Genomic DNA, 72,089 nt, shown 5'->3' with positions numbered 1-72,089 from the left:
ACTCACCCATTTGCTATCAGAGATTGGGTATATGATGCCTGCATCAAGGAGCTTGACTATCTCTTTTTTCACTACCTCCATCATGGGTGGATTTAGTCTTCTTTAAGCATCTCTGACTGCCTTGCACTCATTCTCCATGTGAATTCTATGCATGCAGGTGGAGGGAGAAATACCCTTTATGTCATCAATAGTCCATCCTATGGCTCCTTTGTGTTTCTATAGTACTTTCAAAAGGCTTGCTTCTTCTTGTTGGCTCAATTCATTGGACACTATTACTGGTAGTGTCTTGTTTGCTCCCAAATACATGTATTTCAGATGGTCTGGAAGAAGCTTTAGATCTGAAGGTTGTTGCAAAGATGGATTAGAAGAGCTTGCTTGCGATGGGGGCTGCTGGGAGAGGTTCGGTGGTCGAAAAGTGTCTGAGTTCGGCGGCCGAATTTCTTCAGTTGTGGAATGAGCTGTGGCGATGGATTCGGCTTCCGCAAGTCAGTGGGGTTCGGCGGCCGAAGTACATCTTCTTTTTGCGCAATGTTTTGCACAAGCGGCGCAACAGATTCGGGTTTCTGAAGGGCAGTGGGATTCGGCGGCCGAAGGTGGGCTATGTTCCGTGGCCGAAGGTCTTCTGTCTGCTCGATCTCAACTTGCTGAATGCTGCAGATTGTCTCTTTCAGTTTCAGGTTTTCAATCCTGCAAAGATCATCATCTAAAACAGAATCTTGATTTTCATTAAACACATCTTGGCTTAAACAATCAATAATATCAAGACCATAAACAGGGGATGTATCATGAGGATATTTCATGGCATCATAGACATTGTACTTAATTACTTCCCCTTCAAATTCCATGGTGAGAGTACCATCATGCACATCAATTTTAGTTCTAGCAGTACTCAAGAAGGGACGTTCAAGAAGAATGTCAGAACTAGTATTGCAACTATCTTCCTTAGTATCAATCACATAAAAATCAACAGGAAAGACAAGTTCATCTACTTGGACTAACACATCTTCTAGAACACCTATGGGGTATACCACAGATCTATCAGCCAATTGTATCACAACTCTTGTTTCTTTTAGTGCACATGCATTGAGAGATTTATAGATGGAGAGAGGCATGACATTGATAGATGCACCAAGATCACACATGGCTTTCTTGATACCAACATTCCCAATTTTGCAAGAGATAGCAAACATACCTTTGTCCTTGCATTTAGTAGGGAGTTCTCTTTTAATAACAGCAGTGACTACCTCACCTACACTTACTTTCTCTCTTTCAGCTAGCTTTCTTCTGTTGGTGCACAACTCTTTCAGAGATTTTGCGTACCTTGGAATCTGCTTGACAGCATCTAGCAGTGATATGTTGATCTCCACTTTTCTGAAGGTCTCAAGGATCTCCTTTTCTTAAGGTCTCAAGGATCTCCTTTTCTTCTTTTTCTTTTTGAGTTCTTTCAAATCTTTTTGGAAAAGGAGGTGGGATGTGAAAACTTACCTTCGGGTCAGCTCTTTGCGCAGGAGGTGGTGCAGAATGCGATGAAGAGGCTTCAGATTGCCTTGGATGTTGTGCAAAGGGTGTCTCAGATGATGCATGCTGTAATACCCGTCTAGAGTCCGGCATCGGAATTCTACTTTCCGGTGGAGTCCGGGATGTTGGACGTCTCTAGAAGGGTTCGATTTATGTTTTTCTATAATGTTTTGCTATGTTTATCACGTTTAATGCATAAGGAAATGAGTTTTTGAGTGAAATGAACCAAGGCAGAAAAGCCAGGTTCGGCCGCCGAAGTTGAGGTTCGGCCGCCGAACATGCATGGCTTTCGGTTTCACGTGTGGCCGCCGAAGGTGGTCTGGCCAGCCACCTATAAATGGCCCTCAGTCGGTTGAAGCGGTCAAAGCGCCGTTTCTTTCACTTGCTGAGGTGAAACTCTATCCTTTGTGAGTGTTCTTTCATGTTTTCATTAAATCATGCAACGATTTGATTAGTTTTCATGATTATTTGAAGGTTTTAAGCTAAAAACTCAAAGTTGTGAAGTTTGGAGAGTTTGAAGGAAAGTTGCTCCAAAACTCCACGTTAGGATCGTTCATCTACTTGTTTTCAAGAGGTAAGTGAAGATCCTGAGCTTGTTTTTATGTTTTCTGAAGGTTTTATGGGGTTTATGGAGAGAGTTGCATGAATAGGGTTATTTGTGAGGTTTTGATGATTTTGTGCATAGAGCTTGTTTCTGTGTTGTTTGTGTTGTGTGTTTGGGGTTTTTAGGTAGGTTTTGACCCCTTTAAGCATATACATGAGTATATGCAAGTGGAGGAAGTATGGTGTGCAGTTGGAGAGGAGTTTGGTGCATTTGGCGAGAGGCAGGGCAAGTTTCTGCCCTGCTGATGAACTCAGGTTCGGCAGCCGAAGGGGTCGAAGGGACATTCGGCCACCGAACCCTTGAGGAGAAGAGAGGAGGTGGCTTCGGCTGCCCAAGCTTGCCCCCGAGCTTTTGGACTTTCGGCTCTGGAGGGAAGTTCGGCCGCCGAAGATGCCGCCGAAGGTTAGAGACTTTCGTCTCTAGAGTGCCTTTTGGCCTCCGAAACTTGCCCCCGAAAGGGTTCGGCTGCCGAAAGTGGAAGTTCGGCCGCCGAAGGTGCTTGAGTTTCGTCTCTGGAGAGGACTTTCGGCCGCCGAACCTGCTGCCGAAAGTGTTCTGTCCAGCTTTCCTTTGCATGCTTTGCATGGATATTAGAGGGAGTTTAAGGGGATTCTTGGGGAGTTTAAATAGAGTTGTTCATAAGTTCGTTTGGTCCCTCATGTGAGTCTATCTGTATAGGTACAAACCAGAGGAACCAGAGAGAGCAGCAGTGAGTACTGCTCCAGAGGTAACAGAGCCTGCAGAGTCAGTCAGTCCAGATAGCCAGAGGTGAGTGGAACTAAACGTAACTCACAATGGAATATTTTAGCATATCTCATGCATCATGATGATACAATAGGTTGATTGCATTAGTCTCCACGAATATGTTGCATTGCATAATACATTGTTGATGTGGGTAAATGCTGAATGATCCAATAGTCGCAGACAGGAAGACCAGGAGCCTTTGACTACGCCCTGGCAGGTATAGTAAAGACCAGGAGCCTTTGACTATGCCCTGGCAAGTATATAGTAAAGACCAGGAGCCTTTGACTACGCCCTGGCAATGGTAAGTACAGAGGTGTTATAGACACATATACATATATAACAGGAAGACCAGGTGCTCGATTCTACGCCCTGGCACAGAGTTACTGGGACTATGTGGTGACAGGTTTACTCTTGATGTGAATTGTCTGTGTTATGGTGCATTCCATGAGATCATATGTTAATGAATTGTTTTACTGTTCTACTCACTGGGCTATAGAGCTCATCCCACTCCCTTAACCCCAGTTTTGCAGGTTCAGTGTACTGTGTACAGGGAAGGTTCAGCAAAGTGCAGAAAGAGAAAAGAGAATTGTAATAGTGTAGAGTGGACATGTAATATTAACGAGATGTACTAGTTGTGTTTTCAGTTACAAATGTGCTTGACTTAGGAGGTTGTATTGTAAATCTATTGTTATGTACATGATCTGTATATGTATATGATTTACTGAGTATGTGAAAAACCAGGCTTAACAGGTATGAGTTAACCCATCTAGAGCAAGCTCTAGTCGGGGGTACAGAGTACAGAGTACAGAGATAGTGCATGCACAGGTTAAGCCTTGGTTCAGAAAAGAGTTTTTATTTTCACAGAAAATGTATGATCATGTATGAGATTTACAGGTACACAGAGAGTATAGCAGGCTTGCTACGGGTTCTGGCGGCCTTAAGCCGACCTGAATCCTAGCGCCGGTGACGGTCCATTTTGGGGTCGTTACAGATTGGTTCATATGGTCGGACCTTAGAGATAGTGTCGGGCTCACAGAGGGTAGAAGTGGTCATGCACAATAGGAAAGCATGTCCACTAGGATAGGGTCTTGAGTCCTATCTGTTCACTAGTATGAAGTATGCATGTGCCTTATTGATATGTGCTAAGTGCTATGTTATGTGTTGTTTTTCAGAGAGTAAAGATGAGAGTAACTCGTCGATCAGCTCGATTGACTGGAGTCCCACCAGATAGTGAGAGACCAGCTGTTCGTCCTCCTGCATTGCCAAGGGCAAGGTCTCAGAGATCTAGCAGGGAAGGTACGTCAATAGACCCTAGAAGGTCTGTAGACGAGAGCAGAAGAGGTACAGCTAGGGGAGAAAGATTAGAGGAAAGGAGGGAAGCTATGGAGAGTGACCAGTCTAGAGATGATAGCATGGGTATAGGCAGATTTGAGGAAGGTATGGGAGAGTCGCAGGGAGGCGCTCAGACCTCAGGTTTTGGCTATCCAGAGTATCCGATGGGAGGTATGTCGGAGTAATCTAGTTTTGTTCCATATCCTCCTTACATGCCATATATGCCTTATCCTCCTTACTATCCACCATATCCTATGTATCCACCCTCCCCTACCCATCCAAGTGCAGCACACCCAGAGCCAAATGAACCAGTAGCACCACCACCAAAACCAGTAGCCCCTGTTGGTGATAGACATCAACCTAGCTCATTTGGAGGTAAGGTACAAATGACGGAGTACTTGAAATTGGATGCTCCTAAATACAACACGGGAGATGATCCATTTGAATACCTCAGGTCAGTTAGGATGATCACCAGTGAATTGGGAGCTGATGATAGTAGAGCCATTGAGATGGCAGGGTTTACACTTAAATGCAAGAAGGCCAGAGAATGGTTCAAGAATTATGTGGAACCCAGGATGAACAGTATGTCTTGGGGAGAGTTCGCCAATGACTTTGCAGGGTGGGCTTTTCCTGACAGTTCTAGGGAGATGAAAGTCATAGAGTTCGAACAGTTGCGACAGACAGATGAGATGAGTGTTGATGAATTCACAGATAAGTTCCTGGATTTGCTTCAGTATGTGGGTCAAGCCTATGATACTGATCAGAAGAAGGCAAGGAGATATACTATGAGATTGCATCCCAGGTATTCTTCCTTGATTCTTCCAGCAGAAAAGGAGAGTTTCCACACTATAGTAGACGCAGCCAGGAAAATGGAAGCTAGTGCCAATATTCAGAAACAGTCAAAGGCACAGGCTTCGGGTTCTAAGGCCCCTAGTGCAGGCACTTCAGGCAGCAAGAGATGGGATAGAGCAAAAGCAACAAAGAGTAAGTTCTGGAGTAAAGTGAAGTCAGGTCTGGGAATAGGTAGTGGCGCAAGCTCTGGCACAGCTCCAGTCTGCAGAAGATGCGAAAAACCACATGGCGGAGTTTGTCGGTTGGGATCTACAGCTTGTTTTAGATGTGGACAGGAAGGGCATATTGCTCGGGATTGTCCGCAGGTGACTTTTGCACCATCCCAGCAGATGAGTTCAGGCAGTGTGGTACAGCCAGTTGTTCGGCCAGTAGCTCCAGTCATGCCTCAGAGTAGTGGCAGAGGTAGAGGGAGAGGGGCAACCTCTACTTCAGCAGCAGGTTCCCGAGGTGGAAATCTGGTAGCCCCAGCACGGATTTTCACTGTGACACAGGAGGAGGCTAACACGTCGAACACAGTGGTGTCAGGTAATCTCATCATTGGGTGTTCAGATGTGTATGCTTTGATGGACCCCGGTGCTTCTCATTCCTTTATTGCATCGAGAGCCATAGAGAGATTGGGTTTGATCAGTTCTGAGTTAGAGTATCCTCTCTGGGTCAGTGGACCTAAATGTGACCCATCAGTGGCAGTGTCAGTCTGTCGTTTCAGTCCAGTGTTTATAGAGGGTAGATACCTTCCAGCTGACCTTGTGGTTCTAGATTTGACGGATTTTGATGTCATTCTAGGGATGGATTGGTTATCTACATATAGTGCTACTTTGGACTGTAGAGAGAAGATAGTGAGTCTCAGAGACCAGGATGGATCAGAGTGTGTCTTCAGAGGAGACAGGAGAGGTACACCTAGAGGTATGATTTCAGCCCTTCAGGCTCGTCGTTTGCTTAGGAAGGGTTGTCAGGGGTTTCTAGCTCATGTGAGAGAGCTAGACAGTCAGGTGAGGGAACCAGCCACAGTACCAGTAGTCCGAGAGTTTCTCGATGTTTTCCCAGACGAACTTCCAGGACTACCACCTGGTAGGGAGATAGAGTTTGAAATAGAATTGCTGCCTGATACCAGACCTATCTCTATTCCTCCTTACAGGATGGCGCCAGCAGAGTTAAAAGAATTGAAAGAACAGTTGCAGGACTTGGTAGATAAGGGTTTCATCCGCCCTAGTACCTCACCTTGGGGTGCTCCAGTGCTTTTTGTCAGAAAGAAGGATGGATCCCTCAGACTTTGTATTGACTACAGACAGTTGAACAAGGTCACTACCAAGAATAGGTATCCTCTACCTAGGATTGATGATCTATTTGACCAGCTAGTTGGAGCAGGTTGTTTCTCGAAAATAGATCTGAGATCCGGATATCATTAGTTGAGATTCATAGAGGCAGATGTATCAAAGACCGCGTTCAGAACCAGATATGGGCATTATGAGTTCGTAGTAATGTCGTTCGGGTTGACTAACGCCCCTGCAGCATTCATGGATCTCATGAACAGGGTATTCAGTGAGTTTCTGGATCACTTTGTCATTGTTTTTATCGATGATATCTTAGTGCATTCCAGAGATGCAGAGGAGCATGCCCAGCATCTGAGGATAGTTCTGCAGACACTGAGAGAACATGGATTGTATGCCAAGTTCTCGAAGTGTGAGTTTTGGTTGAGGATCATTTCCTTCTTGGGACATGTGGTATCAGCAGAGGGTATTGAGGTAGACCCCAAAAAGATAGAGGCTGTAGCTAACTGGTCCAGACCCACTACAGTGACTGAGATTAAAAGCTTTCTGGGACTGGCAGGTTACTACAGGAGGTTCGTTCAGAACTTCTCAAAGATAGCAGCTCCTATGACCAAACTGACTCAGAAAAACTAGAAGTTTGTCTGGTCAGACCAGTGTGAAGCGAGCTTTGAGGAGCTCAAAAGGAGATTGACAACAGCACCAGTGCTAGCTCTGCCTGTTAGTAATGAGGATTTCACAGTGTTCTGTGATGCATCTCGAGTGGGATTGGGCTGTGTATTGATGCAGAATGATAGGGTGATAGCTTATGCTTCTAGACAGTTGAAGAAGCACGAGTTGAATTACCCTACCCATGACCTAAAGATGGCAGCAGTTATTTTTGCACTTAAGATGTGGCGGCATTACCTTTACGGGGTTAAATGCGAGATCTTCACCGATCACAAGAGTTTACAGTACATCTTGAGTCAGAGAGAGCTGAATTTGAGGCAGAGAAGATGGGTAGAATTGCTCAGTGATTATGATTGTAAGATCCAGTATCATCCGGGTAAGGCGAATGTTGTGGCAGACGCCCTAAGCCGGAAGTCACTAGGCAGTTTATCCCATATAGCAGCAGAACGGAGACCAGTCGTGATAGAGCTTTACAAGCTCTTAGAAGAGGGATTACAGCTAGAGTTGTCTGGTACAGGCGCGTTGATAGCACAGATGAGAGTGACACCTGTGTTTCTGGAGCAGATAGCTCTAAGACAGCATGAGGACCCTGAGTTGATGAAAATTGCCAGGACTGTTCAGTCAGGCAACAGTGCAGAGTTCAGATTTGACAGCAAAGGGATCCTTCGTTATGGGAGTCGACTTTGTGTACCAGATAGTAACAGTGTGAAGGAAGACATTATGAGGGAAGCTCATCATGCGAGGTATAGTATTCACCCAGGAGCCACCAAGATGTACCAGGATTTGAAACGGGTCTATTGGTGGCCAGCCATGAAGAAAAAAGTGGCGCAGTTTGTGACAGCCTGTGAGGTTTGCCAAAGGGTGAAACTAGAGCATCAGAAACCAGCTGGAATGCTTAACCCATTGCCGATTCCAGAGTGGAAATGGGAGAACATAGCCATGGATTTTGTAGTGGGTTTACCAGCAGCGTCCAACAGGATAGACTCTATATGGGTGATTGTGGACACACTCATGAAATCTGCTCATTTTCTTCCAGTTCGGAGTAACTATTCTGTGGATAAGTTGGCACAGGTCTATCTGGATGAGATAGTGAGATTACATGGCGTTCCAGTGTCTATAGTCTCAGATAGAGGACCTCAGTTTACCTCTAGATTTTGGCGAAGTCTGCAGAGTGCGATGGGCACGAGATTAGAGTTTAGCACTGCTTTCCACCCACAGACTGATGGACAGTCAGAGAGGACCATCCAGACCATAGAGGATATGCTTCGACTGTGTGTGTTAGACTTTGGCGGTTCTTGGAGGCAGCATCTACCTTTGGTGGAGTTTGCCTACAATAACAGCCATCATGCTAGCATAGGGATGGCTCCTTATGAAGCGTTGTATGGGAGGAAGTGCAGATCCCCTATTTGCTGGGAAGAGATAGGAGAGAAGACTCTTGCAGGGCCAGAGTTAGTAGAGATTACTAGTCGAGTGGTGCCCGTGATTAGAGATAGAATCCGGACAGCTCAGAGTAGACAGAAAAGTTATGTAGACGTGCGCAGGAAGCAGTTAGAGTTTCAGGAGGGTAGTATGGTATTGCTGAAAGTGTCTCCAATGAAGGGAGTGGTTCGTTTTGGGAAAAAGGGTAAATTAACTCCACGATACATTGGACCCTTTGAGATTGTGCAGAGGATCGGGAATGTGTCGTATAAGCTGGATTTACCTGCTTCTATGGAGAGAATTCACCCGGTATTTCATGTTTCTATGCTACGGCAGTTTGTGTCAAATCTGAATCAGGTTCTGAGTGAGCCTGAGGTGGAGATTCTTACAGATCTCACCTATATAGAGCAGCCAGTGCGGATTCTGGACACGCAGATCAGACAGCTAAGGAACAAGGAGATTCCAATGGTGAAAGTTCTGTGGAACCACCATAATCTAGAAGAGTGTACGTGGGAGACACGAGAGTCGATGCTTCAGCAGTATCCATATTTGTTTTGAGGTTAGTTTCCTCCTTTTTAGGTATGTATTGTTTGTTTTAGAAACATTCGGGGACGAATGTTCTTAAGGGGGGGAGAATGTAATACCCGTCTAGAGTCCGGCATCGGAATTCTACTTTCCGGTGGAGTCCGGGATGTCGGACGTCTCTAGAAGGGTTCAATTTATGTTTTTCTATAATGTTTTGCTATGTTTATCACGTTTAATGCATAAGGAAATGAGTTTTTGAGTGAAATGAACCAAGGCAGAAAAGCCAGGTTCGGCCGCCGAAGTTGAGGTTCGGCTGCCGAACATGCATGGCTTTCGGTTTCACGTGTGGCCGCCGAAGTTGAGGTTCGGCCGCCGAACATGCATGGCTTTCGGTTTCACGTGTGGCCGCCGAAGGTGGTCTGGCCAGCCACCTATAAATGGCCCTCAGTCGGTTGAAGCGGTCAAAGCGCCGTTTCTTTCACTTGCTGAGGTGAAACTCTGTCCTTTGTGAGTGTTCTTTCATGTTTTCATTAAATCATGCAACGATTTGATTAGTTTTCATGATTATTTGAAGGTTTTAAGCTAAAAACTCAAAGTTGTGAAGTTTGGAGAGTTTGAAGGAAAGTTGCTCCAAAACTCCACGTTAGGATCGTTCATCTACTTGTTTTCAAGAGGTAAGTGAAGATCCTGAGCTTGTTTTTATGTTTTCTGAAGGTTTTATGGGGTTTATGGAGAGAGTTGCATGAATAGGGTTATTTGTGAGGTTTTGATGATTTTGTGCATAGAGCTTGTTTCTGTGTTGTTTGTGTTGTGTGTTTGGGGTTTTTAGGTAGGTTTTGACCCCTTTAAGCATATACATGAGTATATGCAAGTGGAGGAAGTATGGTGTGCAGTTGGAGAGGAGTTTGGTGCATTTGGCGAGAGGCAGGGCAAGTTTCTGCCCTGCTGATGAACTCAGGTTCGGCAGCCGAAGGGACATTCGACCGTCGAACCCTTGAGGAGATGAGAGGAGGTAGCTTCAGCTGCCCAAGCTTGCCCCCGAGCTTTTGGACTTTCGGCTTTGGAGGGAAGTTCGGCCGCCGAAGGTGCCGCCGAAGGTTAGAGACTTTCGTCTCTGGAGTGCCTTTTGGCCTCCGAAACTTGCCCACGAAAGGGTTCGGCTGCCGAAAGTGGAAGTTCGGCCGCCGAAGGTGCTTGAGTTTCGTCTCTGGAGAGGACTTTCGGCCGCCGAACCTGCTGCCGAAAGTGTTCTGTCCAGCTTTCCTTTGCATGCTTTGCATGGATATTAGAGGGAGTTTAAGGGGATTCTTGGGGAGTTTAAATAGAGTTGTTCATAAGTTCGTTTGGTCCCTCATGTGAGTCTATCTGTATAGGTACAAACCAGAGGAACCAGAGAGAGCAGCAGTGAGTACTGCTCCAGAGGTAACAGAGCCTGCAGAGTCAGTCAGTCCAGATAGCCAGAGGTGAGTGGAACTAAACGTAACTCACAATGGAATATTTTAGCATATCTCATGCATCATGATGATACAATAGGTTGATTGCATTAGTCTCCACGAATATGTTGCATTGCATAATACATTGTTGATGTGGGTAAATGCTGAATGATCCAATAGTCGCAGACAGGAAGACCAGGAGCCTTTGACTACGCCCTGGCAGGTATAGTAAAGACCAGGAGCCTTTGACTATGCCCTGGCAAGTATATAGTAAAGACCAGGAGCCTTTGACTACGCCCTGGCAATGGTAAGTACAGAGGTGTTATAGACACATATACATATATAACAGGAAGACCAGGTGCTCGATTCTACGCCCTGGCACAGAGTTACTGGGACTATGTGGTGACAGGTTTACTCTTGATGTGAATTGTCTGTGTTATGGTGCATTCCATGAGATCATATGTTAATGAATTGTTTTACTGTTCTACTCACTGGGCTATAGAGCTCATCCCACTCCCTTAACCCCAGTTTTGCAGGTTCAGTGTACTGTGTACAGGGAAGGTTCAGCAAAGTGCAGAAAGAGAAAAGAGAATTGTAATAGTGTAGAGTGGACATGTAATATTAACGAGATGTACTAGTTGTGTTTTCAGTTACAAATGTGCTTGACTTAGGAGGTTGTATTGTAAATCTATTGTTATGTACATGATCTGTATATGTATATGTTTTACTGAGTATGTGAAAAACCAGGCTTAACAGGTATGAGTTAACCCATCTAGAGCAAGCTCTAGTCGGGGGTACAGAGTACAGAGTACAAAGATAGTGTATGCACAGGTTAAGCCTTGGTTCAGAAAAGAGTTTTTATTTTCACAGAAAATGTATGATCATGTATGAGATTTACAGGTACACAGAGAGTATAGTAGGCTTGCTACGGGTTCTGGCGGCCTTAAGCCGACCTGAATCCTAGCGCCGGTGACGGTCCATTTTGGGGTCGTTACACATGCTTTGGTTCAACTTGCTTTTCCTCCTCAAATCTTGCATCTTGAAGCTCTTTCCCACTTCTCAAAGTAATGGCACTTACATTTTGTTTGGGATTTGCCTCAGTCTGGGATGGCAATTTTCCTTGAGTTTCCAATCTGTTTATGGAGGTGGCCATTTGTCCCATCTGTTGTTGTATCATTTGCAAGGTCTTCACTACCTCATTCATAGTGTTATTGTCCATTGGAGGTGCTGGTTGGAGTTGGCTTCTTTGGTAACCTTGGTGATTTTGATCAGTGTTGCCCTTTCCATAGCTGAAATTGGGATGGTCTCTCCAACCTGGATTATAGGTGTTGGAGTATGGATCATATCTAGGCTGGTTGTTGTACCTCCCAATGGCGTTGGCTTGCTGATGGTCTTCTTGGAGTGTGGGACATTGATCAGTTGGGTGTCCCACACATAAACAAATCCCACATGGCCTAAGTGGCTGGGGTGCTTGAATCTGTTGTACCACTGACTCGCGGTTGTCGAAGCCGATCAAAAATAACCTTTATAGTTATCAACAATTTACAACTGCAGATGGTGGTGAAAGGATCGAATCCACAGGGAATTGAAGACTTATCTATTTTCCTTATCAAGACCAATAAAATAAACTGAAATAAAAATAAACTGCAAAAGAAGAAAACTGAAAACGAGATAAACTGAAACGAGATAAAACTGAAACGAGATAAAACTGAAATGAGATAAAACTGAAAGAGAAATAAACGGAAAGCAAAATAAACTAAAACGAGATAAAACTGAAACCAACTAAACTGTAACGACCCGGAAACCGATACCCCTCTGTAACGGCCCGAACCGCCATCGGCGCTAGGATCCAGATCGGCTTAAGGCCGCCGGGACCCGTAGCAAGCCAAACATACATCCTATCACCTGGTCAAATCCCATACATGATCAAAACTTAAACATAAAAACTCAAACATCCGATGTACATACCGAGCCTGACCTGTATGCGACATAACTGGAAACATAAAGAAACCCCTTACTAGAGCCCTCAACAAAACTCTAGCTGGGTCAACATAACATACATCAAGCTGGGATTACATCCAAAGAACTAGAACCTAACCTGTGCATGCATCAAACCACAAATACAAGACCTCCTCTAGGGTCCTCATCAAGCCATAGCGTGGTAAACAACACATGCCACCAGATTAGTTCAAACAACTTAACATTAAACTATACATACATCATGTATTAAAAAGGGACTAACCAAGTCTCAGGGCCAAGCACAGTACTAATCCAATAAACATAACTCCAATTAACTTTACATTACAATAACTCAGTTACATTACATCATGTCCACACTAACAGTACTAAGCTAATACTATTACAAAAGCAAAACCTCTGTTCTTGAGACTTCCCGATCAACCTCAAACCTGCAACACTGGGGTTAGGGGAGAGGGGTGAGCTAAAGAGCCCAGTGAGTAGAAACATAGAAAACAGTTCATTAATTACATGCTCTCATGAAATGCGTCATATCACAAAGAAATAACATAACTGTATCTTGTCCGTCTCGGGGTTCATGCAATTATCTACTCCCCACGGACCTGTTTCTGAGAGTTCTTTTCTTTGCTAGCATCCTTTACTCTCAAGGATCGGACATGACCTCAAAAATCCCTCTGTCGGTGCCCGGCTCCCCCAAAGGAGCTCACACAGGACTTTCACATACATGACAGGGTACCGAGTCCACAGAGAGCTCACAGGGACTTTCCTATATGTACTTGTCCGGCTCTCAAAGGACTATGGGCTATTGAAGTCGCCTTGGTCCAAACCTCCTGAATCAACATCAAATAATGCAATGCGCCACATTCGTGAACTAGTGCAAACAACCTACTACATATAATCATGATTCATGAACATGCTTTAGGCATTAGATTTCGTACATAAAAGATTAGGTTTAGTTCTACTCACCTCCTGGCAGACGCTGACTGACTCTGCAACTGCTAGCACTACTGGCCTCCTCGGTCTCTCGGGTCCGATCCTACACAGGTGGACTCGAATGAGGTGCCAACACACTCTAAACAACTCATAAACAACTCCCCAAAAACCCTCTAAAACATCACTTAAGCATGCATAGAAAACAACCATGAAAAGGCTAGACAGGGCACTTTCGGCGGCACCTTCGGCGACCGAACCTTCCCTCCAGAGACGAAAGTCAGGCACTTTCGGTGGCCGAATCCTTACCTTCGGCGGCCGAAAGTCTGCTTTCAAGCCAAAACTCAACTTTCGGGGACAAGGTTAGGCGGCCAATCCATGCATCCAAAAGGCAGGTTCGGCGGCCGAACCTGAGTTCTTCCCAGAAGGGCAGAACTCAGCTTCACATGCATTCAAGCCTCCCAAACCTTCAAAACACCCCAAAACAAACACCCAACTTAACCAAAACATGCATAAACCTCTAACCATGCACAAAGGAGCTTAATAACTTGATTAAACTCCAAAAACAACATCAAAACATACATAGATAGCTTATGACCCACATAGGCCAAAACTATCAAAACAACCCATAACCTCACTTACTCTCTCCCAATCATGCATACACTCTCCCTCAAGCTTAAACCTCCAACATAGCATCATATAAACATACATGAGCATCACATAACATACATTGGGCATAAAACCCACATAAACCTAAACATGCATATCTACCCATACTCAACCATCAAAACCTTCATAAAACTTCATAAAAACACTAGGGAAGCAAGGATCTACACTTACCTCTTGAAGATCGAGGGTGGTGTGATCCCTAACTCGGAGGTGTGGAGAATCCAAGCTCCAAAAGCTCCAAGCTCCCAAAACTCCTTTTAAGCTTTAAATCTTCAAACACAAGGGTAGAAATCATGAAAAACTTGAGAGATGGGTAGAGAAAACACGAAAACGACCAAAGGAAGGCATAAACTCACCTGAGCTCGAGAATGGGGAGAAAACTCGCCCATTTTCGGTCTGAGGGCCCTTTATAGGTGGCCTGGTCAAAGACATTCGGCGGCCTAACGTGCCCCCTAAACTCATGCAAGTTCGGCGGCCGAACTTGACTTTCGGCGGCCGAACCTTGGCTCGTTCAAACAAGACTTTCGGAGGCCAAAAGCACTCCCGAAGCCTTTCCATGTTCGGCGGCCGAACTTCACTTTCGGCGGCCGAACCTGGCAATTGCCTCCTTGGTCTTTTCTTTTCAAAACTCAATTCTTTTTCATTTAAAACCATGAAATCAGCAAAAACCTTTTTAGAAAACACATTTTATCCCTCTAGAAGCCTCTGGCATCTTCAGAATTCCATATTCCAACGGAGATTCCGCCGGAAGGTAGGGATTCCGATGCCGGAATCTAGCCGGGTATTACATAAATTGTAAGTAAAATGGGAGGTTTTGAGATTGATTTAATTAATCTAAAACTGAAAGCAATAAAAATAAGGCAAATAATAAAAATAAAGAGAAATAAATAATAAGAAAGATCTAGTTGAAGAATTGGATCCACTTTAGTTGTTGGGATTGATCATTGACACTTAGTTTTCTTTGGGTTGATTCAATAGATTAGTTATGGAGATGGAAGACGCTTCTCACCACCATTATCTCTCCTTATTATTAAACCAATTAGGGAACGTCCTCTAATTAATTACTAATTAACAAATTGCCAAGGAACGTCCTTGGGCCTTAGGCATCAAAACAATTGTCAATTGCATTAAGAAATAGAGAGATCCAATCCTAGCTACCCAAACATATGGAGATAACGCTAGATCATACAATTTCCTTGGGTTTTATCCCAAGTGTTCTTATGTAAGAATAATCTAAGCAATTACGGACTTAAATTATCCAAACTAACATATTATTACTTTGCAATCAAGAATCAACGTAGATCTAAACAACAAAGCAATATTGAAATCAAGCTTGAAATTGCATAAATTTTGAACAACCAAAAGTTAAACAATGTTTGATCAAGTCTCCCAATCCATAAAACAACCAAAGTATCACCTAATCTTCAACTAGAATAAAAGATTTCAGCCTCTCATGGCTGAAACAAAACTAAAAATAAAAGAAAAGAAGAAAGGTAGAAGAAGAGATGTGAATTTCGTAGGTGTCTCCCAAGGGGAGTGTAAAGGCCTGTAGAGGCTCCTTATGTGGCTTTTTATAGTTGAAAAGTGTTGCCCAAGGTCATACTTACTGCCCAAGAGGTATTTTCTGTCCAAGTTATGTCTGAAAAGGAAAGAATCGCGTTTTTCAGCTTCAGAAGGAAGGCTGTGCGCGAATGCTTTGCGGAAGGAAGTTGGTGCGCGCGGTTTGGTCTCAGAAAGGGAACGAGGCGCAGATTGTGCTTCCTAAATAAGTTTAGATGCTGACCTTACTTCCTAATTAGTGTAGAGGCTGCCCAAGATGCTGCCCATGTGCAACTTGCTGCCCAAGTTATTGCAGAAAAGGAAGGTGGCGCGCAGATGGCTCTCAGAAGAGGAAAGCGCGCAGATTGTTTCTGAATAGGAAGGATGCACGAATTTTGATCTTCAAAGGGGAAGATATGTTGTACGTAAATTCCTTTTTAGGTGGATCCTCTTTTGGAATTCGAATGTTTGAACACAGAAGAGGAAGAGCATCTCTTTGAGATCTTGCTGCCTAAATAGGAAGATATGACTGCTGCAGTATGTGCATATCTTTGAACAAGGAAAGAAAGATCTGCGATTTGAATTTTAAATAATCTTCTGACCGAGCTTTCCTTGTTTGCTTTTGCTTCTGCACTTTCCTCATTTGAAAACTTTCCTTTTCTGGAAACTTTCCTTATTTGAAAACTTTCCTTTTTTGGCACTTTTTGGCAGTTTTAAGAGCATTTTCTCCAGATTGTCTCTTTACAACTAATATCTGCAAAACATAATTAAAACCACAAAATTAAGCAGAAAATATGTAAATAAACATCAAGAACATAATGATAAAATGGACTAAAATATGCTCTATCAACCACATCCTCCACAGCATTTTTTATAACAGATGTTAGTTCAGACATAGTAGGAAAATTTACCTCATTGGCCCTTTGTAGTTGCCTCTCTTCTCCATATTGCCTAGATGAGGTTGCAAGAGTGGAGATTAACTCTCTCATTTGTCTAGGTGTTTTGTCTTCAATGGAGTCTCCACAGGTTACATAAATGAATTTTCTTTCTAAGGGAGATAATCCTCCATAGAAGAATTGTATAAGGGCCTTGTCTAACATGTCATGTTGAGGGCATTCTGTGCAAAGTCTTTCAAATCTTTCCCAATAATCATATAGGTCCTCAGATGGTTTTTGCTTTATGCTTGTAATTTCTCTTATTATGCCAATTGATTTATGAGTTGGGAAGTATTTGTTCAAAAAGGTTCTGACCATATCATCCCAAGAAGTAATAGATCCAGGTGGCAAGTAAAATAACCAATCTTTAGCAAAGTCATCCAATGAAAAGGGGAAGGCTCTCAACTTAATTTGGTCTTCAGAGATACCTTGAGGTTTCATAGATGAACAGATTATATTGAATGCTTTTAAGTGCTTGTGTAGATTTTCATTTTCTCTACCTCTAAACTTAGGGAAAATGTTTATCAAACCTGTCTTCAATTCAAAGGGAACTGTTCTTGGGGCATAATCACCTACAGGAGTTGCCAATTCTCCCATGGTCCTTTCTCTTTGTTCTTGGGGCCTAATTGCTGGATTTTCTTGAGCTATTTGGCCATGGACAGCATGTCCATCATGGGCAACAACTGGTGCTTGAAGTTCTACCATTGGTGCAGAATTCGGTTGCTGGAGTGAAGAACTTTCGGCGGCCGAAGATGGGTTGGGTTTGGCGGCCGAATGTTGGGCAGATTGCTCTATGGCTTGCTTTCCAAGTCTTCTGAGAGTGCGTTCAATTTCTGGATCAAAGGGTAGTGTAATACCCGGCTCGAGTCCGGCATCGGAATTCCTGTCGTCCGGTGGAATCTCGGGTGTCGGAACCCTCGAGAAGGGTAATAGGTTTGCTAAGGGAATTTCACTTGTTTTCATGTTTTGAAGTGTTCAAAGCATTGAGTTTTGCAAGAAAAGCAACAAGGGAGAACTGCAAAGGTTCGGCCGCCGAAGGTCACTTTCGGCCGCCGAACATTGCATGGTTTCGGCTTCACGTTCGGCTGCCGAAGGTGGTCTAGCCAGCCACCTATAAAAGGGCCAAGGGTCAGTGGAAGGAGGTTATTTCTCCTCCACTTGCAGCCAGAGGTGAGTTCCAGCCTCTCCCACGTTGACTTTCATGTTTTTCCATGCTTTTCATCAAATCTTTCAAGAGTTTTACGAGTTTTGGTGACTTTTGAAGGTTTTGAGCAAAAGAACCAAGTTTTGAAGCTTGGAGCTTTGGAAGAGCTTTTCTTCATATCTCCACGTTAGGATCCTTCATCCTCCAATTGTGTAAGAGGTAAGTGAAGATCCTGAGCTTCTTTGATGATTTTGAAAGGTTTTATGAAGTTTGTATGGGTAGTATGCATGTTTAGGTTTAGGTGAGGTTTTTGGTGCTTTGTGGTGTTCCAGCATGTGTAGGTGTTATGTGCTATGTTTGTTTGGGGTTTTAGGATAGTTTTAGACCCCTTTGTGCATATATATGTGTATATGCTAGTTGGGAGTAGGTGATATGTATGTTTGTAGGTTTTTGGGCAAAGTTTGCATGAAACAGAGCAGGGTTCTGCCCTTCGGGCAAAACCAGGTTTGGCCGCCGAAGGAAGGTTCGGCCGCCGAAGGAAGGTTCGGCCGCCGAAGGAAGGTTCGGCCACCGAACCCCTTGTGGAGGCAGTTTCGGCTGCCAAAACTTGCCCCCGAAAGCTAGGCTTTCGGTTTAGAAAGGGACTTTCGGCCGCCGAAAGAGGGAGTGCGGCCGCCGAAAGTGTGTGAGTTTCGTCTCTGGATGAGCCCTTCGGCCGCCGAAGGTGCCGCCGAACCTGCCGCCGAAAGTGCCCTGTCCAGCTTTCTTTTGCATGTTTTATGTGCTGGTTTTAGGATCGTTTAGAGGGGTTTTGGGGAGTTTCTTAGAGATGTTCTTGAGTGAGTTTGGTCCCTCATTTGAGTCCACCTGTGTAGGTACGGACCAGAGGAATCAGGGAAGGCAGCAGTGAGTCCAGTGTCAGAACCTGCAGAGTCAGTTCAGAGATAACTAAAGGTGAGTGGACCTTAACTTAATGTTGTAATATGAGAACTGAATCTTTTATCATGCTTCATGCATCATGAATATGCTATAGGGTGAGTGCATTAGTGTACACGAATATGACGCATTGCATCTATCCTTTATCATGCTTCATGCATCATGAATATGCTATAGGGTGAGTGCATTAGTGTACACGAATATGACGCATTGCATCTATCCTTGTACTTGGCATGGCTCCTTGTACATTGCTTATGTGAGACGGCACGGACTTCGTGAGGATTCATTAGCCCTCAGAGGAAAGACCTGGAACAGCCCTACGGGGACCAGGCACAAAGACCTGGAACAGCCCTACGGGGACCAGGCACATGGTACTCCGGTACCCCAGATGAGATAGAGGGAGTTTTGATCCGTCCGGCCGAGGTGATGTGATTATGTGTTGCATTCCATGAGAGCATGTTTTAGCACCTGTGATGTTATTACTATTCTACTCACTGAGCTATAGTAGCTCATCCCTCTCCCCTAACTCCAGTTGTGCAGGTTCAGAGGTCAGAGAGAACTCAGCAGGGTGCAGGAAGAGTACAGAGTAGTGTAATCGCTAGTGTGGACATGTAAATGTATAGAGATAGTGTATATGTACAGTGTATAGAATGGTGCTTGACTTATAAGAGTTGTAATCCCTTTGTGGAGTCACATGATCAGTTTATGTATGTTTCTTTATTGTTGTATGTTTATGAGCAAAACCAGGCTTAACATTATGAGTTTGATCCGCCTAGAGCCATGAGGAGCTCTAGTAGGGATTGGTAGAGAACAGAGAGAGTGCATGCACAGGTTAAGCCTTGGAATGAAGAAAAGTTTTATGTTTTTATAGAAAATGTATGATCATGTATGGGATTTCACAAGTACACAGACAGGATAGCAGGCTTACTACGGGTCCCGGCGACCTTAAGTCGATCTGGATCCTAGTACCGGTGGCAGTTCGGTTTCCGGGCTGTTACAGGTAGTGTGTCCCTGCGTTCAGATCTGGTCATGAAAGAAAATAAACAAGTGATATCAATTCCCCGGCAACGGCACCAATTTTTGACAGGAGCGATTATCGAAGCCGGTAAAAAATAACCTTCTTGGTTACCTACAATTTACAACTGTAGACAGTGGTGAAGGATCGTATCCACAGAGAATTGATTACTTATTTATCTATCTCAATCAAGACCAATAGAACCAATTGAAAACACAATTAAAAGCAAGTTATTGAAAGCTGAATTAAAGTAAAGTGCAATAAAAGTAAAAAGGGGGGGGGGGTTTTGAGATTGTTTTGACTAATCAACTATTGAAAGCAATTAAAACAGCAAGTAATCAAAATAAAATAAGAAATCAATATGAGAAAAGTCTAGTTGAAGATATGGATCCACTTTGGTTGTTTGGGTTGATCATTGAAACAAGGTTATCTTGATTGATTCAATAGGTTGGTTATGGGGGTGGAAGACGCTTCTCACCACCATGTCTTTCCTTATGAACAAACTGATTAGGGAACGTCCTCTAACCAATTACTAATCAACAAATTGCCAAGGAACGTCCTTGGGCCAAAGGCATCAAAACAATTGCCAATTGCATGAAGAACAAGAAAGATCCAAACCCTAACTACTCAAACGCATGAGATGATGTTAGATCATGCAATTCCTTGGATTTTTACACCAAGTGTTCTATGGACAGAATATTTCCAGCAATTACGGACTAACAAATATCCTAATCCAACAATCAATTAACTTTGCAATTAAGAGTCAAGTGGCCAATTTGATCAAAACAACAAAGCAATCTTGGAATCAAAGCACAATTGCATGAATATTGAATAAAATCAAAGACAATAGTTTCTGTTCAGATCTCACAACCCATTAAACAACCTTAGTTTCAATCAAACTTCAACTAGAAAGAAGGTTTCAGCCACTCATGGCTGAATAAAAACAGAAAATAAAAGAGAAGAAAGCAAAAGATGAAGAACTAAGGTGGGGAAGAGCCTTGGAGAGGCCTTGCCGAAATTGGGAGAGAAGAGGTGGAACCAAATCTACTTTCTTGTCTTCTTGAAGCCTTTAAATATGTCTTGAGAGGCTGCCTAGGGTTTCATGGAAGTCCAGGAGACTTTTAGAGGCTGTCCAAAGTGCCCTTGGTGTTGCATGTGCCTTGTTTATGCATGAATGAAGGCAAAAACGAGTCACATGTGATAGAAGGCAAATGGGGGCACTTTGGTCTTTTCATAGCTGTCCAAGATCCTCAAGGTGTTGTACATTAAGTCCAAGAGATTGCCCATGCACTAATGAGGAAGGTGGAGCCTCCTTTTGAATTTTGAATGTGCATGATACTAAGTGGGAAACATGTGATCTTGGGATTTGGCTTCCTTAATAAGCTTGATCTTGAAATCCAATATTTGAATGTGAATCTTAGAGATTTGGATCTCAAAATACTTCCCTTGTTTGGCTCCTCAAATATGGCAACTTGGGATATGGCTTCTTGAATAAGGAAAGTGTGCATTGGAGTGCATTTTCGGCTGCCTAAAGTGAGTTTCGGAGGCTGGACTTTCGGCTCTGGACACAAGGTTCGGCGGCCGAAGGTGCCGCCGAAGGTGGTCGACTTTCGTCTCTGGAGTCCTCTTTCGGCCGCCGAAGGTTGCCGCCGAAGGTGACTGATTTTTGGCTTCCGAAAGTTGCCTCCGAAGGTTGCTTCTCTAGTTTTGGCTTCTTTTGGCATTTTTAAGAGCATTTTCTCCAAATTGTTTTTCACACCTAATACTTGCAAAACATGATTAAAACCACAAAATTAGGTAGAATAGGTGCAAACAAACATCAATAAGATCATAAAAATATGGGCTAAAATATGCTCTATTAGATCTCCACATCAGGTTCATTAAGAACCTTGCCTGGATCTGACACAAACTTTTGTAACATGGAAACATGGAAAACTGGATGGATTCTCTCCATAGAAGCAGGCAAATCTAACTTATAAGATGCATTCCCAACCTTTTACAAGATTTCGAAGGGTCCGATGTGTAACGACCCGGGAACCGGACAACTATCGGCGCTAGGATTCAGATCGATTTAAGGTCGCCGGAACCTGTAGCAAGCCTAACATACATCCTGTACATCTGATAAAATCCCATACATGATCATACATTTTCATAAAAACTTTAACTTTTCATCTACTAAGCTTGACCTGTGCATGCATCATAACCGTATACATAAAACCCCTTACTGGAGCCCTCATCAAATGCTCCAGTTGGGTCAACATCTCATACATCAAGCTTGGTTCAACACATTTCATCATTAAAAACAGTTCATAAAGATCATGTACCAAAAGGGATTAACCATACATTAGGGCTAAGCACAATACTAATCCTCATTACATTACTGTACAATTACCTTACCTTACATTACATGTCATATCATGTCCACTACTATACTATTACATGACATAGCCTTTACCCTTGCTGACTTCCTGAGCTATCTCTGGCCCTGCAACCTGGGGGTTAGGGGAAAGGGGTGAGCTACTAAAGCCCAGTGAGCATAACAGTAAAAACAGTTAATAGACATATGCTTTCATGAAATGCATCACATCACAACAATTCACATCACGGATGGACTTGTCACCAGTAACCCTCTACATATCCAATGCCCGGCCCACAACGGGGCTCCTCAGGACTTTTACTTAACATAACATAACATGTCCAACTGTGCCAGGGGCATAGTGCAGGCTACACCTGGTCTTCTCTTACATATAACATAGCATAACATGTCCATCTGTGCCAGGGGTGTAGTGCAGGTCACACCTGGTCTTCTCTTACATATAACATAGCATAACATGTCCAACTGTGCCAGGGGCGTAGTGCAGGCCACACCTGGTCTTCTCTTACATATTGCCAGGGGCGTAGTTCAGGCCACACCTGGTCTTTCCATCTCATATCATATCATATCATATCATATCGAGGGCTAATGGATCATCCAATATCCATCCACATCAACAATAAATAATGCAATGCATCATATTCGTGAATTCTAATGCAACAACCTATAAACATGGCAATCGTGATGCATAAACATGCTTAAAAATTCAGTTACTTTAAAATATAGTTCAGTTCTACTCACCTCTGGCTGACGCTTTACTGACTCCGTAGCAGCTAGCTCACTGCTGACCTCCTCGGTCTCTCAGGTCCGATCCTACATAGGTGGACTCAAATGAGGGACCAAACATACTCTAATCATGACTCTAAACATCTCTCCAAAAACCCCCTAAAACATCATAAAACATGCATTGAAAACAGGCAAAGAAAGGCTGGTTAGGGGACTTTCGGGGGTAGGTTTGGCGGCCGAAGGTCCCTACAGATCCGAAAGTCAGGCACTTTCGAGGGCAGGGTTCGGCGGCCGAAAGCCTTCACAGACCCGAAAGTCACTAACCTTCGGGGGCAGGTTCAGCGACCGAAACTCCCCTCCAGAGCCGAAAGTCCAACTTTCGGGGGCGAGTTTAGGCGGCCAAAACTGCCTCCTCTAGCAAGTTCGGCGGCCGAACCTTGCTTCGGCGGCCGAACCTGGATGCTCCTGGGTGGTAGAACCCGATTCTACCATCCCATATCCAGTCATCCAAACTTCCCAACACACATCCACCTATTCTAAAACACGCATAAACACATTTTCAAGCATATAGGGGCATAAAACTAGCCTATACCCCAACAAACATCACATTTTAACATACATTTATCATTAAACTATCATAAACCCTAACATTTTAGATCTACTCTAAAACATGCATCATATACCCTTAACCCCTTTTAAAACTTACTTAAAACATATAAAAAGATGAGGATCTACACTTACCTCTTGAAGATCGAGGGTAGGCGTGACCCAACTTGGAGATGAGGAGAAAATGAGCTTCGAAGGTCTCCAAGCTCCAAAACTTTGATCTAAGCTTAAAATCTTCAAAACATGGTAAAAACTCATAAAAATCTTGAAGGATTTGAAGGAAAACATAAAATCAACCATGGGAGGGCAAAATCTCACCTATGCCCGAAAAATAGAGAGAGAAAACTCGCCTATTTTCGGACATGGGGCCTTTTATAGGTGGCTGGCCAGACCACCTTCGGAGGCCAAAAGAGCTTCTGCAAGCTCCCTATGTTCGGCAGCCAAACTTGAGGTTTGGCGGCCGAACCTGGGCTTTTCCCTCCTTGGTCTTTTCTTTCAAACTCAATTTCTTTCTTCATTAAAACCTTAAAAACATATAAAAACATTTTATGAAAACCTTATTTTACCCTTCTAGAAGGCTTCGACATCTGAGAAATTCTAGATTCCAATGGAGATTCCGCCGGAAGGTAGGAATTCCGACGCCGGGTCTAGCCGGGTATTACATGTACCTTGGAGCTAGTTTATCTTTATTCTCAAAACGAATCACCCCTTTCATAGGAGACACCTTGAGCAACACCATATCTCCCTCCTGGAACGCAACATGTTTCCTGCGGACATCTGCATAGCTCTTCTGCCGACTCACAGCAGTCCTGATTCTTTCTCTGATAATAGGCACTACCCTGCTGGTGATCTCAACTAACTCTGGCCCTGCCAAGGCCCTTTCTCCCACTTCTGCTGGACAGGTGACCTGCACTTCCTCCCATATAGAGCTTTATAAGGAGCCATCCCTATGCTAGCATGATAACTATTATTGTAGGCAAACTCCACCAGTGGTAGATGCTGCCTCCAAAAACCGCCAAAATCTAGCACACACATTCTCAACATGTCTTCTATGGTTTGGATGGTCCTCTCTGACTGTCCGTCAGTCTGTGGATGGAAAGCAGTGCTAAAGTCCAACCTTGTGCCCATTGCATTCTGCAGACTCCGCCAAAACCTGAAGGTAAACTAGGATCCCCTATCTAACACTATTGAAACTGGAGCCCCATGTAGCCTGACAATCTCTTCAACATATACTTATGCCAGTTTGTCTACAAAGTAGTCACTCCTGACAGGGATAAAGTGAGCAGACTTGGTCAATCTATTCACTGTTACCCATATAGAGTCTAATATGTTGGACGTTGCTAGTAATCCCACCATGAAATCCATAGCCACGTTTTCCCATTTCCACTCTGGAATCGATAGTAGGTTGAGCATCCCAGCTGGCTTCTGATGCTCTAACTTCACCCTCTGACATATTTCACAAGCGGACACAAACTGCGCCACTTCCTTCTTCATAGCTGGCCACCAGTAAACTCTCTTCAGATCCTGATACATTTTGGTGGCTCTAGGGTGAACGTTGTACCTCGCATTATGAGCCTCTCTCATAATGTCTCCCTTCAGACTTACATCATCTGGTACACATAATTTGTTTCCGTAATGGAGGATCCCTTTGTTGTCGAATCTAAACTCCTCATTCTCGCCTGCTTGAACAATTCTCGCTATCTTCACCAACTTGGGGTTATCATGCTGTTTTTGTGCCATTTATTCTAGAAACATAGGTGTCACTTTCATCTGAGCTACTAGTGCACCTGTACCAGACAACTCCAGCTGTAAACCTTCATTAATGAGCTTATAAATTTTCCTCACTACCGGTCTTCTCTCTGCTATAATATGGGATAAACTGCCAAGTGATTTCCGGCTGAGGGCATCTGCCACTACATTTGCCTTACCCGGATGATACTGGATCTTGCAATCATAATCACTAAGCAGCTCTACCCATCTTCTTTGCCTCAGGTTCAACTCTTTCTGACTTAAGATGTAGTACAAACTCTTATGATCTGTAAAGATCTCACATCTTACCCCATACAGGTAATACCTCCACATCTTGAGTGCAAAGATCACAGCTGCCATCTCTAGGTCGTGTGTAGGATAATTCAACTTATGTTTCTTCAACTGTCTAGAAGCATAAGCAATCACCCTTTCATTCTGCATCAACACACAACCTAGTCCCACTCGGGATGCATCACAAAACACTGTGAAGTCTTCATTACTAGTAGGCAGAGCTAACACCGGTGCTGACGTCAGTCTTCTTTTTAGCTCTTCAAAGCTTTCCTCACACTATTTTGACGAAATGAACTTCTGATTCTTTTTGGTCAACCTGGTCATAGGAGCGGCAATTTTGGAGAAGTCCTGAACAAACCTCCGGTAGTAACCTGCCAAACCCAAAAAGCTTTTAATCTCTGTCACTATAGTGGGTCTGGGCCAGTTAGCTACAGCTTCCACTTTCTTGGGGTCCACCTCGATTCCATTTTCTAACACCACATGCCTCAAGAAAGAGATACTCCTCAACCAGAACTCACATTTAGAGAATTTGGCATACAAGCCGTGTTCCCTCAGGGTCTGCAACACAATCCTCAGATGATGGGCATGCTCCTCTGCATTCCTGGAATACACTAAGATATCGTCAATGAAGACAATAACGAAGTGATCTAGAAATCGTGTTCGATGTGTTAGCCTCCTGTTGAGTCATGGTGAAGATTCGTGCTACAGCTGATGGACCTTCTCCGTGGGAACCTGCTAAAGAAGAGGCTGTCCCTCTCCCTCTACCTCGACCTCTGCCCTGTGACATGGTTAGTGTAATACCCGGCTAGAATCCGGCACCGGAATTCCTGTCGTCTGGTGGAATCCGGGGTGTTGGACTTCTATAGAAGGGTAGGCTTTATGTCTTCTTAAGTGTTATGTTTTGATTTAAGGTTTTCAAGTTGAAATGAGATGTGTTTTGAAGAGAAAAGTCTATGGAGACTTTTGCCAAGTTCGGCCGCCGAAAGTGCCCAATGTTCGGCTTCCGAAGTTCAGGTTCGGCCCCCGAATGTTGCATGGTTTTGCATGCGATTCGGCAGCCGAAGCTGAGTTGGCTAGCCAACGATTGAGCATGCATTAGTCAGCATTTTGGACAGGTGTTATCTCCAAACCCTATCCAGAAGTTTGGCCACGTCTCCCATGACTTATCTGCAAACCTTTTAGCAGCTCATGCAAAGGTTTGTTGGTTTTCAAAGGTTTGAAGCAAAAAGGTTAGTTTTGAGGGTTTATGACCTTGAAGAGGTGTTGATCCATTTTTCTTTGTTCAGATCGTTCATCTTCTTGTTTATAGGAGGTAAGTGAAGATCTGGAACATGTTTTAATGTTTTACAGAAGTTTGATGAAGGTTTGGGTAGAGATGCATGCTTAGGTGAAAAAGGGTGTTTTTGATGGTTTAAGCTTGTAAGCATGATTATGTGTTATGTTTGCTGTGTTTGTTGGGGTTTTTAGGTAGTTTTGGACCCCTTTGTACATATACAAGAGTATATGTGTGTTGCGGAGTTGAAGTTTGCATGTTTTGAGAGATTGAAGGGATGGAGGAGCTTGTTTGCCGTCGGGGCTGAGTTCTGGATGAACTCAGGTTCGGCAGCCGAAGGTTCATTCGGCCGCCGAACCTCTTGCATGGTGGCTTAGGCTGCCACAGCTTGCCCCCAAGAGGTTTGAATGTTCGGCTCTGTTTGGGGGATTCGGCCGGCGAAGGTGCCGCCGAAGGTTAGAGACTTTCGTCTCTGGCGTGTGTTTTGGCCCCCGAAACTTGCCCCCAAAAGGGTTCGGCCGCCGAAGCTTGAGATTCGGCCGCCGAAGGTGCATGAGTTTCGTCGCTGGAAAGGACTTTCGGCCGCCGAACCTGCCGCCGAAAGTGTCCTGTCCAGCTTTTCTTTTGCATGCTTTGCTTGAGTTTTAGAGTGAGGTTAAAGGGATTCTTGGGGAGTGTAATAGAGTTATCTTAAGCTAGTTTGGTCCCTTATATTGAGTCTTCATGTGTGTATACAGACCAGAGGAACCAAAGAGAGCAGCAGTGAGTACTGCTCCAGCGTTTACAGAACCTGCAGAGTCAGTCCAGAGCCAGAGGTGAGTGGAACTAAACTGATACTCGTTTTAATTGAGACATTAACTGCTTTTAGCATATTCATGCATCATATTTATGCAATAGGTTGATTGCATTAGAATCCACAAAGATGTTACATTGCATAGCTTTATTGTTGGTGTGAGTAAATGCTGAATGATCCAGTGGTTCCAGACAGGAAGTCCAGGACCCCATTCTACGGCCTGGCAGGTATAGGAAGTCCAGGATCCCATTCTACGGCCTGGCGGGTATAGGCAAATGGTCTATACTGGCAAATGGTAAGTACAGGTGTTATATACACATATACATATATGGTACAGGAAGACCAGGACCCCAGTCTACGGCCTGGCACGGTTTACTGGGACTATGTGGTGACGGGTTTACTCTTGATGTGGATTGTCTGTGTTATGATGCATTCCATCAGATCATAGTTTAATGAATTGTTTTATTGTTCTACTCACTGGGCTATAGAGCTCATCCCACTCCCTTAACCCCAGTTTTGCAGGTTCAGTGTACAGTGTACAGGGGATGTTCAGAAGAGGTCAGAAAAAGAGAAGAGACTTGTATTAGTTTAGAGTGGACATGTAATGTTAAAGAGATGTGCTTGTTGTCTATTCAATTAGATATGTGCTTGACTTAGTGGTTTGTGTTGTGAATCTTTTGTTGTGTACATGATCTGTAGATGTATATGTTTTTACAGAATATGTGAAAAACCAGGCTTAACAGGTATGATACAACCCATCTAGAGCAAGCTCTAGTTAGGGGTACAGAGTACAGGGTACTGAGATAGTGCATGCACAGGTTAAGCCTTGGTACAGAGAAAAGAGTTTGTATTTTTTTTTTCACAGATTATGTTTGATCATGTATGAGATTTACAGGTACACAGAGAGTATAGCAGGCTTGCTACGGGTTCTGGCAGCCTTAAGCTGACCTGAATCCTAGCGCCAGTGACGGTCCATTTTGGGGTCGTTACAGTTAGAGCTACTGGCTGGGCCACGCTACTAGAAGCTGTCCGCTGGGACTGAGCCATCATAACTGCACTGGGACACTCACGTGCCATGTGCCCTTCCTGTCCAGATCTGAAACATGCCGTAGTCCCAAACTGTAACGACCCGGAAATTGGACCGTTACCGGCGCTAGGATTGAGATCGACTTAAGATCGCCGGAACCCGTAGCAAGCCTAACACACATCCTGTACATCTGATAAAATCCCATACATGATCATACATTTTCATAAAAACTTTAAACTTTTCATATACCAAGCTTGACCTGAACATGCATCATAACTATATACATAAAACCCCCTTACTGGAGCCCTCATCAAATGCTCCAGTTGGGTCAACATAACGTACATCAAGCTTGGTTCAACATTTCTCATCATTAAAACATTTCATATAGATCATGTACAAAAGGGATTACCACTACTGTTAGGGCCAAGCACAATACTAAACCATGAAACATATCTCTACATTACATTACATTATACTGTTTTACATTACATGTCCACTACTAATCTATTACATGAACATAGCCTTGCTGACTTTCCCATAGCTACCTATGCTCCTACAAATATGGGGGTTAGGGGAGAGGGATGGGCTACAAAAGCCCAGTGAGCAGAACAGTAAAAACAATTTAATAAACATATGCTTTCATGGAATGCATCACAACACAAACAATTCACATCACAGATAGACTAACCCAAAAATCCCTCTACTCTGTGCCCGGCCCTCAGTGTAATACCCTGCTACAGTCCGGCATCAGAATTCCTGTCGTCCGGTGGAATCCAGAATGTCAGAATTCTCTAGAAGGGTAAGATTTATGTTTTTCTAAAGTAATGTAGTATGTTTTACTGTTTTTTAAGCTAAAATGAAGAGAGTTTTTGCAAGAAAAGAATCAAGGCAGAAAAGCCAGGTTCGGCCGCCGAAGGTGACATTCGGCCGCCGAACATGCATGGCTTTCGGTTTCACGTGTGGCCGCCGAAGGTGGTCTGGCCAGCCACCTATAAAAGGCCCTCAGTCGGTTGAAAGGATAAGGATTGCCTCTTTCTTTCACTTTCTGAGGTGAGACTCTGTCTTCCTTAAGTTTGCTTCATGTTTTCATTAAATCTTGCAAAGATTTGATTGATTTTTATGTTAGTTTGAAGGTTTTGAGCTAAAAACACAAAGTTGTGAATTTTGGAGAGTTTGAAGGAGAGTTGCTCCAAAACTCCACGTTAGGATCGTTCATCTTCTTGGTTTCAAGAGGTAAGTGAAGATCCTGAGCTTGTTTTCATGATTTATGGAAGATTTTTGAGGTTTTGGAGGAGAGTTGCATGATTAGGGTAAAAGAGAGTTTTTTGATATTTTTGTGAGAAAAGCTTGTATATGTGTTATATGTTTTGTGTTGTTGGGGTTTTAAGGTAGTTTCTGACCCCCTTGAGCATATACTTGGGTGTATGCATGTTGAGGAGTTGAGGTGTTTGAGTTGGAGGAAGATTGGTGCCTTTTGCCGTGAGGCAGAGCAAGGTTATACCTTGCTGATGAGCCCAGCTTCGGCCGCCGAAGAATGGTTCGACCACCGAATGTGCTGAGGAGGTGGCTTCGGTTGCCTAAGCTTGCCCCCGAGCCTTTGGACTTTCGGCTCTGGAGGGGAGTTTCGGCCGCCGAAGATGCCCCCGAAGGTTAGAGACTTTCGTCTCTGGAGTACCTTTCAGCCCCCGAAACTTGCCCCCGAAAGGGTTCGGCTGCCGAAAGTTGAGATTCGACTGCCGAAGGTGCATGAGTTTCGGCTCTGGAGAGGACTTTCGGCCGCCGAACCTGCCGCCGAAAGTGTCCTGTCCAGCCTTCCTTTGCATGCTTTGCATGGATGTTTGAGTGAGTTTAAGGGGATTCTTGGGGAGTTTAATAGAGTTGTTCATAAGCTAGTTTGGTCCCTCATTTGAGTCCATCTGTGTAGGCACAGACCAGAGGAACCAGAGAGAGCAGCAGTGAGTACTACTCCAGTGTGTACAGAGCCTGCAGAGTCAGTCCAGATAGTCAGAGGTGAGTGGAACTAAACTTAATTCTTTTAATTTAAAAATGAAATGCTTTTAGCATAATTCATGCATCATGAGTATGCAGTAGGTTGTTTGCATTAGAATCCACGAATATGTTGCATTGCATAGTTATTTGTTGATGTGGGTGAATGCTGAATGATCTAATAGTCTCTGAGAGAAGTCCAGGAACCTTTGACTACGCCCTGGCAGGTATAGAGAAGTCCAGGAGCCTTTGACTATGCCCTGGCAGGTATAGAAAAGTCCAGGAGCCTTTGACTACGCCCTGGCAATGGTAAGTACACAGGTGTTATATACACGTATACATATATGACAGGAAGACCAGGTGCTCGATTCTACGCCCTGGCACGGTAGAGCTACCGCGACTATGTGGTGACAGGTTTACCCTTGATGTGGCTTGTCTGTGATATGATGCATTCCATAAGATCATGTGTTAATGACTTGTTTTACTGTTCTACTCACTGGGCTATAGAGCTCATCCCACTCCCTTAACCCAAGTCTTGCAGGTTCAGTGTACAGTGTACAGGGGAAGTCCAGCAGAGTACAGGAAGAGAGAAGAGTTTTGTAATAGAATATTGTGGACATGTAATATTAAAGAGATGTAACAGTTGTGTATAAAGTTAGAATTGTGCTTGACTTAGTTCTTTTTGTGTTGTAAATCTTTTGTATACATGGTCTGTTTATATAACTGTTTTACAGAGTATGTGAAAAACCAGGCTTAACAGGTATGAATTAACCCATCTAGAGCAAGCTCTAGTCAGGGGTACAGAGTACAGAGATAGTGCATGCACAGGTTAAGTCTTGGTCCAGAGAAAAGTTTTTATTTTCACAGAAAATGTATGACCATGTATGAGATTTTACAGGTACTTAGAGAGTATAGCAGGCTTGCTACGGGTTCTGGCGGCCTTAAGCCGATCTGAATCCTAGCGCCGGTGACGGTCCATTTTGGGGTCGTTACAGATTGGTATCAGAGCCCAAGGTTCAAATGATCGGACCTATAGAGAGAGTGTCGGGCTCATAGCGGTTAGAGGTGGTCAAGCACAATAGGAAATCATGTCCACTAGGATAGGATGTTGCGTCCTGTCTATTTGATGCTATGATTTTTGCATGTGCTTTATTGTTATATGAGTTACGTATATGTTGCGATATGTGTTGTTTTTCAGAGGTAAGATGAGAGGAACTCGTCGATCAGCTCGATTGACTGGAGTCCCACCAGATAGTGAGAGAATAGATGCTCGTCCTCCTGCATTGCCAAGGGCAAGGTCTCAAAGATCTAGCAGGGAAGGTACGTCAATAGACCCTAGAAGGTCTGTAGACGAGAGCAGAAGAGGTACAGTTAGAGGAGGAAGATCAGAGGAAGTGAGGGAGGCTATGGAGATTGATCAGTCCATAGATGAAAGCATGAGTGTAGGTAGATCTGAAGAAGGTATGGGAGAGTCGCAGGAAGGCGCTCAGACCTCAGGGTTTGGTTATCCAGCCTTTCCTCAGGACCCAGGGTATCCGATGGGAGGTATGTCGGAGTACTCTAGTTTTGTCCCATATCCTACTTACATGCCATATATGCCTTATCCTCATTATTACCCACCATATCCTATGTATCCACCTTCCCCTACCCATCCAAGTGCAGCACACCCAGAGCTAAATGAACCAGTACCTCCACCACCACAACCAGAACCAGTAGCTCCTGTTGCCCAAAGACATCAACCTAGCTCATCTGGAGGTAAGGTGCAAATGACAGAGTACTTGAAATTGGATGCTCCTAAATTCAATCCAGGAGATGATCCATTTGAGTACCTTAAAACTGTGAAGATGATTACTGATGAGTTGGGAGCAGATGATAGCAGAGCCATAGAAATGGCGGGGTTTACACTTAAGTGTAAGAAAGCTCGAGAATGGTTCAAGAACTATATGGAACCCAGGATGGACAGTATGTCATGGGGAGAGTTCGCCAATGAGTTTGCAGGGTGGGCTTTTCCTGATAGCTCCAGGGAGATGAAAGTAATAGAATTTGAGCAGTTGAGACAGACAGACGAGATGAGTGTTGACGAGTTTACAGATAAGTTCCTGGATTTGCTTCAGTATGTGGGTCAAGCCTATGATACTGATCAAAAGAAGGCAAGGAGATATACTATGAGATTGCATCCCAGGTATTCTTCCTTGATTCTTCCAGCAGAAAAGGAAAGTTTCCACTCTAATGTGGATGCCGCCAGGAAAATGGAGGCTAGTGCTAATATTCAGAGACAGTCAAAAGCACAGGCTTCGGGTTCTAAGGCCCCCAGTTCAGGAACTTCAGGCAGCAAGAGATGGGATAGAGCAAAAGGATTAAAGAATAAGTTCTGGAGTAAAGCTAAGTCTAGTCTGGGAATGGGTAGTGGCTCAAGCTCTGGCATAGCTTATCCAGTATGCAGAAGATGCGGAAGACCACATGGAGGAGCTTGTCGGTTGGGATCTACAGCTTGCTATCGATGTGGACAGGAAGGGCATATTGCTCGGGATTGTCCTCAGGTGACTTTTGTGGCACCATCCCAGCAGATGAGTTCAGGCAGTGTGGTACAGCCAGTAGTACAGCCAGCAGCTCCAGTCATGCCTCAGAGTAGTGGCAGAGGTAGAGGGAGAGGGGCAGCCTCTACTTCAGCAGCAGGTTCCCGAGGTGGAAATCTGGTAGCCCCAGCACGGATTTTCACTGTGACACAGGAGGAGGCGAACACGTCGAACACAGTGGTGTCAGGTAATCTCATCATTGGGTGTTCAGATGTGTATGCTTTGATGGACCTCGATGCTTCTCATTCCTTTATTGCTTCGAGAGCCATAGAGAGATTGGGTTTGATCATTTCTGAGTTAGAGTATCCTCTCTGGGTCAGTGGACCCAAGTGTGACCCATCAGTGGCAGCGTCAGTCTGTCGTTTCAGTCCAGTGTTCATAGAGGGTAGATGCCTTCCAGCTGACCTTGTGGTTCTAGACTTGACAGATTTTGATGTCATTCTAGGGATGGATTGGTTATCTGCATACGGTGCGACCTTGGACTGTAGAGACAAGGTAGTTAGTCTCAGAGACCAGGATGGGTCAGAGTGTGTCTTCAGAGGAGACAGGAGGGGTACACCCAGAGGTTTGATTTCAGCCCTACAGGCTCGTCGTTTGCTTAGGAGGGGTTGTCAGGGGTTTCTAGCTCATGTGAGAGAGCTAGACAGACAGGTTAGGGAACCAGCTTCGATACCAGTAGTCCGAGAGTTTCCAGATGTTTTCCCAGACGAACTTCCAGGACTACCGCCTGGTAGGGAGATAGAGTTTGAAATTGAATTGCTGCCTGATACCAGACCTATCTCTATTCCTCCCTACAGGATGGCGCTAGCAGAGTTAAAGGAGTTGAAAGAACAGTTGCAGGAATTGGTAGATAAGGGTTTCATCCGCCCTAGTACCTCACCTTGGGGTGCTCCAGTACTGTTTGTCAAAAAGAAGGATGGATCCCTCAGACTTTGTATCGACTACAGATAGTTGAACAAGGTCACTACCAAGAATAGGTATCCTCTACCTAGGATTGATGATCTATTTGACCAGCTAGCTGGAGCAGGTTGTTTCTCTAAAATAGATCTGAGATCCGGGTATCATCAGTTGAGAGTCAGAGAGGCAGATGTGCCAAAGACAGCTTTCAGGACCAGATATGGGCATTATGAGTTCTTAGTGATGCCGTTCGGGTTGAGTAACGCCCCTGCAGCATTCATGGATCTCATGAACAGAGTTTTCAGCGAGTATCTGGATCACTTTGTTATTGTTTTTATCGATGACATCTTAGTGTATTCCAGAGATGCAGAGGAGCATGCCCAGCATCTGAGGATAGTTCTGCAGACACTGAGAGAGCATGGTTTGTATGCCAAGTTCTTTAAGTGTGAGTTTTGGTTGAGGAGCATTTCCTTCTTGGGACATGTGGTATCAGTAGAAGGGATTGAGGTAGACCCCAAGAAGATAGAGGCTGTAGCTAACTGGCCCAGACCCACTATAGTGACTGAGATTAAAAGCTTTTTGGGACTGGCAGGTTACTACAGGAGGTTCGTTCAGGACATCTCGAAGATAGCTGCTCCTATGACCAAACTGACTCAGAAGAACCAGAAGTTTAACTGGTCAGACCAGTGCGAAGAGAGCTTTGAGGAGCTCAAGAGGAGATTGACATCAGCACCAGTGTTAGCTCTGCCTGTTAGTAACGAGGATTTCACAGTGTTCTGTGATGCATCTCGAGTGGGATTGGGTTGTGTTTTGATGCAGAGTGATAGGGTGATTGCTTATGCTTCTAGACAGTTGAAGAAGCACAAGTTGAATTACCCCACCCATGATCTAGAGATGGCAGCAGTTATCTTTGCACTCAAGATGTGGAGGCATTACCTCTACAGGGTAAAATGCAAGATCTTCACTGATCACAAGAGTTTACAGTACATCTTGAGCCAGAGAGAGCTGAATTTGAGGCAGAGAAGATGGGTAGAATTGCTCAGTGATTATGATTGTAAGATCCAGTATCATCCGGGTAAGGCGAATGTTGTGGCAGACGCCCTAAGCCGGAAGTCACTAGGCAGTTTATCCCATATAGCAGCAGAGCGGAGACCAGTAGTGATGGAGCTTTATAAGCTCATTGAGGAAGGGTTACAGCTAGAGTTGTCTGGTACGGGTGCATTGATAGCACAAATGAGAGTGACACCTGTGTTTCTGGAGCAGATAGCTCAAAAATAGCACGAGGACCCAGAGTTGATGAAAATTGCCAGGACTGCTCAGTCAGGCAACTGTGCAGAGTTCAGATTTGATAGCAAAGGGATCCTTCGCTATGGGAGTCGACTTTGTGTACCAGATAGTAGCAGTCTGAAGGAAGACATTATGAGGGAAGCTCATAATGCGAGGTATAGTGTTCACCCAGGAGCCACCAAGATGTATCAGGATCTGAAGAAGGTATATTGGTGGCCAGCCATGAAGAAAGAAGTGGCGCAGTTCGTGACAGCCTGTGAGGTTTGTCAAAGGGTGAAATTAGAACATCAGAAGCCGGCTGGAATGCTTAACCCACTGCCGATTCCAGAATGGAAATGGGAGAACATAGCTATGGATTTTGTAGTGGGCTTACCGGCAGCGTCCAACAGGATAGACTCCATATGGGTGATTGTGGACAGACTCACGAAATCTGCTCATTTCATTCCAATTAGGAGTAACTATTCTGTGGATAAGTTGGCACAGGTATATCTGGATGAGATAGTGAGATTACATGGAGTTCTAGTATCTATAGTCTCAGACAGAGGACCTCAGTTCACCTCCAGGTTTTGGCAAAGTCTGCAGAGTGCGATGGGCACAAGGTTGGATTTTAGCACTGCTTTCCATCCGCAGACTGATGGACAGTCAGAGAGGACCATCCAGACCATTGAGGATATGCTCAGAATGTGTGTGTTAGACTTTGGCGGTTCTTGGAGGCAGCATCTACCTCTGGTGGAGTTTGCCTACAATAACAGTCATCATGCTAGCATCGGGATGGCTCCTTATGAAGCGTTGTATGGGAGGAAGTGTAGATCACCTGTTTGCTGGGAAGAGGTAGGAGAAAAAGCTCTTGCAGGGCCAGAGTTAGTAGAGATTACCAGTAGAACAGTGCCTATGATCAGAGAGAGGATCAGAACAGCTCAGAGTAGACAGAAAAGCTATGCGGACGTTCGCAGGAAACTATTAGAGTTCCAGGAGGGTGATTGGGTATTGCTGAAAGTGTCTCCAATGAAAGGAGTGGTTCGTTTTGGAAAGAAGAGTAAGCTAGCTCCACGGTACATTGGACCCTTTGAGATTTTGCAAAGGATCGGCAATGTGTCATATAAGCTGGATTTACCTACTTCTATGGAGAGAATTCACCCGGTATTTCATGTTTCTATGCTACGAAAGTTTGTGTCAGATCCGAATCAGGTTCTTAGTGAGCCTGATGTGGAGATTCTTGGGGATCTCACTTATATAGAGCAGCCAGTACGGATTCTGGATACACAGATCAGACAGCTAAGGAACAAAGAGATTCCGATGGTGAAAGTCCTGTGGAACCACCATAATCTAGAAGAGTGTACCTGGGAGACGCGGGAGTCTATGCTCCAGCAGTATCCATATCTGTTTTGAGGTTAGTTTCCTCCTTTTTATATGTTTATATGTTTGTTTTAGGAACATTCAGGGATGAATGTTCTTAAGGGGGGAGAATGTAATACCCGGCTAGAGTCCGGCATCGGAATTCCTGTCGTCCGGTAAAATCCAGGATGTCAGAATTCTCTAGAAGGGTAAGATTTATGTTTTTCTAAAGTAATGTAGTATGTTTTACTGTTTTTTAAGCTAAAATGAAAAGAGTTTTTGCAAGAAAAGAATCAAGGCAGAAAAGTCAGGTTCGACCGCCGAAGGTGACATTCGGCCGCCGAACATGCATGGCTTTCGGTTTCACGTGTGGCCGCCGAAGGTGGTCTGGCCAGCCACCTATAAAAGGCCCTCAGTCGGTTGAAAGGATAAGGATTGCCTCTTTCTTTCACTTTCTGAGGTGAGACTCTGTCTTCCTTAAGTTTGCTTCATGTTTTCATTAAATCTTGCAAAGATTTGATTGATTTTTATGTTAGTTTGAAGGTTTTGAGCTAAAAACACAAAGTTGTGAATTTTGGAGAGTTTGAAGGAGAGTTGCTCCAAAACTCCACGTTAGGATCGTTCATCTTCTTGGTTTCAAGAGGTAAGTGAAGATCCTGAGCTTGTTTTCATGATTTATGGAAGATTTTTGAGGTTTTGGGGGAGAGTTGCATGATTAGGGTAAAAGAGAGTTTTTTGATATTTTTGTGAGAAAAGCTTGTATATGTGTTATATGTTTTGTGTTGTTGGGGTTTTAAGATAGTTTCTGACCCCCTTGAGCATATACTTGGGTGTATGCATGTTGAGGAGTTGAGGTGTTTGAGTTGGAGGAAGATTGGCGCCTTTTGGCGTGAGGCAGAGCAAGGTTCTGCCTTGCTGATGAACCCAGCTTCGGCCGCCGAAGAACGGTTCGGCCGCTGAATATACTGAGGAGGTGGCTTTGATTGCCTAAGCTTGCCCCCGAGCCTTTGGACTTTCGGTTCTGGAGGGGAGTTTTGGCCGCCGAAGATGCCCCCGAAGGTTAGAGACTTTCGTCTCTAGAGTGCCTTTCAGCCCCCGAAACTTGCCCCCGAAAGGGTTCGGCTGCCGAAAGTTGAGATTCGGCCGCCGAAGGTGCATGAGTTTCGGCTCTGGAGAGGACTTTCGGCCGCCGAACCTGCCGCCGAAAGTGTCCTGTCCAGCCTTCCTTTGCATGCTTTGCATGGATGTTTGAGTGAGTTTAAGGGGATTCTTGGGGAGTTTAATAGAGGTGTTCATAAGCTAGTTTGGTCCCTCATTTGAGTCCATCTGTGTAGGCACAGACCAGAGGAACCAGAGAGAGCAGTAGTGAGTACTGCTCCAGCGTGTACAGAGCCTGCAGAGTCAGTCCAGATAGTCAGAGGTGAGTGGAACTAAACTTAATTCTTTTAATTGAAAAATGAAATGCTTTTAGCATAATTCATGCATCATGAGTATGCAGTAAGTTGTTTGCATTAGAATCCACGAATATGTTGCATTGCATAGTTATTTGTTGATGTGGGTGAATGCTGAATGATCCAATAGTCTCTGAGAGAAGTCTAGGAGCCTTTGACTACGCCCTGGCAGGAATAGAGAAGTCCAGGAGCCTTTGACTATGCCCTGGCAGGTATAGAAAAGTCCAGGAGCCTTTGACTACGCCCTGGCAGTGGTAAGTACACAGGTGTTATATACACATATACATATATGACAGGAAGACTAGGTGCTCGATTCTACGCCCTGGCACGGTAGAGCTACCGGGACTATGTGGTGACAGGTTTACCCTTGATGTGGCTTGTCTGTGATATGATGCATTCCATAAGATCATGTGTTAATGACTTGTTTTACTGTTCTACTCACTGGGCTATAGAGCTCATCCCACTCCCTTAACCCCAGTCTTGTAGGTTCAGTGTACAGTGTACAGGGAAAGTCCAGCAGAGTACAGGAAGAGAGAAGAGTCTTGTAATAGAATATTGTGGACATGTAACATTAAAGAGATGTAACAGTTGTGTATAAAGTTAGAATTGTGCTTGACTTAGTTCTTTTTGTGTTGTAAATCTTTTGTATACATGGTCTGTTTATATAACTGTTTTACAGAGTATGTGAAAAACCAGGCTTAACAGGTATGAATTAACCCATCTAGAGCAAGCTCTAGTCAGGGGTACAGAGTACAGAGATAGTGCATGTACAGGTTAAGTCTTGATCCAGAGAAAAGTTTTTATTTTCACAGAAAATGTATGACCATGTATGAGATTTTACAGGTACTTAGAGAGTATAGCAGGCTTGCTACGGGTTCTGGCGGCCTTAAGCCGATCTAAATCCTAGCGCCGGTGACGGTCCATTTTGGGGTCATTACAGTGGAGCTCCTCAAGACTTTTATTACATACATAAGCTCTGTGCTCGGCCCTCGATGGGGCTCCTCAGGACTTCTATTACATAACATAATATCTAGAGGGCTAATGGGTCGTCCTGTTGTCCATCCACATCAACAACCATTTATGCAATGCGGCATATTTGTGAAATGTAATGCATCCAACCTATTTCATATACATGATGCATGAGCATGCTTAAAACATTTAATTTCTTGAATTAAAATTAGTTTAGTTCTACTCACCTCTGGCTGACTCTGAACTAACTCTGAAGCAGCTATCTCACTGCTGATCACCTCGGTTCCTCAGGTCCGATCCTACACAGGTGGACTCAAATGAGGGACCAAACAAACTCTAACATGACTCTAAACAACTCCCCAAAAACCCCTTAAAACATCATAAAACATGCATGCAAAATAGGCAAAGGAAGGTTGGGCAGGAGACTTTCGGCGACAGGTTCGGCGGCCGAAGGTCCCTCCAGATCCGAAAGTCAGGCGCTTTCGGAGGCAGGTTCGGCCGCCGAAACTCCCTCCAGAGCCGAAAGTCACCAACCTTCGGGGGCAGGTTTGGCGGCCGAAACTCCCCTCCAGAGCCGAAAGTCCAACTTTCGGGGGCGAGTTTAAGCGGCCTAAAACTGCCTCCACAGGCAGGTTCGGCGGCCGAACATGGCTTCGGCGGCCGAACCTGGGTTCTCCAGAATGGCAGAACCCGATTCTGCCTCTCACATCTAGCCTCCCAAAACCCTCCAAACTCATGCTCAACACTCAAAAGCATGCATAAATACATCATCACGTATATAGGGGCATAAAACTAGCCTATACCCTAACAAACATCACATTTAACATACATTTATCATTTAACTAACATAAACCCTAACATTTTACAACTAGCCTAAACATGCATCAAAACCCCTTAACCCTTCATAAAACTTACTTAAAGCATAAGAGAAGATGAGGATCTACACTTACCTCTTGAAGATCGAGAGGAGATGCGATCCCAAACTTAGAGATATGGAGGAATGAGCTCCGGGGGTCTCCAAGCTTCAAAACTTTGATCTTAGCTTAAAAATATTCAAAAACAAGATAGAAACTTATAAAAATCATGAGAGACTTGAAGGAAAAGCACAAGATCGACAAGGGGTGGCGGAGACTCACCTTGCCCGGAAATGGAGAGAGGAAACTCGCCCATTTTCGGACAGGGGGCCTTTTATAGGTGGCTGGCCAAACCACCTTCGAGGGCCAAAAGTGCCTCCACATCTACCCCATGTTCGGTGGCCGAACCTGGGTTTGCCTCCAAGCTCTTTTCTTTCAAAACTCAATTTCTTTCTTCATTAAAACCATAAAACATGTAAAAATATTTTATGAAAACCTTATTTTGCCCTTCTAGAAGGCTCCGACATCTGAGAATTTCGGATTCCAACGAAGATTCTGCCGGAAAGTAGGAATTCCGATGTCGGGGTCTAGCCGGAAATTACACAAACCGACAAACCCCTTTATGAGGCTTACCGCACCTCATACATCCGGAGCTATCCGAACCAGAGCTCGAACCACCACCCATTCCCAGACCAGCCTTTAACCTGTTCCAGAACTTATTCTTCTTGGGCTTCTTAGTGGACCTGGTCCACTTTTCACCTTCTGTGGCGGCGGCACCCAGAGAGGAGAGATCAATATTCCTTGTACCCGGGGTTTTGGAACTCGAGGACTATGCCACCTGTTGTTTTACTGTCCCCTGAATAATGGCACTAGCCTCCATCTTTCTAGCTGCATCCACTATGGTGTGGAAACTCTCCCTCTCTGCTGCTAAGATTAAGGAGGAATACCTAGAGTGAAGTCTCATGGTATACCTCATTGCTTTCTTCTGATCAGTATCATATTCCTGCCCCACAAACTGAAGCAACTCCAAGAATTTATCTGTGCATTCATCTACACTCATGTCTTCGGTCTGCCTCAGCTACTCAAACTCTATCACCTTCAATTCCCTTGAACTGTCTAGAAAAGCCCATCCTGCAAATTCATTGGCAAACTGCTTCCATGATAGGCTATCCAGTCTCGAGTCCACATAATTTTTAAACCATTCTTTCGCCTTCTTGCATTTCAAAGTGAACCCCGCCATCTGAATGGCTCTACTGTCACTTGCTCTCAACTCATCAGTTATCATTTTCACCGTCTTGAGGTACTCAAAAGGATCATCACCTGTTTTATATTTGGGAGCATCCAACTTCAAATAGTCTGTCATTTTCACTTTGCTCCCAGTTGATGGGTTGGGTTTGGACGACTGGGTTTCAAGAACCACTGGCTCTACTGGGGGAGGAGGAGGTGGTGCAACATTCCCTGGGTTAGGGTTTGTTGGATTTTGATAAAAAAGGGTGAAAACATCGGGTAGGGTGGATATGAAGGGTAGTAGCGAGGATAGGGCATGAATGAGAGATATGGGTTGTAACTAGAGAAATCCGATGTGCCTCCCATCGGATACCCCGGTCCCTATGGGTAGGGTTGGTACTATGGTGGGTAAGCAAAACCCGAGGCCTGAGCGCCTCCTTATAATTATCCCATACCCTCTTCTGACAAACTAACACCCAAACTTCTATCTCTCCTCTGATCATCTTCCACTGATTTCTGATCATCTGCTGACATTCTACCCGGATCTATTCTCCTCCTGTTTACATCAAAAGACCTTCTAGGGTCCCTTGATGTTTCTCCTCTGCTGGTTCTACTTGACCGTGCTCTTGGCAGAGCAGGGGATAGGGCATCCATGCCCTCATTCTCAGGTGGAGCCCCTATCAATCGTGCAGATCGACGTGAACCTCACATTCTGTTTTCTGAAAAACGACATACAACACATAAACATTAGCATCATATGGTTCATGCGGATACACATGAACCCACATCATATTCATAACATATCATTAATGCACATGCATACTATCATGACATTTCACATCATCCTTAAGACAGGACTCTACATCCTATCCTAGTGGACATGATTTTTCCTAATGTGTTTGCCCTTCTATAACATCTATGAGCCCGACACGTTAGGTCTGACCATATGAACCTAGGGCTCTAATACCACTCTGTAACGACCCAGAAACCGGACTGCTACTGGCGCTAGGATTTAGATCCATTTAAGGTCGCCAGAACCCGTAGCAAGCCTACTAAGCATCCTGTGTACCTGATAAAATCCCATACATGATCATACATTTTCATAAAAATTTTAAACATTTCTTGAACCAAAGCCTGACCTACACATGCATCATAAACTGTATACATAAGACCCACACTAGAGCCCTCATCAAATGCTCTAGTATGGTAATATCACATGCCTCAAGCTTGATTTGACATAACTCATCATTAAAACTTTTACATAAAGATCATGATAAACAGGGATTACAAAACATATACTAGGGCCAACCACATTTCTAATCCATAAAAGAAAATACATGTCCACTCTATACTATTACATAAGCTATACCAGCTACTATGCCGACTTCCTGCTCTATCTTTGACCCTGCAAACCTGGAGTTAGGGAAAAGGGATAAGCTATAAGAGCCAAGTGAGAAGAACATAAAAACAGTTTAATAAACATATGCTCATATGGAATGCGTCACAACACAAACAATTCACAACAAGATGTACTTGTCACCAGTAACCCTCTACATATTCCAAATAGTGTCCGACCCTCGACGGAGCTCCTCAGGACTTCCTCTTAAACATAACACAATATATCCATAAATGCCAGGGGCGTATAATGGGCAGCCTTGGTCTTTCTCTTACATAGTGCCAGGGCGCGTAGAATGGGCAGCCCTGGTCTTCCATATCCATCGTAACATAACCTGCTCGAGGGCTAGTGGGTCACCCAATATCCATCCACATCAACAGTAAAATATGCAATGCGTCATATTCGTGAATTCTAATGCAACATCCTAATACATAAATATGGCATTCGTGATGCATGAACATGCTTAAAAGTTTGATTGCTTAAAAATAATAGATTAGTTTAGTTCTACTCACCTCTGGCTGAAGCTTGACTAACAATGATGCAGCTAGCTCACTGAAGGCCTCTACGGTCTCCCTAGTCCGATCCTACACAGGTGGACTCAAATGAGGGATCAACACAACTATTACATGACTCTAAACAACTCCCCAAAAACCCCCCCTAAAACATAACAAAACATGCATAAGAATCAAGCAAAGGAAGTCTGGGCAGAGGACTTTCGGCGGTAGGTTTGGCGGCCGAAGGTCCTTTACAGATCCGAAAGTCAGGGTCCTTCAGAGGCAGGTTCAGCGGCCGAAGGTCCTCCACAGATCTGAAAGTCAAGGACTTTCAGGGGCGGGTTCAGCGGCTGAAACTCCCTTACAGATCCGAAAGTGCATGCTTTCGGGGGCATGGTAGGCGGCCAAAAGGTTGCCTCCCATGTAGGTTTGGCGGCCGAACCCTACTTCGGCGGCTGAACCTGGGTTCTTCAGAATGGCAGAACCCGATTCTGCCCTATGCATTTCAGCCCCAAAACTCTCAAATCCTCACACCCAACTTTCCACAACATGCATACTCACTCCAACATGCATAAGGGGTATAAAAAAACTAGCCTAAACCCCAACAAACAACAGCAAAACACAAGAGGGAGCATACATTCATCAAAACCCAACTCAAAGCCTATAACCTTAGATCTAGCCATTTCATGTATTTTTAACCTTTAACCCTTTTTAAAACTTAAAACATATGAAAAAGCAAGGATCTACACTTACCTCTTGAAGATCTAAGGTAGATGCGACCCAAGCTTGGAGTTGAGGAGAAACGTTCTTCAAACTTTAAAATCTTGGATCCAAACTTAAAACTTCAAACACAAGTCAAAACTCATGAAAATTTGAAGGATTTAAAAGAAAAACATAAAATCATCAAAGGATGGGCAAGAACTCACCTTTGCCCGAAAATGGAGAGAGAAAACTCTCCCATTTTCGGACTAAAGGCCTCTTATAGGTGGCTGGCCAGACCACCTTCGGGGGTCGAAAGGAGAGCTCCTGCGGCAACACCATATTCGGTGGCCGAACCTGGATTTCCTCAAAAAAAATATATTTTCTTTTCTTTTAAAACTTTATTTCAAAATTAAACAATAAAACCATAAAAATCATTTTATAAAAACCTTATTTTACCCTTCTAAGAGGTTCTGGCATCCGAGATTCCGGATTCCAACGGAGATTCTATCGAAAGGTTGAAATTCCGACGCCGGAGTCTAGCCGGGTATTACAATTACAATATATTTATACATGAAAAACCTTACCTAAAAAGAAAAGGGAATCAAGTGATCATGCAATCCCTAAGATTAATCAACTAATACATTGATAGAGCATAATTTAGTCCATTTTATATTGATATTGTTAATGATTATTTACATGATTTCTGCTTAATTTATTGCTTTTAATATTATTTTGCAGAAAATTGTATAAAAGGACAATTTGGAGAAAATCCCCCTAAAACTGTCTTATTTGGAGCAAAAGAGTGCAAAGCCGTCAAGTTGAATTCAAGACGGGCTAAATGAGGAAAATATTTTGAGGATTAAGTAACTTAGCACTTTGGCCCGCAATTGGACAGCCCATGCCCGCGCTTCAAAACCAGCCTGCTCGTGCACATGACCAGCACGCCAAGCCCAGCGCATCCTCACGCAGCCCGCGCTTCACCAAAGGCCCATTCACGCAAAAACACATGGCCCCATGGACCCGCCTCAGCATCACGCACACATGCAATTCACAATTCCACCAATTCACATGGACAAAGAATTCGCGTGGACCCCGCCAAATTCACTCCATTTCACTTCACATGGCCCGCTTCATCATTCTCTCACGCAAACCAAATTTCCTCACGTGGACCACAGATCGCGCACTCCAGGCTCCGCACGTCCACCTTGCACTCATGGACCGCGCTTCACCAAATCATGCGCATGTGGACAGCACCTAGGGCGCACATCTCCAGCTCTATTTAAAGAGCTTTTCACAGACAGAAAAATTCAATCTCGGCTGTTCGGCGATTTCCGCCGGCCTCTGCGCTCCATCGGTTCTCTCTTTTCCTTTTCCTTTTTTTCTTTTATTTTTCTGTTTTCTATTCAGCCAATGAGTGGCTAATTTTCTTAAATCTAGTTGAGGATTGGTTGAAACTAAGGTTGGTTAATGGGTTGTGAGATCTGAACATAAATTATTGTTTTGGTTTTGTTCAATATTTATGCAATTGATGCTTTAATTACATGATTACTTTGTTGTTTTGATTAAATTGGCCACTTGATTTTAATTGCAAAGTTAATTAATTGTTAGTTGGGATTATTTTTAGTCCGTAATTGCTGGAAATATTCTGACCTTAGAACACTTGGGATAAAACCCAAGGGAATTGCATGATCTAGCGTTATCTCCATACGTTTGGGTAGCTAGGATTGGATCTCTCTATTTCTTTATGCAATTGACAATTGTTTGATGCCTAGGGCCCAAGGACGTTCCTTGGCAATTTGTTAATTAGTAATTAATTAGAGGACGTTCCCTAATTAATTTAATCATAAGGAGAGACATGGTGGTGAGAAGCGTCTTCCACCCCCATAACTAATCTATTGAACCAATCAAGATAATTCAAGTTTCAATGATCAACCCAAACAACCAAAGTGGATCCATATCTTCAACTAGGCTTTTCTCATATTGATTTACTCTTTTATTTTATTCGTTTATTTTAATTGCTTTTAGTAGTTTATTAATTAAATCAATCTCAAACCCCCCATTTTATTTTTATTGCAATTTGTTTTTATCTCATTTTTAGTTTATCTCATTTAATCCCACTTTCAGTCTTTTATCTCATCTTTAATTTATTATTGTTTCAGTTCATTTTATTGGTCTTGTTGAGAAAAATAAATAAGTAATCAATTCTCTGTGGATTCGATCCTTTCACCACTATCTGCAGTTGTAAAATTGTTGATAACCAGGAAGGTTATTTTTGACCGGCTTCGACAACCGCGAGTCAAAAATTGGCGCCGTTGCCGGGGAATTGATCTAACTTATTTGTTTTTCTTTCAGGACCATATAGAAAAAAAAAAAAAAAAATTGAGCACAAAAAGCTTCCATCGCAGATCTGAATCATGGATGAGGTAAGTAAATCTGATCTTGATTCTCGAATTTCAAAACTAACCGCTCTTGTGGATAGCTATACCGTAGGTCGAGCTCAACACTTTCAGCCACCAAGACATGATTCCTACCATGACACATACAATCCATATTGGGGAGACCAACCGAACTATGGCTATGATGAGGCTAACAACTACCAAGATTATCAAGGATATCAAGCCCAACCAGCACCACCAATGGACACTGATACTAATAATGAGGTTATGAAGACCTTGCAAATGATGCAACAACAAATGGGTCAAATGGCCATCTCATTGAATGCACTCATGTTAAGAAGAGAGCAAGAACTTCAAGATGTGGAGGATAATGAGGAAAGTTGGCAAGTACAAGAACAAGCTGCTGAAGAAACACAACCAGAATACTGTTTGTCCCAACAAACAGATCAAACAGAACTTGTTGATAAGTCAAATATCATTGATTGTTTGAGCAAAGATAATTTTGATATAAAAGATGATATTCTAACCAATGATCCTTGCAGGAAAGCGACTCAGAAAGAGCCAGAATTGAAAGAAACTAACTATTACATCCAACAGGTGGACTGCAAACATGCACAAAACAAAGGAGAGCCAATCACACCTCTTCAGATCAATCTTGCGCAGTTAGAAGGAACTCCTACTGAACCACCTCAGCTTGGACCGCAAGACAGTCTTGCAACTATTCTAGTTGCACCTCCTCAGCTTCCATCGCATGAAAATCCTTTCATTCTCCCATTGCAAATCAATCTTGCGCAAGAAGGAGTACCTGAAATCCTCTCAGGCGCGTCCTTTCAGCTTTCAACACAAATCAGTATTCCACCTCAGTTAGGTCCTATGCAGAAGGAGGAAACTGAAACTCCTTTCATCCTTCCAATGCAAACAGTCCATGCCCAGGAGGAACAAATGGTGTTCCAAGCACCTAAACCAAAGGATCATGCGGATCAATGTCTTCCCAAACCTCCGGATAAGGTAGAGTTTATTTTGCCTGAATTCAGTACTAAATTGCAGCTAGCCATAGAGAAACATGAATTGGAGTTCAAAGTTCTTCCCAATCATCTCAAAAATACAAACATAAGGGCTAGAGGCACACCTCATCTGAAAGAGGAGAAGTTAATCATGTTACTTCATGAGTACATGGAAAAAGTAGGATGGGCTATGACAAAATCAAAAGGGGTGCTACACTTTTTGCTCAATGCAGTTGGGACTCTTTTCCCTTCCCCAATTACTTGAGTCTTGATCAAGTGGATCGCCATGCACACCACACGCAGGGGAGTACTCAGTTTCCTTTGTTCTTTTATGTTTCTTATTCATTGAGGACAATGCATGATTTAGGTGTGGGGGTGCATATCTCTGAATTTTTACTTTTAAGTTTATTTTTGCTTTAATCTTTAGTTTGCTTGCATTAGGAAAAATTTTTCATTTTTGTTATTTTTATGCTTTCAATAAAACACACACAACCACAACCATTTTCTTCTTTTTGTTTTGCTCTACTCAAACTGATGAACTATGTTGGATGAGTTTTTCTTTCCATGACCCCATTAATGTGATAACTTTTTAAACTTATGTTGAATCGATTGCAGTGAGTTATATTCATGTTTGAGAATTGCCTTTTGAATTGAATCTTTGAGTTTGCCATGGTGAAAAATATATTGATGACCCTCAATTGATGAGAATAAGTTGAAAATTGTGTGAATGAACTTAATGTGACTTGATTTAGCAATTGGTGTTGATTTGCCCAAATCATTGAGAGAAAGAAAATTCAGCAAAGGCAAAGACCTCAAAAGCACAAATTTAATATTGTTCCAATGGTCGAAAGACTATGAACAGAGCTAGTGGCCACTTGGATAGGTGACCAACTGAAATATCAAAAAGTGTTACATCAAAAATAGGTTGGTGACCTTTCCAAGATCTAAAGTGCAAAAGCCTGAATAAAGTACTTTAAGGTAAGGGCAAGTCACACCAAAAGTTAGAAAAAGTCTTAACAAATAATGTGCATGGTTCCTCTTGAGGAAAACAAATCCTAGCCATGGTAAGCAAAGGGAAACAAGGAGAAAGGTGAGTAATCTTCATGCATATATTTCTCACTGCAATGATTCAAAATAGGGGTCTAGAGTAAGAGTTTAAGTGGAAATAAGGATCTAGAGTGAGAAGACTTATTTGACTATGTTTATTTGCTTGAGGACAAGCAAAAGGTTAAGTGTGGGGGTATTTGATAGAGCATAATTTAGTCCATTTTATATTGATATTGTTAATGATTATTTACATGATTTCTGCTTAATTTATTGCTTTTAATATTATTTTGTAGAAAATTGTATAAAAGAACAATTTGGAGAAAATCCCCCTAAAACTGTCTTATTTGGAGCAAAAGAGTGCAAAGCCGTCAAGTTGAATTCAAGACGGGCTAAATGAGGAAAATATTTTGAGGATTAAGTAACTTAGCACTTTGGCCCGCAATTGGACAGCCCATGCCCGCGCTTCAAAACCAGCCTGCTCGTGCACATGACCAGCACGCCAAGCCCAGCGCATCCTCACGCAGCCCGCGCTTCACCAAAGGCCCATTCACGCAAAAACACATGGCCCCATGGACCCGCCTCAGCATCACGCACACATGCAATTCACAATTCCACCAATTCACATGGACAAAGAATTCGCGTGGACCCCGCCAAATTCACTCCATTTCACTTCACATGGCCCGCTTCATCATTCTCTCACGCAAACCAAATTTCCTCACGTGGACCACAGATCGCGCACTCCAGGCTCCGCACGTCCACCTTGCACTCATGGACCGCGCTTCACCAAATCATGCGCATGTGGACAGCACCTAGGGCGCACATCTCCAGCTCTATTTAAAGAGCTTTTCACAGACAGAAAAATTCAATCTCGGCTGTTCGGCGATTTCCGCCGGCCTCTGCGCTCCATCGGTTCTCTCTTTTCCTTTTCCTTTTTTTCTTTTATTTTTCTGTTTTCTATTCAGCCAATGAGTGGCTAATTTTCTTAAATCTAGTTGAGGATTGGTTGAAACTAAGGTTGGTTAATGGGTTGTGAGATCTGAACATAAATTATTGTTTTGGTTTTGTTCAATATTTATGCAATTGATGCTTTAATTACATGATTACTTTGTTGTTTTGATTAAATTGGCCACTTGATTTTAATTGCAAAGTTAATTAATTGTTAGTTGGGATTATTTTTAGTCCGTAATTGCTGGAAATATTCTGACCTTAGAACACTTGGGATAAAACCCAAGGGAATTGCATGATCTAGCGTTATCTCCATACGTTTGGGTAGCTAGGATTGGATCTCTCTATTTCTTTATGCAATTGACAATTGTTTGATGCCTAGGGCCCAAGGACGTTCCTTGGCAATTTGTTAATTAGTAATTAATTAGAGGACGTTCCCTAATTAATTTAATCATAAGGAGAGACATGGTGGTGAGAAGCGTCTTCCACCCCCATAACTAATCTATTGAACCAATCAAGATAATTCAAGTTTCAATGATCAACCCAAACAACCAAAGTGGATCCATATCTTCAACTAGGCTTTTCTCATATTGATTTACTCTTTTATTTTATTCGTTTATTTTAATTGCTTTTAGTAGTTTATTAATTAAATCAATCTCAAACCCCCCATTTTATTTTTATTGCAATTTGTTTTTATCTCATTTTTAGTTTATCTCATTTAATCCCACTTTCAGTCTTTTATCTCATCTTTAATTTATTATTGTTTCAGTTCATTTTATTGGTCTTGTTGAGAAAAATAAATAAGTAATCAATTCTCTGTGGATTCGATCCTTTCACCACTATCTGCAGTTGTAAAATTGTTGATAACCAGGAAGGTTATTTTTGACCGGCTTCGACAACCGCGAGTCATACATCTATCAATATTTACTTCCTATATCAACATATTTACTTCCTATAACCTATAACAATTTTCATAAGTTTTCGATTGCCTAATTGCACCCCAATAGTTGGAGAATCTTGGTGGCTTTCCAGTTCGTTTGCCTTAATAACCATATCAAATTGAGCGTAGCCCTCTTCTCCCAAATATATCAGCTTTGTATCCGCAAAAAATGAAGAATTTTAGTATTTTAGCGGGCGAAAACACCTAACCATATTCGATCAGATACCTTTTTCATTGAAGCTGTAATACCCAGCTAGACTCCGGTATCGGAATTTCTACCGTCCGGTGGAATCTCGGATGTCGGAAACCTCTAGAAGGGTAAAATCATGTTTTCATAAGATGTTTTAATGTATTTTAAGGTTTTAAGTAAGAAAGAAATTGAGTTTTGAATGAAAAAGACCATGGAGGCATTTCCAGGTTCGGCCGCCGAACATGGGACAGTTTAGGGGGGCACGTTAGGCTTCCGAATGTGGCTCATGTTCGGCCGCCGAACATGCATGCGTTTTGGAGTCGCCTTCGGCTCCCGAAGGTGGCCTAGCTTGCCACCTATAAAAGGACCCATGGTTGAAAATGCGCGAGCTTTCTCCCCTACTTTCGGCCAACGGTGATTCCATGCCCTCCCATGGTTGGTTTTGATGTTCTTCCTCAAATCTTTCGAGTTTTAACAAGTTTTAACTTGGTTTTGAAGATTTTTGAAGCTTAGAGTGAGTTTTGGAGCTTGGGGGTCCAAGGAGCTAGATTTCTCCCATCTCCAAGTTAGGATCGTCTTTCCTCTCGATCTTGTCAGAGCTAGCCAGAGGTGAGTAGAATGACTCTTTACATTTCAAAGTAAATAATGAAAGTTTTAGCATGATTCACGCATCATGAATGCCATGAGATATATTAGGGTGCTTGCATTAGAAATCACGAATATGTTGCATTGCATATTATGTTGTTGAAGTGGATGAATGTTGGATGATCCTTTAGCCCGCATTATGATATGATATGGTATGAGATAGTGATGATATGGTATGAAAGACCAGTGAGGCCCATTCTATGCCCCTGGCACTACGTAAGAGAAAGACCAGTGAGGCCCATTCTACGCCCCTGGCATATTGGAATGTTATGTTATGTTAATGTAAGAGAAAGACCAGTGAGGCCCATTCTACGCCCCTGGCACTATTAGAATGTGTAGTGGGCTATTGGTGACAAGTTCATCCTTAATGTGATTTGTTTATGATGTGATGCATTCCATGAAAGCATGAACTTTAAATATAATGTTTTATTATTCTGCTCACTGGGCTTTAGTAGCTCACCCCATTCCCTTAATCCCCCAGGTTTGCAGGTACGGGCTAGATCAGAATATCAGCAAGAGTAAAGTCAAGTTTTATGTAATAGCTAGATGTGGACATGAAAATAATGTAATGTGATGTATAATTCATTAACGTAATGTAATGATGTATATTGAGGTTTAGAGTTGTGCTTGACCCTAGTGTGTAAAGTTAATCCCTTTTTCACATGATCTTTTTAATGAAAAGTTTTAATGATGTTTATGTAAACTAAGCTTAATGTATGAGATGTTACCCCATTGGAGCATTTGATGAGGGCTCTAGTGTGGGGTTTTATGATTATGAGTTGTGCATGCATAGGTTGAGCTTGGTAAAACAAAGAAAAAGTTTAAAGTTTTATGTTTATGTTTGATCATGTATGGGATTTAACAGGTATACAAGATGTATGTTAGGCTTGCTACGGGTCCCAGCGGCCTTATGCCGATCTAGATCCTAGCGCCGGTAGCGGTCCGGTTTCTGGGTCGTTACAGATTGGTATTAGAGCCCTAGGTTCATATGGTCGGACCTATAGAGAGTGTCGGGCTCATAGATGTTCTAGAAGGTCAAGCACAATAGGAAAACCATGTCCACTAGGATAGGATGTAGAGTCCTTTCTTGAATAATGATGTGAAATGCCATGATTTTGTGCATGCGCATTAATGATATGCTATGTATGTGATGTATATGATGCGGGTTCATGTGTTTTCACATGAACCATGTGATGCTAATGTTTTATGTGATGTGTGCTGTTTTTCAGTAAGCGAGATGAGAGGAACTCGTCGATCTGCATGATTGATTGGAGTACCACCTCAGGACGAGGGCATGGATGCCCGTCCTCCAGCATTGCCTAGGGCAATGTTCTGCAGGTCTAGTAGGGAGAGAACATCAAGGGACCCTAGAAGGTCTTTTGATGTGAGCAAAAGGGGAACAGTTCAAGGTAGAATGTCAGAAGATGTGGGGGATGATATGGATGTGGATCAGAGGAGGGATGGCAGTCTTGGTGTGAGCATGTCTGAAGAGGGCATGGGAGAGTCTCAAGGAGGCACTCAGGTCTTGGGGTTTGTTCAGCCACCCCAGTACCCACCCTTTTCACAGAATCTCGGGTATTCGATGGGAGGTACATCGGATTACCCCTGTAATACCCGGCTAGACTCCGGTATCGGAATTCTTACCGTCCGGTGGAATCTCGGATGTCGAAAACCTCTAGAAGGGTAGAATCATGTTTTTACAAATGTTTTTCATATTTTTTTAAAGATTATTTTTGAGTTAAAGTTTTAAAGAAAAGAAAGAAAGGGAATGAAGGAAAAACCCAGGTTCGGCCGCCGAACATGGCATGCATGCGGAGGCACGTTAGGCCCCCGAAAGTGGCCTGGCCAGCCACCTATAAAGGGGTCCCCTATCCAAAACGGCCGAGCTTTTTCTCCCCATTCCCGGCCAAGGTGAGTCTCCATCATCCCCTTGTCGATCTTGTGTTCTTCCTTCAAATCTCTTCTAATTTTTATGAGTTTTCAACTTGGTTTTGAAGATTTTTGAGCAAAGATCGAGTTTTGGGAACTTGGAGACCAAAGAGTTGATTTCTGTAACGACCCCAAAATGGACCGTCACCGGCGCTAGGATTCAGGTCGGCTTAAGGCCGCCAGAACCCGTAGCAAGCCTGCTATACTCTCTGTGTACCTGTAAACCTCATACATGATCATACCTTTTCTGTGAAAATAAAACTCTTTTCTGAACCAAGGCTTAACCTGTGCATGCACTATGTCTGTACTCTGTACTCATGTACTCTGTACTCTGTATCCCTGACTAGAGCTTGCTCTAGATGGGTTAACTCATACCTGTTAAGCCTGGTTTTCTCATGCAGGAAAACATATATACATATACAGATCATGTACAAAACATACATCACTAGGTCAAGCAACAACTAGTACATCTCTTTAATATTACATGTCCACTCTAAGCTATTACAGATCTCTTTACTTTTCCTGTACTCTGCTCGCCTGTCCCTGTACACTGTACACTGAACCTGCTAAACTGGGGTTAAGGGAGTGGGATGAGCTCTATAGCCCAGTGAGTAGAACAGTAAAACATCTCAGTAAAATATGATCTCATGGAATGCACCATAACACAGACAAGCCACATCAAGAGTAAACCTGTCACCACATAGTCCCAGTAACTCTGTGCCAGGGCGTAGAATCGAGCACCTGGTCTTCCTGTCATATATGTATATGTGTATATAACACCTCTGTACTTACCATTGCCAGGGCGTAGTCAAAGGCTCCTGGACTTTGCTATATCTGCCAGGGCGTAGTCAAAGGCTCCTGGACTTCACTATACCTGCCAGGGCGTAGTCAAAGGCTCCTGGACTTCCTGTCTGAGACTATTGGATCATTCAGCATTCACTCACATCACCAAATAACAATGCAATGCAACATATTCGTGAATACTAATGCAATCAACCTATGGCATAAACATGATGCATGAGATATGCTAAAAGCAGTTTGTAGTTCAATTAAAAGTCATAAGTTTAGTTCCACTCACCTCTGGCTATCTGGACTGACTGACTCTGCAGGTTCTGAACCTCTGGAGTAGTACTCACTGCTGCTCTCTCTGGTTCCTCTGATCTGTACCAATACAGATGGTCTCAAATGAGGGACCAAACAAGCATAACAATAACTCTCTTACACTCCCCAAGAATCCCCTTAAACTCACTCAACTATCCATGTAAAGCATGCAAAAGAAAGCTGGACAGGACACTTTCGGCGGCAGGTTCGACGGCCGAATGTCCTCTCCAGAGACGAAACTCAAGCACCTTCGGCGGCACCTTCGGCGGCCGAATCCCCCAAACAGAGCCGAACATGCAAAAACACTCGGGGGCAAGCTGTGGCAACCAAGTCACCATGCAGGAGGTTCGGCGGCCGAATGAACCTTCGGCTGCCGAACCTGAGTTCATCCAGAACTCAGCTTCAACGGCAAACCATCTCCTTCTTCCCTTCACTCTCTCCAAACATGCCTACCTCCTCTACTCAACTCACATATACTCAAGTATATGGTCACAGGGGTCCAAAACTATCTAATAACCCCAAACAACAAAACAAACATAACACATAATCATGTATACATGCATAAATCACCAAAACTCCCATTTAAAACCTAAGCATGCAGCTCTCTCTCCACAACTCCCATAAAACCTTCAGAAAACTTAAAAACATGTTCAAGAGCCTTACTTACCTCCTGTACCAAGAAGATGAACACTCTGAACTAAGGACAACAGTCCAACTCGCCCCAAACTCTCAAACTCACACAAACGGAGCTTTTTGCTGCAAAACATTCAAACACTCTGTATGAGCTGCTCAAACTCAGCAAATAAAGCATAGGAGACGTGGCCAACTTCTGGCAACAAATTGGACATAACACCTGTCCAAAATGCTGACTAAGGATGCCCAAAAGCTGGCTGGCCAACTCAATTTCGGCTGCCCAATCGCATGCAAACTCATGCAACCTTCGGGGGCCGAACTTCCCTTCGGAAGCCAAACACTTTCGGCGGCCGAACTTACCTTCGGCGGCCGAACTTGGCTCAACTGCCTTAGGTCAATTTCACCTTAAAACTATAAAACTGTAAACCATAAAACTCCTCATACCACGTAGAAAACATAACTCCTACCCTTAGATAGAATCCCAACACCCCGGATTCCACCAGACAATAGGAATTCCGGTGCCGGATTCTAGCCGGGTATTACATTCTCCCCTCCTTAAGATCATTCGTCCTCGAATGTTCCTAAAACACACAAAAACAAAACACAAGGAGGAAACTAACCTCAAAACAGATGTGGATACTGCTGGAGCATAGATTCCCGCGTCTCCCACGTGCACTCTTCTAGGTTATGGTGGTTCCACAACACTTTCACCATTGGAATCTCCTTGTTCCTTAGCTGTCTGATCTGCGTGTCCAGAATCCGTACTGGCTGCTCTATATAGGTGAGATCTGTATGAATCTCCACCTCAGGCTCACTCAGAACCTGATTCGGATCTGACACAAACTGTCGTAGCATAGAAACATGAAATACCGGGTGAATTCTCTCCATAGAAGTAGGTAAATCCAGCTTATACGACACATTTCCGATCCTCTGCAACACCTCAAAGGGTCCAATGTACCGTGGAGCTAATTTACCCTTCTTCCCAAAACGAACCACACCTTTCATTGGAGACACTTTCAGCAATACCCAATTACCCTCTTGAAACTCTAACTGTTTTCTGCGAACGTCTGCATAACTTTTCTGTCTACTCTGAGCTGTTCTGATTCTCTCTCTGATCATGGGCACCATTCTACTAGTAATGTCTACTAACTCTGGCCCTGCAAGAGCCTTCTCTCCTACCTCTTCCCAACAAACAGGGGATCTGCACTTCCTCCCATACAAAGCTTCATAAGGAGCCATCCCGATGCTCGCATGATGGCTGTTATTGTAGGCAAACTCCACCAAAGGTAGATGCTGCCGCCAAGAACCGCCAAAGTCTAACATACATAGTCGAAGCATATCCTCTATGGTCTGGATGGTCCTTTCTGACTGTCCATCAGTCTGTGGGTGGAAAGCAGTACTAAAATCTAATCTCGTGCCCATTGCACTTTGCAGACTCCGCCAAAAGCGAGAGGTAAAATGAGGTCCTCTGTCTGAAACTATAGATACTGGAACTCCATGTAATCTCACTATCTCATCCAGATAGACCTGTGCCAACTTATCCACAGAATAGTTACTCCGTACTGGAAGAAAATGAGCAGATTTCGTGAGTCTGTCCACAATCACCCATATCGAGTCTATCCTGTTGGACGCTACTGGTAAACCCACTACAAAATCCATGGCTATGTTTTCCCATTTCCACTCTGGAATCGGTAATGGGTTAAGCATTCCTGCTGGTTTCTGATGCTCTAATTTCACCCTCTGACAAACCTCACAGGCTGTCACGAACTGCGCCACTTCTTTCTTCATGGCTGGCCACCAATAGACCCTTTTCAGATCCTGATACATCTTGGTGGTTCCTGTAATACCCGGCTAGAATCCGGCACCGGAATTCCTATTATCTGGCGGAATCCGGGGTGTTGGGATTCTATCTAAGGGTAGGAGTTATGTGTTACTAAGGATTATGATGTGTTTAAATGTTTTTTTTAAGATAAATGGAACTAAGTTAGAGTTGAAATGACCTAAGGCAGTTGAGCCAAGTTCGGCCGCCGAAAGTAAGTTCGGCCGCCGAAAGTGTTTGGCTTCCGAAGGGAAGTTCGGCCCCCGAACGTTGCATGGTCTTGCATATGATTGGGCAGCCGACGATGAGTTGGCCAGCCAAGCTGAGTCATGGCTTTTGACAGATGTTGGCCTCAGATTCTTGCCATGAATTAGCCACGTCTTCTATGACTCATCTGCAAGTGTTTTGAGCAGCTCATGCAGGAGTTTGCTCATTCACCAAGTTTTGAAGGGTTTGAAGCAAAAAGTGAGTTTGAGAGAGTTTGAGAGTGTGAGAAGAGGTGATCCGTTTTCCCTTGTTCAGAGTGTTTAGCTTCTTGCTACAGGAGGTAAGTGATGCACTTGAACATGTGTATATGTTTCTGAGTTTATGGGGATAAAGGAAGGAGATGCATGCTTAGGGTATTAATGGTAGTTTTAAAGAATTATGCATGGTTACATGTTTATATGTATGTTTGTTTTGTTGTTTGGGGTTATTAGCTAGTTTTGGACCCCTGTGATCATATACATGAGTGTATGTATGTTGAGGAAGTGAAGTTTGCATGGTTTGAGAAGTTGAAGGAAAGAGGGAGATGGTTTGCCATTGAAACTGAGTTCTGGATGAACTCAGGTTCGGCAGCCGAAAGTTCATTCGGCCGCCGAACCTCTTGCATGGTAGCTTAGGCTGCCACAGCTTGCCCCGAGTGTTTTTGCATGTTCGGCTTTGTTTGGGGGATTCGGCCGCCGAAGGTGCCGCCGAAGGTGCTTGAGTTTCGTCTCTGGAGAGGACATTCGGCCGCCGAACCTGCCGCCGAAAGTGTTCTGTCCAGCTTTTCTTTTGCATGCTTTGCATGATTAGTTAAGTGAGTGTCAGGGGATTCTTGGGGAGTTTAATAGAGGTATTGATAAGTTAGTTTGGTCCCTCATTTGAGTCCATCTGTATAGGTACAGACCAGAGGAACCAGAGAGAGTAGCAGTGAGTACTGCTCCAGAGTTTCAGAGCCTGCAGAGTCAGTCAGTCCAGATAGCCAGAGGTGAGTGGAACTAAACTTATAACTTTTAATTGAACCACAAACTGCTTTTAGCATATCTCATGCATCATGTTTATGCCATAGGTTGATTGCATTAGTATTCACGAATATGTTGCATTGCATCGTTATTTGATGATGTGAGTAAATGCTGAATGATCCAATAGTCACAGACAGGAAGACCAGGAGCCTTTGACTACGCCCTGGCACGTATAGCAAAGACCAGGAGCCTTTGACTACGCCCTGGCAGGTATATAGTAAAGTCCAGGAGCCTTTGACTACGCCCTGGCAATGGTAAGTTCACAGGTGTTATATACACATATACATATATGACAGGAAGACCAGGTGCTCGATTCTACGCCCTGGCACAGAGTTACTGGGACTATGTGGTGACAGGTTTACTCTTGATGTGGCTTGTCTGTGATATGGTGCATTCCATGAGATCATATTTTACTGAGATGTTTTACTGTTCTACTCACTGGGCTATAGAGCTCATCCCACTCCCTTAACCCCAGTTTTGCAGGTTCAGTATTCAATGTACAGTGTACAGGAAGGGACAGACCAGCAGAGTACAGAAAAAGTAAAGAGATCTGTAATAGCTTAGAGTGGACATGTAATATTAAAGAGATATAATAGTTGTTGCTTGACCTAGTGATGTATGTGTTGTACATGATCTGTATATGTATATATGTTTTCTTGTATGTGAAAACCAGGCTTGACAGGTATGAATGAACCCATCTAGAGCAAGCTCTAGTCAGGGATACAGAGTACAGAGTACATGAGTACAGAGTACAGAGATAGTGCATGCACAGGTTAAGCCTTGGTTCAGAAAAGAGTTTTATTTTCACTGAAAATGTATGATCATGTATGAGGTTTACAGGTACACAGAGAGTATAGTAGGCTTGCTACGAGTTCTGGCGGCCTTAAGCCGACCTGAATCCTAGCGCCGGTGACGGTCCTTTTTGGGGTCGTTACAGATTGGTATCAGAGCCCTAGGTTCACATGATCGGACCTATAGAGACAGTGTTGAGCTCAGACAGGTTAGAAGTGGTCAAGCACAATAGGAAATCATGTCCACTAGGATAGGGTCTTGAGTCCTATCTGTTATGATATGCCATGAGTGTATGATTGCTATGTGATGTTTATGTGCTAAAATGGTATGTTATATGTTGTGTTTCCAGAGTAAAGATGCGAGGAACTCGTCGATCAGCTCGGTTGACTGGAGTCCCACCAGAGAATGAGAGACTAGCTGCTCGTCCTCCTGCATTGCCAAGGGCAAGGTCTCAGAGATCCAGCAGGGAAGGTACGTCGATAGACCCTAGAAGGTCTGTAGACGAGAGCAGAAGAGGAACAGTGAGGGGAGGAAGATCAGAGGAAAGGAGGGAAGCTATGGAAATTGATCCGTCTAGAGATGACAGCATGGGTATAGGCAGTTTTGAGGAAGGGATGGGAGAATCACAGGGTGGTGCTCAAGCCTCAGGTTTTGGCTATCCATCCTTGTTTCAGGAGCCAGAGTATCCGATGGAGGGGATGTCGGAGTACTCTCGATTTGACCCATATCCTACATACATGCCATATATGCCATATCCTCACTATTACCCATCATATCCACCATATCCTATGTATCCATCTTCCCCTATACATTCAAGTGCAGCACACCTAGAGCCAAATGAACCAAATGAACCAGTACTACCACCAGAACCAGTAGCCCCTGTTGTTGACAGACATGAACCTAGCTCTTCTGGAGGTAAAGTCCAAATGACGGAGTACTTGAAATTGGATGCTCCTAAATACAACACGGGAGATGATCCATTTGATTACCTCAGAGCAGTTAGGATGATAACCAGTGAGTTGGGAGCAGATGATAGGAGAGCCATTGAGATGGCAGGTTTCACATTAAAGTGCAAGAAGGCCAGAGAATGGTTCAAGAATTATGTGGAACCCAGGATGGACAATATGTCTTGGGGAGAGTTCGCCAATGAATTTGCAGGGTGGGCTTTTCCTGATAGCTCCAGGGAGATGAAAGTAATAGAGTTTGAACAGTTGCGACAAACAGACGAGATGAGTGTTGATGAATTCACAGATAAGTTCCTGGATCTGCTTCAGTACGTGGGTCAAGCCTATGATACTGATCAGAAGAAAGCAAGGAGATATACCATGAGACTTCATCCCAGGTATTCTTCTTTGATCCTTCCAGCAGAAAAGGAGAGTTTTCACTCTATTATAGATGCAGCCAGAAAAATGGAGGCTAGTGCCAATATTCAGAAACAGTCAAAGGCACAGGCTTCGAGTTCTAAGGCCCCTAGTGCAGCAGCCGCAGGTGGCAAGAGATGGGATCGAGCAAAAGGAACAAAGAGTAAGTTCTGGAGTAAAGTGAAGTCAGGTCTGGGAATAGGTAGTGGCTCAAGCTCTGGCACAGCTACAGTCTGCAGAAGATGCGGAAAACCACATGGCGGAGTTTGTCGGTTGGGATCTACAGCTTGTTTTAAATGTGGACAGGAAGGGCATATTGCTCGGGATTGTCCGCAGATGACTTTTGCACCATCCCAGCAGATGAGTTCAGGTAGTGTGGTACAGCCAGTTGTACGGCCAGCAGCTCCAGTCATGCCTCAGACTAGTGGCAGAGGTAGAGGGAGAGGGGTAGCCTCTACTTCAGCAGCAGGTTCCCGAGGTGGAAATCCGGTAGCCCCAGCACGGATTTTCACACTGACACAGGAGGAGGCTAATTTGTCGAACACAGTGGTGTCAGGTAATCTCATCATTGGGTGTTCAGATGTGTATGCTTTGATGGACCCCGGTGCTTCTCATTCCTTTATTGCTTCGAGAGCCATAGAGAGGTTGGGCTTGATCAGTTCTGAGTTAGAGTATCCTCTCTGGGTCAGTGGACCTAGATGTGACCCATCAGTGGCAGTGTCAGTCTGTCGTTTCAGTCCAGTGTTCATAGAGGGTAGATGCCTTCCAGCTGACCTTGTGGTTCTAGACTTGACAGATTTTGATGTCATTCTAGGGATGGATTGGCTATCTGCATATAGTGCTACGTTGGACTGTCGAGGGAAGCTAGTGAGTCTCAGAGACCAGGATGGGTCAGAGTGTGTCTTCAGAGGAGACAGGAGAGGTACACCCAGAGGTATGATTTCAGCCCTTCAGGCTCGTCGTTTGCTTAGGAGGGGTTGTCAGGGGTTTCTAGCTCATGTGAGAGAGCTAGATAGTCAGGTTAGGGAACCAGCCACAGTACCAGTAGTCCGAGAGTTTCTCGATGTGTTCCCAGACGATTTGCCAGGACTACCACCTGATAGGGAGATAGGGTTTGACATTGAATTATTGCCAGGTACCAGACCTATCTCTATTCCTCCCTACAGGATGGCGCCAGCTGAGTTAACAGAGTTGAAAGAACAGTTGCAGGACTTGGTAGATAAGGGTTTCATCCGCCCTAGTACCTCACCTTGGGGTGCTCCAGTGCTCTTTGTCAGAAAGAAGGATGGATCCCTCAGACTTTGTATCGACTACAGACAGTTGAACAAGGTCACTATCAAGAATAAGTATCCCTTACCTCGGATTGATGATCTATTTGACCAGCTAGCTGGAGCAGGTTGTTTCTCGAAAATAGATCTGAGATCTGGGTATCATCAGTTGAGAGTCAGAGAGGCAGATGTGCCTAAGACAGCTTTTCGGACCAGATATGGGCATTATGAGTTCTTAGTGATGCCGTTCGGGTTGACTAACGCCCCTGCAGCATTTATGGATCTCATGAACAGGGTATTCAGTGAGTTTCTGGATCACTTTGTCATTGTGTTTATCGATGATATCTTAGTGTATTCCAGAGATGCAGAGGAGCATGCCCAGCATCTGAGGATTGTTTTGCAGACACTGAGAGAGCATGGTTTATACGCCAAGTTCTCGAAGTGTGAGTTTTGGTTACGGAGCATTTCCTTCTTGGGACATGTAGTATCAGCAGAGGGTATTGAGGTAGACCCCAAAAAGATAGAGGCTGTAGCTAACTGGCCCAGACCCACTACAGTGACTGAGATTAAAAGCTTTCTGGGACTGGCAGGTTACTACAGGAGGTTCGTTCAGAACTTCTCAAAGATAGCAGCTCCTATGACCAAATTGACTCAGAAGAACCAGAAGTTTATCTGGTCAGACCAGTGTGAAGAGAGCTTTGAGGAGCTCAAGAGGAGATTGACAACAGCACCAGTGTTAGCTCTGCCGGTCAGTAATGAGGACTTCACAGTGTTCTGTGATGCATCTCGAGTGGGATTGGGTTGTGTTTTGATGCAGAGTGATAAAGTAATAGCTTATGCTTCTAGACAGTTGAAGAAGCACGAGTTGAATTACCCTACCCATGATCTAGAGATGGCAGCAGTTATCTTTGCACTTAAGATGTGGCGGCATTACCTCTACGGAGTTAAATGCGAGATCTTCACTGATCATAAGAGTTTACAGTACATCTTAAGTCAAAGAGAGCTGAATTTGAGGCAGAGAAGGTGGGTTGAATTGCTCAGTGACTATGATTGTAAGATCCAGTATCATCCGGGTAAGGCGAATATTGTCGCAGACGCCCTAAGCCGGAAGTCACTAGGCAGTTTATCCCATATAGCAACAGAGCGGAGACCAGTTGTGATGGAGCTTTATAAGCTCTTTGACGAAGGATTACAGTTAGAGTTGTCTGGTACAGGTGCGTTGATAGCACAGATGAGAGTGACACCTGTGTTTCTGGAGCAGATAGCTCAGAGACAGCATGAGGACCCTGAGTTGATAAAAATTGCCAGAACTGTTCAGTCAGGCAATAGTGCAGAGTTCAGATTTGACAACAAAGGGATCCTTCGCTATGGGAGTCGACTTTGTGTACCAGATAGGGGCAGTGTGAAGGAAGACATTATGAGGGAAGCTCATAATGCGAGGTATAGTGTTCACCCAGGAGCCACCAAGATGTATCAGGATCTGAAAAGGGTCTATTGGTGGCCAGCCATGAAGAAAGAAGTGGCGCAGTTCGTGACAGCCTGTGAGGTTTGTCAGAGGGTGAAATTAGAGCATCAGAAACCAGCCGGAATGCTTAACCCATTACCGATTCCAGAGTGGAAATGGGAGAACATAGCCATGGATTTTGTAGTGGGTTTACCAGTAGCGTCCAACAGAATAGACTCGATATGGGTGATTGTGGACAGACTCACGAAATCTGCTCATTTTCTTCCAGTACGGAGTAACTATTCTGTGGATAAGTTGGCACAGGTCTATCTGGATGAGATAGTGAGATTACATGGAGTTCCAGTGTCTATAGTTTCAGACAGAGGACCTCAATTTACTTCTCACTTTTGGCGGAGTCTGCAAAGTGCGATGGGCACGAGATTAGAGTTCAGTACTGCTTTCCACCCACAGACTGATGGACAGTCAGAAAGGACCATCCAGACCATAGAGGATATGCTTCGACTATGTGTGTTAGACTTTGGCGGTTCTTGGAGGCAGCATCTACCTTTGGTGGAGTTTGCCTACAATAACAGTCATCATGCTAGCATTGGGATGGCTCCTTATGAAGCTTTATATGGGAGGAAGTGCAGATCCCCTGTTTGTTGGGAAGAGGTAGGAGAGAAGGCTCTTGCAGGGCCAGAGTTAGTAGACATTACCAGTCGAATGGTGCCCATGATCAGAGAGAGAATCAGAACAGCTCAGAGTAGACAGAAAAGTTATGCAGACATTCGCAGGAAGCAGTTAGAGTTTCAAGAGGGTAATTGGGTATTGCTGAAAGTGTCTCCAATGAAAGGAGTGGTTCGTTTTGGGAAGAAGGGTAAATTAGCTCCACGGTACATTGGACCCTTTGAGGTGTTGCAGAGGATCGGAAATGTGTCGTATAAGCTGGATTTACCTGCTTCTATGGAGAGAATTCACCCGGTATTTCATGTTTCTATGCTACGACAGTTTGTGTCAGATCCGAATCAGGTTCTGAGTGAGCCTGAGGTGGAGATTCATACAGATCTCACCTATATAGAGCAGCCAGTGCGGATTCTGGACACGCAGATCAGACAGCTAAGGAACAAGGAGATTCCGATGGTGAAAGTTCTATGGAACCACCATAATCTAGAAGAGTGCACATGGGAGACGCGGGAGTCTATGCTCCAGCAGTATCCATATTTGTTTTAAGGTTAGTTTCTTCCTTGTGTTTTGTTTTGTGTTTTAGGAACATCCGAGGACGAATGTTCTTAAGGAGGGGAGAATGTAATACCCGGCTAGAATCCGGCACCGGAATTCCTATTATCTGGCGGAATCCGGGGTGTTGGGATTCTATCTAAGGGTAGGAGTTATGTGTTACTAAGGATTATGATGTGTTTAAATGTTTTTTTTAAGATAAATGGAACTAAGTTAGAGTTGAAATGACCTAAGGCAGTTGAGCCAAGTTCGGCCGCCGAAAGTAAGTTCGGCCGCCGAAAGTGTTTGGCTTCCGAAGGGAAGTTCGGCCCCCGAACGTTGCATGGTCTTGCATATGATTGGGCAGCCGACGATGAGTTGGCCAGCCAAGCTGAGTCATGGCTTTTGACAGATGTTGGCCTCAGATTCTTGCCATGAATTAGCCACGTCTTCTATGACTCATCTGCAAGTGTTTTGAGCAGCTCATGCAGGAGTTTGCTCATTCACCAAGTTTTGAAGGGTTTGAAGCAAAAAGTGAGTTTGAGAGAGTTTGAGAGTGTGAGAAGAGGTGATCCGTTTTCCCTTGTTCAGAGTGTTTAGCTTCTTGCTACAGGAGGTAAGTGATGCACTTGAACATGTGTATATGTTTCTGAGTTTATGGGGATAAAGGAAGGAGATGCATGCTTAGGGTATTAATGGTAGTTTTAAAGAATTATGCATGGTTACATGTTTATATGTATGTTTGTTTTGTTGTTTGGGGTTATTAGCTAGTTTTGGACCCCTGTGATCATATACATGAGTGTATGTATGTTGAGGAAGTGAAGTTTGCATGGTTTGAGAAGTTGAAGGAAAGAGGGAGATGGTTTGCCATTGAAACTGAGTTCTGGATGAACTCAGGTTCGGCAGCCGAAAGTTCATTCGGCCGCCGAACCTCTTGCATGGTAGCTTAGGCTGCCACAGCTTGCCCCGAGTGTTTTTGCATGTTCGGCTTTGTTTGGGGGATTCGGCCGCCGAAGGTGCCGCCGAAGGTGCTTGAGTTTCGTCTCTGGAGAGGACATTCGGCCGCCGAACCTGCCGCCGAAAGTGTTCTGTCCAGCTTTTCTTTTGCATGCTTTGCATGATTAGTTAAGTGAGTGTCAGGGGATTCTTGGGGAGTTTAATAGAGGTATTGATAAGTTAGTTTGGTCCCTCATTTGAGTCCATCTGTATAGGTACAGACCAGAGGAACCAGAGAGAGTAGCAGTGAGTACTGCTCCAGAGTTTCAGAGCCTGCAGAGTCAGTCAGTCCAGATAGCCAGAGGTGAGTGGAACTAAACTTATAACTTTTAATTGAACCACAAACTGCTTTTAGCATATCTCATGCATCATGTTTATGCCATAGGTTGATTGCATTAGTATTCACGAATATGTTGCATTGCATCGTTATTTGATGATGTGAGTAAATGCTGAATGATCCAATAGTCACAGACAGGAAGACCAGGAGCCTTTGACTACGCCCTGGCACGTATAGCAAAGACCAGGAGCCTTTGACTACGCCCTGGCAGGTATATAGTAAAGTCCAGGAGCCTTTGACTACGCCCTGGCAATGGTAAGTTCACAGGTGTTATATACACATATACATATATGACAGGAAGACCAGGTGCTCGATTCTACGCCCTGGCACAGAGTTACTGGGACTATGTGGTGACAGGTTTACTCTTGATGTGGCTTGTCTGTGATATGGTGCATTCCATGAGATCATATTTTACTGAGATGTTTTACTGTTCTACTCACTGGGCTATAGAGCTCATCCCACTCCCTTAACCCCAGTTTTGCAGGTTCAGTATTCAATGTACAGTGTACAGGAAGGGACAGACCAGCAGAGTACAGAAAAAGTAAAGAGATCTGTAATAGCTTAGAGTGGACATGTAATATTAAAGAGATATAATAGTTGTTGCTTGACCTAGTGATGTATGTGTTGTACATGATCTGTATATGTATATATGTTTTCTTGTATGTGAAAACCAGGCTTGACAGGTATGAATGAACCCATCTAGAGCAAGCTCTAGTCAGGGATACAGAGTACAGAGTACATGAGTACAGAGTACAGAGATAGTGCATGCACAGGTTAAGCCTTGGTTCAGAAAAGAGTTTTATTTTCACTGAAAATGTATGATCATGTATGAGGTTTACAGGTACACAGAGAGTATAGTAGGCTTGCTACGAGTTCTGGCGGCCTTAAGCCGACCTGAATCCTAGCGCCGGTGACGGTCCTTTTTGGGGTCGTTACAGTTCCTGGGTGAACACTATACCTCGCATTATGAGCTTCCCTCATAATGTCTTCTCTTCACACTGCCCCTATCTGGTACACAAAGTCGACTCCCATAGCGAAGGATCCTTTTGCTGTCAAATCTGAACTCTACACTATTACCTGACTGAACAGTCCTGGCAATTTTCATCAACTCAGGGTCCTCATGCTGTCTCTGAGCTATCTGCTCCAGAAACACAGGTGTCACTCTCATCTGTGCTATCAACGCACCTGTATCAGACAACTCTAGCTGTAATCCCTCGTCAAAGAGCTTATAAAGCTCCATCACAATTGGTCTCCGCTCTGCTGCTATATGGGATAAACTGCCTAGTGACTTCCGGCTTAGGGCGTCTGCGACAACATTCGCCTTACCCGGATGATACTGGATCTTACAATCATAATCACTAAGCAATTCTACCCATCTTCTCTGCCTCAAATTCAGCTCCCTCTGGCTCAAGATGTACTGTAAACTCTTGTGATCAGTGAAGATCTCGCATTTAACCCCATAGAGGTAATGCCGCCACATCTTAAGTGCAAAGATAACTGCTGCCATCTCTAGGTCATGGGTAGGGTAATTCAACTCGTGCTTCTTCAACTGTCTAGAAGCATAAGCTATTACTCTATTACTCTGCATCAATACACAACCCAATCCCACTCGAGATGCATCACAGAACACTGTGAAATCCTCATTACTGACAGGCAGAGCTAACACTGGTGCTGTTGTCAATCTCCTCTTGAGCTCCTCAAAGCTCTCTTCACACTGGTCTGACCAGATAAACTTCTGGTTCTTCTGAGTCAATTTGGTCATAGGAGCTGCTATCTTTGAGAAGTTCTGAACGAACCTCCTGTAGTAACCTGCCAGTCCCAGAAAGCTTTTAATCTCAGTCACTGTCGTGGGTCTGGACCAGTTAGCTACAGCCTCTATCTTCTTGGGGTCTACCTCAATACCCTCTGCTGATACCACATGTCCCAAGAAGGCAATGCTCCGTAACCAAAACTCACACTTCGAGAACTTGGCATATAAACCATGCTCTCTCAGTGTCTGCAAAACGATCCTCAGATGCTGGGCATGCTCCTCTGCATCTCTGGAATACACTAAGATATCATCGATAAACACAATGACAAAGTGATCCAGAAACTCACTGAATACCCTGTTCATGAGATCCATAAATGCTGCAGGGGCATTAGTCAACCCAAACGGCATCACTAAGAACTCATAATGCCCATATCTGGTCCGAAAAGCTGTCTTAGGCACATCTGCCTCTCTGACTCTCAACTGATGATACCCAGATCTCAGATCTATTTTCGAGAAACAACCTGCTCCAGCTAGCTGGTCAAATAGATCATCAATCCTAGGTAAAGGATACCTATTCTTGATAGTGACCTTGTTCAACTGTCTATAGTCGATACAAAGTCTAAGGGATCCATCCTTCTTTCTGACAAAGAGCACTGGAGCACCCCAAGGTGAGGTACTAGGGCGGATGAAACCCTTATCTACCAAGTCCTGCAACTGTTCTTTCAACTCTGTTAACTCAGCTGGCGCCATCCTGTAGGGAGGAATAGAGATAGGTCTAGTACCTGGCAGTAATTCAATTTCAAACCCTATTTCCCTATCAGGTGGTAGTCCTGGCAAATCGTCTGGGAACACATCGAGAAACTCTCGGACTACTGGTATTGTGGCTGGTTCCCTCACCTGACTGTCTATCTCTCTCACATGAGCTAGAAACCCCTGACAACCCCTCCTAAGCAAACGACGAGCCTGAAGGGCTGAAATCATACCTCTGGGTGTACCTCTCCTGTCTCCTCTGAAGACACATTCTGACCCATCCTGGTCTCTAAGACTCACTAGCTTCTCTCGACAGTCCAACGTAGCACTATATGTAGATAGCCAATCCATCCCTAGAATGACATCAAAATCTGTCAAGTCTAGAACCACAAGGTCAGCTGGAAGGCATCTACCCTCGATAAACACTGGACTGAAACGACAGACTGACACTGCCACTGATGGGTCACATCTAGGTCCACTGACCCAGAGAGGATACTCTAACTCAGAACTGATCAAACCCAATCGCTCTATGGCTCTCGAAGCAATAAAGGAATGAGAAGCACCGGGGTCCATCAAAGCATACACATCTGAACACCCAATGATGAGATTACCTGACACCACTGTGTTCGACGTGTTAGCCTCCTCCTGTGTCACTGTGAAAATCCGTGCTGGGGCTACCGGATTTCCACCTCGGGAACCTGCTGCTGAAGTAGAGGCTACCCCTCTCCCTCTACCTCTGCCACTAGTCTGAGGCATGACTGGAGCTGCTGGCCGTACAACTGGCTGTACCACACTACCTGAACTCATCTGCTGGGATGGTGCAAAAGTCATCTGCGGACAATCCCGAGCAATATGCCCTTCCTGTCCACATCGAAAACAAGCTGTAGATCCCAACCGACAAACTCCTCCATGTGGTTTTCCGCATCGTCTGCAGACTGGAGCTGTGCCAGAGCTTGAGCCACTACCTATTCCCAGACCTGACTTGACTTTACTCCAGAACTTACTCTTTGTTCCTTTTGCTCTATCCCATCTTTTACTGCTTGGTGTGGGGACTTTCGAACCCGAAGCCTGTGCCTTTGCCTGTTTCTGAATATTGGCACTAGCTTCCATTTTCCTGGCTGCATCTACGATGGTATGGAAACTCTCCTTTTCTGCTGGAAGAATCAAGGAAGCATACCTGGGATGCAATCTCATAGTATATCTCCTTGCTTTCTTCTGATCAGTATCATAGGCTTGACCCACGTACTGAAGCAAATCCAGGAACTTATCTGTAAATTCATCAACACTCATCTCATCTGTCTGTCGCAACTGTTCAAACTCTATGACTTTCATCTCCCTGGAACTGTCAGGAAAAGCCCACCCTGCAAACTCATTGGCGAACTCTCCCCATGACATGCTGTCCATTCTAGGCTCCACATAATTCTTAAACCATTCTCTGGCTTTCTTGCATTTTATTGTGAAACCTGCCATCTCAATGGCTCTCCTATCATCTGCTCCCAATTCACCGGTTATCATCCTAACTACTCTGAGGTAATCAAAGGGATCATCTCCCGTGTTGTATTTAGGAGCATCCAATTTCAAGTACTCCGTCATTTGGACTTTACCTCCAGATGAGCTAGGTTCATGTCTGTCAACAACAGGGGCTACTGGTTCTGGTGGTAGTATTGGTTCATTTGGCTCTAGGTGTGCTGCACTTGGATGGGTAGGGGAAGATGGATACATAGGATATGGTGGGTAATAAGGATAAGGCATATAAGGCATATAAGGAGGATATGGCACAAAACTCGAGTACTCCGACATACCTCCCATCGGATACTCTGGATAGCCAAAACCTGAGGTCTGGGCACCTCCCTGTGACTCTCCCATACCTTCCTCAAAACTGCCTATACCCATGCTGTCATCTCTAGACTGATCAATCTCCATAGCTTCCCTCCTTTCCTCTGATCTTCCTCCCCTAGCTGTTCCTCTTCTGCTCTCGTCGACAGACCTTCTAGGGTCTATTGACGTACCTTCCCTGCTAGATCTCTGAGACCTTGCCCTTGGCAATGCAGGAGGACGAGCAGCTGATCTCTCATTCTCTGGTGGGACTCCAGTCAATCGAGCTGATCGATGAGTTCCTCGCATCTTTACTCTGGAAACACAACATATAACATACCACTTAAGCACATAAACATCACATAGCGATCATACATAAGCACCACTCATGGCATATCATAGCAGATAGGACTCAAGACCCTATCCTAGTGGACATGATTTCCTATTGTGCTTGACCACTTCTAACCTGTCTGAGCCCAACACTATCTCTATAGGTCCGATCCTGTGAACCTAGGGCTCTGATACCAATCTGTAACGACCCCAAAATGGACTGTCACCGGCGCTAGGATTCAGGTCGGCTTAAGGCCGCCAGAACCCGTAGCAAGCCTGCTATACTCTCTGTGTACCTGTAAACCTCATACATGATCATACCTTTTCTGTGAAAATAAAACTCTTTTCTGAACCAAGGCTTAACCTGTGCATGCACTATGTCTGTACTCTGTACTCATGTACTCTGTACTCTGTATCCCTGACTAGAGCTTGCTCTAGATGGGTTAACTCATACCTGTTAAGCCTGGTTTTCTCATGCAGGAAAACATATATACATATACAGATCATGTACAAAACATACATCACTAGGTCAAGCAACAACTAGTACATCTCTTTAATATTACATGTCCACTCTAAGCTATTACAGATCTCTTTACTTTTCCTGTACTCTGCTCGCCTGTCCCTGTACACTGTACACTGAACCTGCAAAACTGGGGTTAAGGGAGTGGGATGAGCTCTATAGCCCAGTGAGTAGAACAGTAAAACATCTCAGTAAAATATGATCTCATGGAATGCACCATAACACAGACAAGCCACATCAAGAGTAAACCTGTCACCACATAGTCCCAGTAACTCTGTGCCAGGGCGTAGAATCGAGCACCTGGTCTTCCTGTCATATATGTATATGTGTATATAACACCTCTGTACTTACCATTGCCAGGGCGTAGTCAAAGGCTCCTGGACTTTGCTATATCTGCCAGGGCGTAGTCAAAGGCTCCTGGACTTCACTATACCTGCCAGGGCGTAGTCAAAGGCTCCTGGACTTCCTGTCTGAGACTATTGGATCATTCAGCATTCACTCACATCACCAAATAACAATGCAATGCAACATATTCGTGAATACTAATGCAATCAACCTATGGCATAAACATGATGCATGAGATATGCTAAAAGCAGTTTGTAGTTCAATTAAAAGTCATAAGTTTAGTTCCACTCACCTCTGGCTATCTGGACTGACTGACTCTGCAGGTTCTGAACCTCTGGAGCAGTACTCACTGCTGCTCTCTCTGGTTCCTCTGATCTGTACCAATACAGATGGTCTCAAATGAGGGACCAAACAAGCATAACAATAACTCTCTTACACTCCCCAAGAATCCCCTTAAACTCACTCAACTATCCATGTAAAGCATGCAAAAGAAAGCTGGACAGGACACTTTCGGCGGCAGGTTCGGCGGCCGAATGTCCTCTCCAGAGACGAAACTCAAGCACCTTCGGCGGCACCTTCGGCGGCCGAATCCCCCAAACAGAGCCGAACATGCAAAAACACTCGGGGGCAAGCTGTGGCAACCAAGTCACCATGCAGGAGGTTCGGCGGCCGAATGAACCTTCGGCTGCCGAACCTGAGTTCATCCAGAACTCAGCTTCAACGGCAAACCATCTCCTTCTTCCCTTCACTCTCTCCAAACATGCCTACCTCCTCTACTCAACTCACATATACTCAAGTATATGGTCACAGGGGTCCAAAACTATCTAATAACCCCAAACAACAAAACAAACATAACACATAATCATGTATACATGCATAAATCACCAAAACTCCCATTTAAAACCTAAGCATGCAGCTCTCTCTCCACAACTCCCATAAAACCTTCAGAAAACTTAAAAACATGTTCAAGAGCCTTACTTACCTCCTGTACCAAGAAGATGAACACTCTGAACTAAGGACAACAGTCCAACTCGCCCCAAACTCTCAAACTCACACAAACGGAGCTTTTTGCTGCAAAACATTCAAACACTCTGTATGAGCTGCTCAAACTCAGCAAATAAAGCATAGGAGACGTGGCCAACTTCTGGCAACAAATTGGACATAACACCTGTCCAAAATGCTGACTAAGGATGCCCAAAAGCTAGCTGGCCAACTCAATTTCGGCTGCCCAATCGCATGCAAACTCATGCAACCTTCGGGGGCCGAACTTCCCTTCGGAAGCCAAACACTTTCGGCGGCCGAACTTACCTTCGGCGGCCGAACTTGGCTCAACTGCCTTAGGTCAATTTCACCTTAAAACTATAAAACTGTAAACCATAAAACTCCTCATACCACGTAGAAAACATAACTCCTACCCTTAGATAGAATCCCAACACCCCGGATTCCACCAGACAATAGGAATTCCGGTGCCGGATTCTAGCCGGGTATTACATTTTCTCCCCATACTCTAACCCAGAGGCCATCAAACCCAACCTCTCGACGGCTCTCGGAGCAATGAAAGAATGAGATGCACCAGGGTCCATTAAGGCATAAACATCTGAACAACCAATGATGAGATTACCTGACACCACGGTGTTAGATGTGTTCGCCTCCTGCTGAGTCATCGTGAAGATTCGTGCTAGAGCTGATGGACCTTCACCCCTGAAACCCGCTGAAGAAGAGGCTGCCCCTCT

The sequence above is a fragment of the Manihot esculenta genome, chromosome 6, assembly GCF_001659605.2.
Source record: "Manihot esculenta cultivar AM560-2 chromosome 6, M.esculenta_v8, whole genome shotgun sequence".
Lineage (NCBI taxonomy): Eukaryota > Viridiplantae > Streptophyta > Magnoliopsida > Malpighiales > Euphorbiaceae > Manihot > Manihot esculenta.
This window is presented reverse-complemented; position numbering follows the sequence as displayed.